The following is a 72,089-nucleotide window of genomic DNA, read 5'->3' as shown; positions in this document are numbered from 1 at the left end:
TAGGGCTGTCAGGAATAAAATAAAAAAAAACTTAAAATGAGGTATTTTTTCAAATTTGGTAACTGCCAAATTATTTAACCATCTAGAAAATAAGCTGTAATTTGAAAACCACAGGCCAGCAAAAATGTATTTTTATGCTTTTTCTGTCAGTTAAAAAATTTACCTTTCAATTTATTTATCTCAGTGTTCCACATACTTGTTGAAAAGTTTTTTTTTTTTATTCTCACCTCTCTTCCCCGTCATAAATATGTATAGATGTATGTATATATGTATGTATGTATGTCTCTATTTATCTCAAACTTTTTCAAAGTTTCCATAATAACCTGAGAGTAATGTTTCTGGTTTAAAAACATAGGGCATTTTGCTGGTACCTTCATTTTTAAACTGTTCGCAGTGTGTTTATACTGCTTAAAAAATGTTTAAGTTTACTTCCACACATAAGTGCATAACATATTGCAGTTAAAATGGATATACAAAAAATTCCTTATCTATTGTATTTTAGGAGGCCATTTTCATTGTGTGAAGATTATGTTCTTGGCAAGATATTACAACCAAAGTGCATGAAAATAAATTTATCAACCAAAATAATACTGTTGCTTAAATAATATTTCTAAATGTTCCACATATACTTTGCTATATAGGCTTTTCTTAAAATGAATTTATTTATTTTCTTACATTGTTGTAAATTTTTGCTCAGTATTTGCTTTCTCCTCTCAGGTGTAGTCCCATAGTTTGTTTTGTTTTGTTTTGTTTTTTAAAGATTTATTTATACAAGAACCGGGGTATAGGCCAGATGCATGGAAAGGTGAGAGGATTCACCAGAGTCAGAGTGGGAAACAGAACAGGCAGACTGACGAAATACACTGCTGAGGGGAGCAGTGGGCACAACAGGAGAGGTCTAACACGCCATGTAAGACCCTCACTGGCCAGCCGGGATGGAAATGGCGCTGCAGAGGCTACAGACAGCAGCAAAGCGCAGTGCTCAAACACCTGCATCACCAGGGGAGGCCCCCATAGTTTTCTTGGTGAAGTCTAATTAAGTATTCAGATATTAATCCTAAAGTGTTTTATTTCTCCATATGTCATTCAGTCCCACAGGAATTTATCATTTTATATCAGTGCCTAGAGAGGTCACTGTTTATTGGATCCTTCTGACATATATGTCATAACTTTGAAGTACCAGTTACTTTGGAACTGAAACCATAAAGTGCTTCTCCACAGATAATTTTCTACTTTTCTCAGTGGTGCCTTCAGCCTGAATAATTAATTCTATGGCAGCATGCAAAAATGTTCAGCATGACTTATTATCAGGAAAATGCTAACCAAAACCAGAATGAGTTACCACATCAAATCTTATTAAAAAACAAACAACTAGAACCAAAAGTGCTAGTGAGAATGTGGTGAAAAAGCAACCCTCATACACTGTATGTGGGAATGTAAACTGATCCAGACACTTTAGAAAGCTGTGCAGAGTTTCCTCAAAACACTAAAAATGGATCTACCTATGATCCAGTGATTCCAACCCTAGGAATCTACCCAAAGGACACAAAGCAGTAACTCAAAAGGAAACCTGCACTCCTATCTTTATTGCAGCACTATTTACAATAGCTAAGATATGAAACAATCTAAACACTCCTACATGGACAAATGGATCAAAAAGTTGTGCCATATACACACAGTGGAATACTCTAGCAATGATAAAGGATAAACTTATGCCATTTGTACCTTGGGAGGAGCTAGAAGTTAAGTAAAATAAGTTAAGTAAAATAAGTCAGAATTAAAAAGATAAGTATCAGATGGTTTTACTTATGTGTGTCATATAGAGAAACCAAACAAGGGGCAGGGAAAAGACAAAATTTGCAAGCTGATCTGAGGCTTACAGCAGGGGAAGGGGAGGAAGAGGGGTCAAAACAGGGGAAGGAAGAACACAAGGGATTATGGTGATGGATCATGGGTGACAGGGCGATAGGAGAACTATGGGGACTACACCTGAAGGGAGAAATCAATTATTGCAAAAAATGAACAATGATATAGGAAAATAAACTAATTTTAAAAAATTATGGCAGCAGAAACACAGTTTACCTTGAAAACATTCCTGAGAGTGTTCCTTTTAACCAATGCAGCTGAGGTGCTTAGTCAAACTGGTGACAATGCCTCTAGTGTTCTAGCAGCAACGATTGGGTTACTTGCTGGCAGAACAGCATGCAGCCAAGGCAAGTGAGTTTCCTCAGCTCCCTTGGAGCTGTTAATGGGGTTCCCAGGGAGGTGGGCTTAGGATCATTGATGTGAATGTAAGGTATATAAGTTGAAATCCTTGCAGAATCCTTGAGAAATCAGGAGTTATTATTTTCTGTTCTAGATTTATTTGTGACTAAATATGCTTCTCTCATGTGTTAAAGTAAAGGCACATATTTTTCTCCCCTAAAGATATTTACTAAAGAAATACAGTTTATTATCTGAGTTCTATAGTAGAATTATGAAATTATATTTTTATATATTTGGAAATAAATGATTGTTATGTTAACAGAATAGTGAAAAGGAATAATGCATTATAATAATATTCCATATTTTAATATTTAAATATGTGTCCTTATTAGAACTGTTAATTTCTTATACTTAAGTGATCCATGCCACATAGTCAAGGAGTTAGTCATGATACACATCATTCCCTCTCCATTTAACAACTTCATAATTTTCATATCTCTCACAAAATTATCACCATCTTGTCATACCATTTCACCCATTTATTCAACAGATATTTCAAAATATCTTGTATTCCATGAATAAACAGACTTGCCTGTTAAATCTGTCCTATAATCTATAGTGTGTTCTACAATCCACTTGCATAGATAGATGATCCAAATCCTATACTTTCCCCTTAATAACTACAGGCTATCCTATTTGCACAAATATTGTGTGATTATGTAATCACCAAATTTGAGAAATATTGAACTCTATCCTCCACACTACTCCTTAATATCTCCTAAATATTAGGAAGGAGATTGCAAGTCCTGTCCTGAAACAGTGCTACTATGCAAGTAGATTTACAAAAGATATCACAGGATTGGAAGGATTCATTAGGGTATGCATATTCATCTCCTTGCCTTATGAAATCAGTGCACACAGACATCATTTCTAATTGCCAAGACCTTCATTTCTTTGAAAGCTTTTCCTGCTGCTGAAGCCACTTTCTCAATCATGCAGCAGATTGAAATGCTGGGAATTAATGGTCAAATTCAACCTTCAACTGATTTTTGATAGGAAATGGCATTTAAGTATCTCAGCATTTAGTATCTTGTCCCTCAGCAACATGAATCCATGGACGGTTTTCCCCAGTGATGTAGCTTTCAAAAGCCCTCAACATAACTGGCTTGAAAATGCATCTGTATTAGTTTTTTCTTGTCTCATTTTTTCTGCAAGAAATGAGAAATTGTTTTATCCTCTTACCTTCTAAATAAACTATTTTTAGTAGGCTCTTTTTCTCAGGGCTTGCATCAGAGAAAGCCAAAGCTAGATAATAATATTGTGTTTAGAATTGGAAATATAGAACTTGAAGGTATACAGGGCAGAAATGGTTGGAAAAGTCAGGAAATAATTTAAAATCTTAGGAATGGAAGTAGCTTTGTTTATGCCAAAACATTATCACTTATTTAAGAAGAGAAATTGTATCTATGCTGCAATTTCTCATTGTGAATTGTGTAAGGATACATATTTAAATGTTTTTAAGTCAAGGAAGTTACAGTGTCAATCATTTGGTCATAAATCTTATGTGGTGCCCTTCATTGTACTTTTATCAAGGAAGTGTGATAATATTTTATTCAGCCTATAGAAATAAAAGACAGAATATGAAAAATCTCTTTCTGAATTTTCAAAGTAAAATGGTGAGCTTTTATTTTCTGCTTCTATCATAAGAGGTGCTGAAATGCAATCATTCTAAAAATCCAAGACAAAGACTGAGGTAATAGCTATTCTCTGACTGGAGGTTTCTACATCATAGTATGTGGAACTTTGTTTAATTAATGGGGGAAAAAGGTAAGGCAGAATTTCAAGAACTGTTTTACAATGGAAAATTTGCTTAATTATTGGTTAAACTAGGTGTTGTGTATTTCAAAGTTTCAAAAGTTTTAAGCTTTAAAATATTATAAAAGTGAGGTCACAGCTTTTCTATTCCTTATTCTTTCCCTAACAAAGGGAAGATGCTAAAGCCATTTAATTCAAATACATTTCCCAAGGAAACACAACATTTTCAATCTCAAAAATATTAAAACTAAAACGACATATCCTTAAACCTAAATCCTAAATATAACCATCCAGGTATTTTAAATACATGATTGTTAGTTTCCTCTGATAAACTGCATCAGTTTCCTTCCAATCTTCATATTCTGCTGGTATCTTTTATCTGTCGGCCCTTTTTTCTCCACCAAACTTAGAGATCTAAGTTTGTTATTCACTACACTAAGAACACTAAGAAGATTCTTTTTCTCTTAGTATTCCTTGAATCATTCTCAGTCTCTCTCTTTCTCTCTCCCTTTCCTTCCATTAGTTCTAAGTCTCTCTCTGACTTCTTTCCTGAGTAATCCTTGTGGAGTCCTGGTAAGTTTAAAATCTTCACCATTTAGCATGGGATTTCAATCAATTATTAATTTTCAGAAACACTGATTTTTTAACAGCTGACATTTTCCTCAAGTTTTGAAGTGTTTCCCACTAATGTTCAAAAACAGAACGTTGACTCTCTTTTTTTCTTTAGTTACATCTTTGTGCAATTCTTCAGCCTCTTTATTCAGTAAAAAAATTCTGAATCTTGATATTTAAATGTAATAACTAAAATCTTAAGCACTTAATTTCTTTCTCACTTATGGAAAAATCAAAAGTATATGTTGTTGATTGAGTAGCCAGCTTTCCTACAAACTGTAACTCAGGGATCTAGACCCTCGCTAACTTGTGATGCTTCCCTAATGAACATGTGTCCCTTATGTTAACTAAGTAAGAGAAGGAGAGTTGGGAGTGTAAGAGATGTTTAACCATTGCCATTAGTTGGGAGTGTAAGAGATGTTTAACCATTGCCATCACAGAAGTGCATTGCACCTTTCTGATATAGTCTGTTGACCAGACATATCCCCTTTCTTTCTTTTTTTTTTTTTAAAGATTTATTTATTTATTTATACAAGCACTGGGTACAGTCAGAAGCACGGGAGGGTGAGAGAATTCACCAGAGACAGAGCGAGAGCAGAAGGACCGAAGTACACTGCTGAGGGGAGCAGCGGGCAGCAGGAGAGGTCTGCGCACCATGCGGGACCCTACTCCGGTGGCCGGAGAGCAGCCGGGGATCGAACCGGCGCTGCAGAGGCTGTGGGCAGATTCGCAACCCAGCACTCAACCGCCGCGCCACTGGGGCAGCCCAGACATATCCCCTTTCTGTGTTGCCTCTTCCTAGAATCAATTCGACAGTATAACATAAAACAAAACTATGACATTAGCTAGATGTCACTGCATAAACCTCTTACATTTTTTGTTTGGTTGATTAGGTTTTACTTTTTGTTTATTTACTTTGGTTGACTACTTACTTAACCAGTCTAATTGTGCAACTAAAATTTACTACAACTTAAATATGAAATTAATCTGTACTTAGCAAGGCTATTTAAAATCTCCAAGGAAAAAAAAAATCCTTGGTTTAAGGTGCAACTTAAAGGGAAAAGGTAAGCAAAGATATTGGGAATAAGGGTGGCATATAGTTGAGTAGAATTTTAAGTTTATTTTGTGTGATGGTAGGGGAATTTTAATATTCCTGACACATAAAATATATGAGAATTTTTAACCTTTTTTCTTCAGTACAGGGATCAGTAAATACATAGCAACATTTCAGTCCAATATGTCTATTTAGAGAATAAGATTTGGGGATCCCAAATTGCCCAGCACTACTAAAGACACATTGGGTGTCCTTGAACTTCACAGGAATCAGCTCTTGACTCAGTGGAAATCCATCCCGTCTGCTGCTCTCTTCTGAGTTGCCACAATTAAAATCAAGTCTCCGATATTAGGTAGGGAAACACTTTCAGTCTTGGACAGTATTGTAACTGCTCAGACAATATTTATGTCATACAAAAAGATGGTTTGACCTACATTATTTGTTTCTAAGGTGATGTAGGTACACCAGGATGGAAGTAGGGTCTAAATTTATATGAAGGGAAATGAAGAGTTTGACAAAAGGTTGCGGGTATCTTGTGTTGCATTTGTATAATGGAGTCCCTCAGGAGACCAATCACAGCATTACACCAAGCATGAGAATCGTCAGTGGTTATTAAGGTTTTAAATTGACAGCAGAGTTTCCTTCACATCCATAGAAGAAATGACCAATTTTTCAGTAAGAACTGCCATCTCTTTGAGGAAGAAATAATCAATGATATCTCAGAGTTTCACAGACCACCTGTTCTCTAATATGGAATTGTCAGATTGAATGCCTACTTACATATAGACAATAGCCCAAGTTCATAGTGGACACAGTTCCATAAAGAATATTGATTCCCAGCTTTCTTCTTCTTCTTTTTTTTTTTTTTATAGAGGCATGTTTTATTTATTTATTTGTTTGTTTGTTTGTTTTGTTTATACATGCATTGGGTACAGTCAGAAGCCCAGGAGGGTGAGAAAATTCACCAGAGCCAGAGCGGGGAGCAGAGCAGGCAGAAGGACTGAAGTACACTGCTGAGGGGAGCAGCGGGCGGCAGGAGAGGTCTGCGCGCCATGCGGGACCCTCCTCTGGTGGCCGGGGAGCAGCCGGGGATCGAACCGGTGCCGCAGAGGCCGCGGGCAGCTTTGCCACCCAGCACTCAACAGTTGTGCCAGCGGGGAGGCCCAGATTCCCAGCTACTTTCTAATACATATCTCAATAGAACCTAATCTCAAATGTAGGATTTAACTCTGCCCACTAAAAACATGTAAAATTCACTATTCACTATAGACATAATTTACATCAACATGATGAAGGGGTATTGACACCAATTAAAATAAGAAAGTAGAACAGCATATTCTCAGAAATAAATCATGTGAGAAATATTCACTTACTAAACACTTTTCTAACTGTTCTAAATCTATTTTACAAGTATAGGATGAAGAGTTCAACACTCAGACAACTGTCTTTCTGTGTTAATTGTTAAAAGATGAAATATGACTGGGAATCAGAAAGTTCATCATCACTCCTCCTCCTATTTTTCTCTTGCAGTGCACATTGCACTGCATATCTACTCTGTGCACCCCCTTCTCCAACACAAACTAGATCTCCAAAGTCTGCAGTGTGGACAAGTAACTGAATCAACAATAGCAAATGGGTTTTCATAGCAGCTGCCCCTTCCTCTCATGAGCTGTAGTGCCTCATTATCTCTGCACACAGTTCAATTAGTTTTTATTACCTTTCTCCATCTCACCATTGCCCCTGACACATATGGTGGCTGTGCATTTATCTTTCTGGGGTTGCTGACTTTACTATGGGCAATTTAGTTGTGGAAATGTGAAGGAGTGATCTGATATCTTCACTTTGCCACCATCTTGCCTGCCCCCTTTATAAACTTTCTTCTCTCCCATTTCTCTCTCCTTTATTAGTCACATTTTTAAGGTAAGAAACCGGTGCTTGACATGTTAAGTAACTTACCCAATGTATTAGATCTGGGATAGAAAGCCAGATGTTTTTACTCCTAAAGCACATTTTCAATAATTTTGTTCAACCATTTCTCTGCATTTTTTCACATTTATTATGATTACTTTTTATCAGTTCTCATGCCACCATAAAAAATGTCGTTACTCTTATTTCATCTTTGTATTTCTATTATCTTGCATAATGCTCAGCACAGAGTGTTTACTATCTGAAGAATAAATGAACAGATGTTACCTTACAAAGCAGTTTACAAATGGATTTTATGGATTTTATTTTAGTTTTCATTATATTATTGCTTGTATTTCAATTACTTCACTGCAAGTTCGTTCACAGTAAGAACTCTAATATATCTTAGTTATCATGGTACTATAAAATATTAAAACAATTTTAACTGAAAATGATCACATATGTATAAAGAATGACATTAAGGCAAAATGTATTAAGAGAATACTTTCATATAGAAATCAAATATTTTAAGAAATTACTGAACACCTTTGTTGCTTATGCAGACATCAGATTCTTACAATCATTATGTTTTCTTTTTGAAAATATCTTGATTGAGTTCTACATATGTTACACAAAGTACATATTTAAATTTTACTTTGTTTTCTGGCATATATATGTATGTATATATATGCATGCATACATTCATACATGCACACATACACACAACACATCTGTGAAACAATCACAGTTCCAAAGTGTACCTATCACCTCAAAAGTTTACGTGGGAATTTTCTCTTAGCTTCCGATGTGCTGTCCCTACCATTCTCAGGTAATCATTCTGATTTTCTTTCTGTCACTATAAATGATTTTATACTTTCTAGAATTTCATGAAAATGCAATCACTATATACTTTTTGGTAGAGAGGTAATTTAATTTCATTTATGTAGCAGAATTATTTGGTGACTAAATTCTGTTTCATGAATCAATAGCTCATTCATTTTATTGCTATGTATTGATAGTATTCTATTATTTATATATATATAAATAATATATATGTACAACATAATCCTTATATATGTGTGTATATTTTAGAAAAACATTATTGCAGTATAAGTGAGAATCGAGGTTGCTTAGATAAATCTGGAGAAAAGGAAAGTGGAAAAATTTAGAATACTTAGTTTTACTCATTTTGGATTGGGTGTGAGTTGCAGGAATGTGTTGGTGAAGGAAAAGTTTAAATCAAGAATGACTCATAGTCTTTGGCTTCAGTCTAACTTGAGACCACTGAGAGGAAGGATAGGCAAGGAACAGGTTTTAGAAGAGGTAAAAGAGTTCTAATTTGAATACATTATGCATAAGATTCTATTTAAATTTCAGAGTGTTTTTTTTAAAATAGGATGAGGGATATAAGGAATTCAAGATCAGAAGAAAGATCAAGAGTGTCCCATAACTCATCATAAAATTGAAACAGCCCTCAGATATCACAGACCATCACAGATGCAAAGGAAGAGAGGAGGTGAGTCTAGCTTCTGGAACAGGTGGTGGGTCGTCAGAAACATCTGGAGGCTGTGGTCTGAACTGAGAGACATTGTAATGTTGCTGGCTCAGCCAATAGTTCTGGGTAAGGGAGACCAGAAATGGTGTAGATGTACACATGCTTAAATGAGGGGAAACCCGAATGTAGGAGCTGCAGAGTTCCACATAGATGTAACCTCTGACAGGATAAAGGAAAGACAAGGTGCTTGAGACTGCACTCCTCATCTTCCACCACTGAACTGGTACTGACCTCCTGAAGCACATCAACATTGTACAGATGGCTGAGATTTAAAATCTGCAACCCTAGAGAGATTTATTGGCAGTGTCACAAACACATGCTAATCATAGCCTCCCCCAAAGTACATTCATAGCAGCAGCTGACACCCTCCAGATACCCCCCTCATCCTGCTCACTTGGTAACTGCAAAGATGGGTTCTCATTACCTCCAAAGTCTGCAAAGGCCAAAAATATCAAATGAAATCAAATAAAACCACAGCGCCACCTTCAGGAAACAAAAGTAGTTTAACTCTCTAAATTGCTAATCCAGATATATTTTACAAAGAAAAAAGACATTTAAAGCAGAGAGTTGTACAAACAAAAAATATAGCACAAGGAAATTGAGACCTCAAGGGGATAATGTATCACAAGAATAGAACAACTCACCAAGATCCAATCACAAAGGCAAAGACTGTATCTCACTATCAGAGTAAAATCCGTAACAAAGAACTCCAGGAAGAAAACTCAGAAAGACTAGTCAAATTGAAACAAAAGAACACTAAAGTGGGGAACAGAACAGGTGGATCTACTGAAATACACTGCTGAGGGGAGCAGCGGGTGAGACAGGAGGGGTCTGCTGCTCCCTGGCCAGGAAACTAACACAGGTTTCTGTGGTGATAGTGCTGAGACTTAACCCCTACGCAACCAGGGTGGCCCAAATCTTACTTTTTGAAAAATAATCCAGTGACTGTACTTCTGTTTTTATTATCAATATACAAAGGTTTTAGACTAAAAATGCACCACATTATGTTTCATATTTAATTATTACTGGGAGATTTAAGACAGCCATTTTTTAATAGAAAGCTTCATTGCCAAATCTACTTTCATATTTTATATATAATATTCAACAATATTTTAAAAATAATTTATCTAGTTCCCAATGTTCTATATCTGTGTTTACGTGTCCCATACCTATGTTCATATTTGTATCAATAGCTCTAACCATTTATGATTACATAAAACTATAGATATAAGGTTCCAACAAGTTTTAACATAAATAATATTCTTGATAAAATAATAATAAATGAGATTATAATAAAATGAAATGATATGAATATCATATAGATCATAATCAGTATATAACAAGTCTAAAGCACATGGTAATGTTTTACAATTTTTTCTATAAATACATTGTAAAATGTATTTATAAAATGAATTCACCAAATTTTTGTGCAGGAAGACTTCATTTGGAAAAAGATACAATTTGATTATTTTAAGGTTGATTTAAAACAAGATATTTGATATATTATATGAAATTCCCAGCACCCATATCACCATAGTCCCTTGTGCTCTTCTCACCCCTGTTTCAATCCTACTCCCTTCTCCCCACCCCCATGTCTCTCATTTATAATTGCCTGTTGATTTTGATTTTTACTTTATTATAGTTATTTTTTTTCCTGATCCCTCATCTGGATCCTCTACATTCCTCCTATAAGTGAGACCATCTGACATTTTTCAGTTCTTTTTGGCTTATTTCACTGAGCACGATCCCTTCCAGCTCCATCCATGTTGCTGCAAATTGCCTGAGTTCATCTCTTTTGACCGCTGAGTAATATTCCACTGTGTATATATACCACATCGTCTTGATCCAGTCATCTATTTTTGGGCATTTGGGTTGTTTCCATAGTTTGCCTATTGTAAATGGTGTTGCAATAAACATAAGGGAGCAGGTGTCCTTTTGAATTAATGTTTTTGTGTCCTTTGGGTAGATCCCTAGAAGTGTAATTGCTGGATTATATGGAAGTTCCATTTTTTAGCAGATTGAGGACCCTCCATACAGCTTTCCATAGTGGCTGGACCAGTTTGCACTCCCACCAGCAGTGTTGGAGAGTTCCTTTTTCTCTACATCCTCAACAACATTTGTTGTTGCTAGGTTTTTTAATATGCGCCATTCTCACTGGTATAAGATGATATCTCATTGTGGTTTTGATTTGCATTTCCCTGATTACAAATGATGTTGAATATTTTTTCATATGCCTCTTGGCAATTTGCATTTCCTCTTTGGAGATGTTTCTTTTTAAGCTATTCTGCCCATTTTTTGACTAGGTTAAAATAATTATGGATTTAAAGAATACAGTGCTCATTGAAGAGCTGGATTCACAGAAAATCACAGATTACTTTTAATAATAGAAAGGTACATTTTTAAGATCGTCAGATTATTTTTTTTAGCTTGGTATTATGTTCTTTTATTATTTTAAAGATTTATTTATGCATACAAGAACTGGGGTACAGGCCAGAGGTACGGGGTATGAGAGGATTTGCCAGAAACAGAGTGGGGAATAGAACAGGCGGACTGACTGAAATACACTGCTGAGGAGCAGCGGGCGAGACAGGAGAGGTCTACTGCACTATGTGGGTAGTTCCCTGGCCAGTGATCAGCTAGTGCTGCAGTGACTGCAGACAGTTTTATAGTACTGAGACTTAACCTATTGTGCCACCAGGGGGGGCCTGTATTATGTTTGCTATGACAAACCTTTTGAAGATGAAGTTTTATGTCACTACATTCAATATAAACTATCTTTTGGCTAAAATATTATATCATTTCAGACTTGATTTTTTTTTAAAGATTTATTTATTTATTTTTACAAGCATTGGTATTTTATTTTTACAAGCATTGTGCGGGAGGGTGAGAGAATTCACCAGAGCCAGAGCAGGGAGCAGAGCAGGCTGAAGGCTAAGGGCAGCAGGAGAGACCTGCGCACCATGTGGGACACTCCTCCGGTGGCTGGGGAGCAGCCGGGGATTGAACCGGCGCTGCAGAGGCTGCGGACAGCTTCGCAACCCAGCGCTCAACCGCTGTGCTACTGGGAAGGCCCTCAGACTTGATTTTGAAAATTAAACAAAGAATTCATGGAACTCATTTTTGCATAAATATATTAAGTTAAAATTTATGTTTTCTAGATTTGTGAACATTAATTTGTGAATATTAATTTATTTCTATTCTAGCTGATGAATTCCTGCATTTTTAAAAATATAGAACAACTTTTGTTTTATATAATCTTCTCCTTAAGGGGGCAACATCTTTCAGAAATCAGACCTGACAAGTACTCCATTTTTTATTTCTTAGTAAATAGATAAAAATCACATTTACAAATAATTAAAGGAATTTAATCTACGAAATTTTCAACTTCAGGAACAAAATTTTTAACACATTTACAAAAATAGTATTTTACAAATGATACAATTTTTTTGACTGCTGACTTTTTAGTTTCCATTGCAAGCTATTGGTAGAAATATCTTATGGTTGTGGGTATATTTTCCTTTGGTTTTCAAATCATAGTAGCTGAGTCATTTAATATCCACAAAATTCTACCTATGGAGAAAGCCATCTCTATTAATTAGTATTTGGTGGTTAAAATATGATATATACACCAGTATGTCTACACACACACACACACACACACACACACAGAATGAGAGAGAGAATGATTGAGAGTGTTGGATACAAATTCAAAGAAAACTTGGTTTTATTCATTTTCATTGACTTCCAACACTGAGGTGAAGATAATATCTACCAGATGAGGAACTCAGGAGGGCAATATTTATAAAGCCCCAACAATAATTTTCAATCCATAGAAAGAACTAAGCACATAATTTGGTCCCTCCCTCCCTCCCAAGCTCCATTTTTTCATTTCTTCCCTATTTTAAATATCTCCAACTAGATTTATTTGCATCATTTGAAAGGGGGCGGGGGTCATTTCTTTCTAGTCTTCTCCAAAGTTAATTTCTATTTTTTTTTTAAATTTAGATAAGCATCAGTATTTACTTTTACATGTGTTTTGTTTCTCTTCATGCTAAACAAATTCCTACTATTCATGCTTAAGAACCAATTAAAATCTTGCTAACCCCGTCCACATTTTCACAGAGGCAGAATTTTCTCCTTCTTTGAACTTCCTCAGCTTTCTGTTCATATCAGTGTAGAACAGCAATTACTTTCTACAAATCTGTCTCTTCTAATCGACCAAATACTTCTAAAGCAAGGAGCATATGTTATTTCTTCTGATTATTCCCAGATCTCTGTCAATGTTTATTGACTAGGCATGAATACTAAATTGTTTGTAACCATAACTGGAAGGGGCATGGCAATTTTCAAACTTAATTATAGCTGATTATTATTATAAAGATAAGCAGATTTACCAAAATGCAAAAATTAATTATAGTGTTTTCTAGAATATTATTAGTAGCAAAATAAAAACCATGAAAATTCTTCTGACAAAGGCCAAGGTCGCAAAATTTATTATGTGATTTATTGCACAATATGTCGTCATACCAGCAAATATGAATACAAGTGCCTGTCTCATTTCATTATTTCAAACCAGCTATCACTTTGAATTTCAAATCTGTGTTCATCAAGAAACGCAATAATGATAAACACTTAGAATTTGAACATGAGAGCTAATCAGCAGATCATTTTCAAAGAATCAAGATTATAATTTGCTATATTTCAACATGTTCAATAAAAATATGACAATGCCCAATAATGAAATGAATTACTATTATGCATAATGCTCAGTTTTTATATCCTTTGTCAGAAGTCATATTTCTAAAATCATCATAATCTAATAATATTTAAAAGATCATTTAAATATACTAGTAATTTTTTCAGTTTATAAATGTTTTGCAAAGCTGCCAAATTAGATATTTAAGTGTTAATTCAGAAGTATATATTACATGTAGATGAATATTAGAATTTTGACAAACTTTGTTCTTACCTATATATTATTCATGCAATTAAAAAAATGGTATATATTATTATATAATATGTCTTTCAAATCACTCCCTCAAAGGAATTCTAGCAACTTTTTTGTGTAATTACTTTACAAAAATTTAAATTAATATTGATGATTGATGTTTAAAAACTCCATAATTGTGGATAGAGTAACAGATAATATCAGCCTACAAAAGGTGTACAATTGAAAGAAAATGAAAAATAAAATAAACTATAATCTAAAGATAACATTTTTTCTATAAATCTAAGACTTTCAAAATAGTTTATGAAAGCATAAATCACAAAAAAAAACCAACCCTGAAATCCTTGAAATAAAAATATACTCTCTGAGACACCTAGAACCACTGTACAATGCTGTCATATTCAGGTATTTTCTCATATTAAAAGTTTCCCATGTTTACAAAACACACTCCACTGAATTCACACATACCAAACAAAATTTTAAATTATCAGGTGATTCAAATCAGGTCCAATAACTGTAGCCCGGGGCTAGTGATGAGAAGGCATCTGCAGTTGGGAGCCCGTAGTTAAATAAAGACATATGACAATATTTTCTAAGAAACAGATATAATTTTATCAGAAAACTTACAAATTCTTTATAGGGGAGACTTTGTAGCCTTGGAAACATTTTGACTCAGAACTTTTTTTTTTTTTTGGTTCATATTGTAGGAAGCTAGTCATGTGCACAATAGCTTTATTGTACAATTTAGGAAACTATATGCTTCTCAGAGTCTTTAGGATGAATTACATTCATTACTTATTAGTATCATAACAGGTTATGAATGCAGTGTTATAGCTAATGAATTACAGGTTTGAGTGACACTTTAGTATAAATAAATGAGTTTCTGTGAGATATATTTTCCTTTTATATCCTTCCTCTGAACATCTATGTCAAATTATAGAGGATACATGTATTTTTTCTCCTCTTTGGTCTATATTTTATTCTATACTTTGCTACTGATTACTCGTTTTGCCTTAAGCATTTAATATATTGAACACAAAAACATTTATACATGAATATTTATTTCTTTGTTTTTACAACTATTAAATAGCAGTGTAGGAATAAGGAACAACAAACTTTTAAATACTATTTTTTTTTAAGATTTGTTTATTTATACAAGCACTGGGTACAGTCAGAGGCGTGGGAGGGTGAGAGAATTCACCAGAGCCAAAGCGGAGAGCAGAACAGACAGAGTGACGAAGTACACTGCTGAGGGGAGCTGCGGGTGGCAGGAGAGGTCTACGCCCCATGTGGGACCCTCGCCCAGCGGCTGGGGATCGAACCGGCGCTGCAGAGGCTGCAGGCAGCTTCGCAACCCAGTGCTCAACTGCTGTGCCACCGGGGAGACCCTTAAATACTATTTTGTTGCAGCTGATATGATCATGGATTGTTACTTAATGTGGCAATACCTGGCCAGTAAAGTGTAGAGAAATCTAGAATGGACAGGTAGACAGAGAAACCTGGGATGTAGTGGTTATATGAAACCACTTTAAAGCATCAACTCCTTTTGTCTGTCTTCTAGTTTTCAAGATCTGGAATGTTTAGTAAGATGAAAGAATGATCACTAGTGTACAAACTGGAAACCATTCCATAAAGACAGCTTCCAGCAAGAACCAGTCATTTTTTTTTCAGGCATCTATATAAGTCATAGCAAACACAAGGTAGAACATCCTTTATATCACTCATTAGTCATGAGGAGGAAGTAGACAGTTATAGTTAGTTGAAAATATCTTGCAATTTGTCAAGGACAATCCCAGGAGGATTCTCTTGATTTCTCAATGTATTATTAATAGCACCACTTTCTTTCTCAAAAGTATAGCACCACTTTCTTTCTCAAAAATATACTGGCTTGGGATATAAAAGTATATAATTACCTTATTTATAGCCTAGACAATCCTTATATTGTCTGTTCTGCATGAGCTTTAAAAGACTGCTTAACTTCCACTTTAAGAAAACTGTTTACCTCACTGTTATGATAGTCACACACATATTTGACCTCTAACATTTCATCTCAAGTAGACATGTCATATATACTTTATTACTCTACTTACTAGTATTTTTAAACCTATGCCATATACATAGAATGCCATTATTTTCAGATAAACCCTTCCTTTTATAAATTGCTCCTGAAAACTTTATCTTTTTTAAATGTATTATTTTCTGTCCTTCTCAGAGCTACTTTCTTACACGAAGCTGTCAAACATATCTCCTAAATGTCCATTTTTTTGTGAAAATTTTAAAGCTATTATGAAAACATTGCAAATTATACAATCTTTCATATTTTTTTTCTTTGTGGCTAATCAATTGCTATTATATACACAGCGCTCTTTGCACTAGTCAGATGGAAATTCACATTTAAGTGTTAAGCAGTGAACAATATACATATATGTTAACTATTTGCAATAACCACGGTATCAAAACAGAAAATCTAGACAACATCAAAGACAACATAACTTTTGTCAGGTCTAAGGAAAACTGCAGTATATGAGAAAATCTAGACAAGCTGAATTTTAGAGACTAAAACAAGCACTCTAACAGAAAGCCCTGACAACTTTCATTTCAGTGTATGATTATCTTGTCTGGATAGGGGACACTGGAGGAACAGGCCACTACAGATAAAATTATTTTGAAAGCTTGAGGAAAAATCATCTAAGCATTTGGTGACAGGATGTGCTTCTAGAATAAATTGGAATCCAGGAAAGTTATATAAAAAATTGTTTGGTCCCAAAATTCCTCCATCCTTGTCCTGAACCTCAAGTTTTATTATAAAAGCATCAGTGAAAGAAGGCCTGAAAAGCAGAGAGAAATAATATATTAACTCATTCTCAAATACTACAGTAAAGAAGCAGTAGCTATAAAATTTAGCACTTTGACTGATTCTATCTGAAATAAAACCAATTAAATTTGTGGAACACAGGGACTCAAATCAACTCTAGGAAGAATCTATAGGATTAGCACCTTCCACTATAAACCAGAAAAGAAAATAACTTGTATTGGTTAAGAAATAATTAAAGAAAAAATAAAGAAGGAAGGAAAAAAAGGGAGGGAGGAAGGCTAACCATTAGAAACAATTCTTTAAGGGCTTCCCCTGGTGGCACAGGTGGTTGAGTGTCTGCGCTGTGAAGCTGTCCGCAGCCTCTGCAGTGCTGGTTCCATCCCCTGCCGGCCAGCGAGAGTCCCACATGGCTCTGCAGACCTCTCCTGTCGTGCCCGCTGCTCCCCTCAGCAGTGTATTTCGTCAGTCTGTCTGTTCTGTTCCTGCTCTATCCCTGGTGATTCCTCTCACCCTCCTGTGCATCTGGCCTGTACCCTGGTTCTTGTATAAATGAATAAATAAATCTTTAAAAAAGAGAAACAATTCTTTAAAAATCTGCATGGAAAAAATAAAAGGTCATAGGACATGCAAAGAAGCAAAAATGTAATCAAAAGCTGATCTACTTTAGCAAATAGAATATTTGTACTTGAACCAATTATTGTGTCAGAAAAAAATGGAAAACAAATCCCCTCAAAGTTAAGTTTGCTGAAATATTTGATTATAGTAGGAAAAGATATTTTGTATTTCAAAAGAGAAAAGGAAACTGAAAAGAATGCAAATAAAAGAACTGACAAATATAATTAAAGAAAATAAATCCATACAATAAAAACCTGTAGGAAATCTTACCTCTTAAGTTAAAAAAAAAAAAAAAAAGATTTCTGGCAAGATAGTGACATAGTTAAGATACCAGGCTCACCTCCTCCAAGGCCACAAAACAAAACTGAGGAAAACAAAGCCAAAAATATCCTGAGGGAAAAACTAGAAAAACTACCACTTTACACAATAGGAGCTTCAGTCTGCCTGAAAAGGGTGGGGAAGACAGGTGAACTCCCGGAGAGGCAGTGCAGGCTGCAGGAGGGAGGAGCAGCTGCTGTGCTGACTCCCCTATGCCTACTAACTCAGGTACATACTTGGGACTCTTGGGACTCTGAAGACCCAGCACTGTATTGGGTAAGGGATAAACTAGTAGGCAAGCAGGATGGAGGGTGCATTGATAGACAGCAACAGAAACTGGGGTACAGAGCGAGAATGACTGGTTTGAATCTGAGACTTGTCATACAAAGCAGGTGTCAGTAGACTTTTCAGCAATATTACAAACACAAAGGGACTGGAAAGAGACATTTTAAATACTTCAATTGAAAGATTTCCAGTCCAGAATCCTTTATCCAATGGGATTAACAAGACAGAAGGAAGAGTAAGGAGTTTCACAGAAAAGCAAAAACTAAAAGAATTTATTAACTACACATCTCACATAAAAGAAAATCTAAAGTTTATTATAAAGCAATAGAACAATGCACACTGAAGTCACAGATAGCAGATACCTACAGTACTTAACCTGGGGGAGGAGGGGAAGGGACATAAAAATGTGGCCACCAGAACCAGTCAGAGATCAGATAGTCCAACAGATCACAAATAGCCTATCCTATACTAACTTCAGTAGAAACCCCAACCAAAAAAATAATAGAAATAGCACATAAGACAATGGAAATAGAACTTAAAACATAACAGAAAACCTCTAAAAATTTAAAAAGTAGCAATAAGTCCTTACATCTCAATAATCACCTTACACAAAAATGACCGCAACTCAATTTCTTTTACATCAGAAATGTCAATATAAATATTAACTTCTATACAAATGAATCTATTATAATTTCAAAATAAGTGCTTAAGCTGCAAAATTATTAAGTGCCTAGTCACATATTTTCTCTAGCAAATGCTATCAATTTTACTTTTGTGACCTTTTCTCAACCTGATTTTCACAGATAAGTGATCCACAAGTTGATGATACCTCTCTTCACTAATGGTACCAATGCTATCTGGTCCATACTGTGAAAATTTTCTTATCTTGCTCACCCTTGTCCAGATGGGTATATTTACATAGTCACATCTATGCATGCTTCTCTAAACACATAAAAGTATATATCCTTATGAGTCTTTGACTTTGTGAACACAATAATTACCTCCTCTCCAATTTTCTTGACTTGAAATTTTACTTATAGTCTCCTAACATTTCATAACATAGTTCTCAAATGTACCATATGAGAGATCAGTGTACTAGAATAAAGACACCAAATTATTAAAACAGGAAAAGCTAAGGATTAATATAAATTAATGCATTTTAAACATTTTGTTAGGTATTGGGGAAAATGATAGAGTATGAACAAAAATGAATCTGACACTTATTTTCACTTACAATCTGTGACCAAAACAATAATATTTAAAGGAACAAGAGAATGAAGGACTTAAAAAAAGTATTCCTTTTGGGCTAAACTTTTCTAAACAGAAGTATTAGAGTTTTGTTCCAGAAACAATTCAGTGTTTGGTGAAGGTCTGATTTAACATATGATATTTAATTATGGAGATACCGTATAAAATATTCAATTAACACTACAAGTAGTCATTTTTTTTGAGTGGGTAGATAGTCAAATATGTGAGTAAATGATTATCAAAATCATTAAAGTTCAATTATAGCAAAATACTAAGACATTATATTAGGAGTCTAGAAGTATCATTGACTCTCTTTCCATTAATTGAAAGGGATCCAGAATAATAATTTTAATTGTCTATGAGGCTTACTTTTTAATTTTTAAAAAGATAATAATTGCAACGCAATTAAGAATCAGTGCTAAATGATCACTGTATTTAAAATGTAATAAACTTATTTCCGTAATTTTTTAACTCTGCTAATGCTATTTGTGTCAACTCATATATTGTTCTATATTTAATATAATATGTGATACTTATATATCACAAATTGTGTCTTTGTTATAGTTATAAATACATAGAAATGTAAAGAAATAATTTAGTTCATATAAAGTTTATTATAAATATCAAAATTTTCATTACAAAAAAGTTTGAGCAGTAAGCATACATGAAGAAAACATTGAATGCCAGGAGTGATTCACCATTTTTTTGCTTTCAGGATTTAATTTGAAGTTTACTATTAATACCTCTATAAAATATCTAAGTTGACTTGAAATTGACACCTTAGTGAAGATCACCTGTCTAGATTGTCTTAAGACATTACAAAGCCCTTTCACTTCCAAATTATTAATTAAGAGATTCTAAAATCCTTTTTCAAAATTTTGCTCCCATTTTCAGGATATTTTTCAATTTATTTTGATTTTAAAGTGTCTGGTATCAATAAAAACAACAAAAAATATGGGATTCTAGCTCCTAATTCCCTGTCAATTAGTAACTGTATTCAGATATTTTTAGAAAAGAAGGGAGAAGACTCATGTTTAATAATCAGATCTATTCACTCATGTGTTCAAAGCATACGCTGATACCTGTTTCACATGCTGAGCAGTGAACATCTGTATTTATTGAGCTTCTGTTGAGATCCACAAATATACGTCATAAGAAGATAAATGCATATTGAACAAATAAGGATCTGTGAATTAAACATATAAATGATGAAGGGATAGATGTGGGCAGGAAAGCCTCTTTGAGACCTATCATAAAACAGATATCTAAAGGAAATGAGGCAATGGACCATACACAGGTCTAGATTATCAACAAAGAAAGACAAAGAAACAAACATGACAAAAAAACAGGCTTGGTCCGTTTGAAGATCAGCAAGAAGCTGAGTATCACAGAGCAAGCAGGAATCATTGGAAATGTAATTATTTTTAATCAAAACATCATTAAATAAATGTTAAAATATGCATATTAAAATGAAAAACTTTTAATGCTCTCCTTTCTCCTTTCACAATTTCATAGTCATGTGTCTAAGTACATATTGGATCATGCATTTAATGTTTTTCATTTTGTTTTTTAATTATTTCAGAAACATCTCTCTACCACTGAATATCATTTACCACAATTTTAATTTGCACTTATTTGATTAATTTTGACCTTAAATATCTCTTCATATGTTTATTGCTCAGCTCAGGTTTTTGTGTGTGAATAAACTGTTCATATTCCCTGCACAATCTCTGCTGTGATATTTTACCTACTTTTCTCTGATTTGGTAGCATGGTTTATACATTAACCTTTTAGTTGTCAAAATATAATTTAATATTTTCTCACATAATGTTTTCCTTTTCCTTTTGGTTGTGCACTTTGTGGTTTTTATATATACTCACACACAGAGATGGATGAAGAGAAGTATATCATTCATGTGCATTGTTAGAAAGCACAACCTCACTTTAATGTTTATATCTGATCACAAGGTCTCTTAGGGATTTGACCTCCGTGAAACGCATCTCCCTCACCTAAGAATGCAGTGTTCAGCCCACATCTAATGACTGGTAGATGTGAGGGGTATAAAGGCTAGGTCATTTGCCTTCAGGGTGAAACACTCGACCTCACAATATCAGAGAACTCCCCCATGGGGTCATCTACAAAAACAGCTTACTGCCCCACTGGTGTTAATGATGAGGGCATCACCAATAAATCTCTTGAACATAGATCTCTGCTAGAGTCCCTTTCCTTAAGAACCCCGACCTAACTAGCTTTCTCAGCAGTGTTTTTGTGGGGAGAAGAGAATATATATCATTATGTACCTTTCTTCTGTCTGAGATATTGTATTTAAAAATGCACATTAATTCATAAGCATTCACTTATACATATTTTAAACTACAACATTTCTTTTTAATTTTAGGGGATGCCATATTTGCCATCTAATACATTGGAAATATCCCATTTCTTTTCTAGACTTTTAATCCTCTCTAGTTGGTTTTGTTGCAAGTTCCTCATTATTATTTATTTATAGAAGAGTATATTGATTCACAATGCAAGTTCATATTTGAGTGATATGTTTATAACAATTATTCTTACAAATGATCAATGAAAGAGTTTTGTCTAATGATCCACGTACAAAAAATGGGGAGTGAGTATTTTTATACATATTTCTATGAAATTATACACTAGTTTGAAATGAAGTGATTTTTTTTGAGAAAAAATATTTTTTGACTTCTCAGGAGAGGGAATACATTGTAATCTTTTTCAGGCATCTTACTCTCTCAGTAGAATGTGTGGTTTTCATAATATAGTTTGCACATATCTTGTGGATTTTATCTCTCAATAGGTTATTGTTTCCATTTAAAATAAACCTGTAGGGAATCTATTTCTTTGTGTGTAGTTGTAATGAACAGGCAATTTGTTTACTTTTTTTGTTGGTTCAGAAATAATTATTTTAGCTGTTATTCTTAGTTATTTGAGGCAGATAATCTTAGCTTTCTTGAAGATGTTAGATTTGTTTACTACTCAGAGACATACTGAACTAAAGAGCCACTAGAGGAATTTATGGGGAAAAGTGAATTAAGCAGTGTTAATTTTTCTTTTCTGTCAAACCTGAAATATTTATGCATTATTTTATTTTTTTCATTGCATTGGGTACCATTTTCACTTTATTGTTACATAGCATAATTCAGGGAAATGTTTTCTCAAAGGTAAAGCTTCTCTTATTATACCTATAAGTATAATCAGGAATGCATGCTACATTTAATATATATTTTTCTTTTTTTACTTTTGATGTATTAATTAGATAATTGACCAACCTTCCCAATATGGTAATTCTTTATTCTTCCTTACCAGGTAATAGGTTCAATTTGCTAACATTTTTTTCTGGTATTTTTGTTTCTACAATTCATAAATTTTATTTCTATAATTCCATAGTATATACATTCAAATTTTTCTCAATATTCTTCTTTTCTTTTTTTAAGATTTATTTATTTATTTATACAAGCACTGGGTACAATCAGACGCGCAGGAGGGTGAGAGAATTCACCAGAGCCAGAGCGGGGAGCAGAGCAGGCAGAAGGACAGAGGTACACTGCTGAGGGGAGTAGCGGGTGGCAGGAGGGGTCTGCACGCCATGTGGGACCCTCCTCCAGTGGCTGGGGAGCAGCCGGGGATGGAACCAGCGCTGCAGAGGCTGCAGGCAGCTTCGCAACCCAGTGCTCAACCGCTTTGCCACCGGGGAGGCCCTCAGTATTCTTTTTTTCTAAGGTATATTTCAAATTCATAAAATGGCTTAGCATGATAATTGAAAAATGATGAGAAATAGTATAAAAAGCTCATCATGGATGCAACTCATACCTATAAGAACTTATGACCATGAGTGAGATGGGGCCTCACACACTTTTGTTAGACAGACTAATAAAAGCAATAGTGATATTCAAAGTGTAGTTACGACTATTAATTCATAACACTATGTCATCAACTACTCTAAGAATAAGTCCTTCTTTTAGAACCATATTGGTCCAAATGCTAAGTTCTTACAAAATGTTGGTAAAACTAACTGCTTCATGATTTATGATGACATGACTCAATGACTAATTTTCTTCTTTTATAGCTTAGATTTTGGATCAACAACATGTAAACAACCAAAATCAGAAATGAACATGAATAAATAATATCAATATTTTTAATTTTCTTCATTTGTTGAACATTTTAGCTTTATTTTTTTGAATAAATTTGACAAACCATTAACTTTTATCCATTCAAATGAATTAACATTAGAAAACGTCTCATACCTTTTATTGTGAATTATTATTCAAACAAAATCCTTGTTAAAATATATTTACAATGAATAAATTTCTAAAATATTCCTCCTACAGATAATTTCTCAAAGCATATTGAAAAATCCCCCATAGGAAAAAAATATGCATCACTTTTTAACACCTCTTAATATTGATTTTAAAAGCATTAAAATGAAAAACTGTCATTTTTATTTTAACCTACAGTTAGGCATATTTTCTAATATGTGTTTGCTTAAAAACCATGACAAACATTTTAGCCTATGTCTGGTAATTTTAATTCCTAAAATTCCATAATTGGTTAAATGAAACTTAACTTATTTCACATATGATAGACAAACTTCAATACATGTTTATTTGCACCTAAGATACATATTTTTGCAAAAAAAAAACAAAACTACTGAGCTATACATCATGTTTAATGTTTTGTGACATGTCAGTTAACACAAGTTTGCATGACAGCTTGGTCTGAAAGAAGTAAATAGATTTATATGCATAATATAATGGGCAGCATGCATAGTTTATTATTTTCATAAGAATTATACTAGTTTTGGGTTCAATGAAAATGTTCAAGATTAAATTGTATGTATATTTTAACTATCATATTTGCCTTCCTTTGACATATGGAAATACAAAAGTCAATGATTATTAGTCAGGAATATATTTCTTACAGAAAGTCTAAGTGAAAAAATTGTAGAATTGCCTGTTTAATTTTATATAATAGAAAGATGCACAATCTGTTAGGAAAAGAACAGTATATACTTGCTTTTTCCTTCCTGTCATTGAAGATTGAGGTAAAATTTGCTCCTGGTCACTGGAAATGTCACGTAAATTTCTGACTTCCTGTTCTTTATATAAAGGCCTTTTATATGATTTTTTACTTAAGTGGATAAAGAATGCATGATTTATAAAGACATAATTTCAAAGGGTAGAAATAACTTTTCCTTTCACATGAAAAGTTCTGTTATCCCCTGAAGATTTAATGCAAGAATTGAAGGTATTTCCCCCCTTCCAGACTATATGCACCACCACTGTGGAACAGGGCCAATTGTGAGGGAATGAATGATCAAATGCACTCATTTACAATAGGGCAGCTGAAAAGAATGGTAACATTTGTTCTGATTACTTTCGTTTAGTTCTTTTTCTGAGCCAATGCATGCATTTAAACCAACATAATATACTAAAATAAACTAATAAATCACATCTGTCATCGGTAAAAAAGAAAATTTCTGAATATATGAAACTGGAAATTACATAATGAAACACTTAATTATTTTAGAAAATTGCAAATAATGTTTGGATTTCTAAAGCCCTTGCAATTTTCTCAACCAGTTTATATTACACACATTGGATATTCTTTTAACTCTATTACGAAAAGAGAGATTGTAGAGATATAACTCCCTCTGTCTCCAGTGATGGGACAAAAGGAAACTACCTTAATAAAGAAAAAGTAAAAGGAGTAATAAGTTCATAGATCCTATAATCACTGGTCTAGGAAATATTTATTGCAGAACTACTCTATATAACATATGCTCTGCTCAATCTGTGACTATAAAGAAACTAAACACTAATTTTCTACTTTATATGGACAGGCACAGTCCTAGCACATTTTACCATGATTGCTTTACTGATTCACAACACTTCAGCATTGGTTAAATTATTGTAGATAGACAGGGAAATTCCAGAGTGGTTTTTATAGATAAGTAGCGAAATGGTTAGAGAGGGCTAACATAATTTGTCCAATGCTAAGTTCTAAGTGCCAGAACCCACAATTATATTATGCATGTATAATATGTGAATAGTGAAGAGATTATGTGGATAATTACTCCAATAAAAGACTACAAAAAGGTTTTTAAATATATTTTAGTTCTCATTATTTTTTATCACTGTATGGTTATAAAATTGGAGTTTTCCTGAAAGCAATAATATTATGCATATTCACTTTTATTCATTTCTCTCATGTAATTTTTTTTGTAAGATAGAGCATAGAATTTATAAGTTTGGTTCACATGTTCACTGAAGCTTTTGTGGTGTGTGTCTATGGGTGCACATGTGTGCACATATGAGTGATGTATAGCGCACAATGTTGGCTCAATAAATGCTATATGCATACACATATGTATATATTAGTATAAATACACAGACATATATTCAGTTATTTCAACTGACAGATTGCTCATAAAATCTTATAATTATAAAATAATATCTTGACTCTAAGGTTAGAGATAGAGAAGAACTCTTAGTGTGCTTGGTCACTGATAAAATCTGAAGAATGACCACACATTTCCTGAGTAAGTAATAATGATTGGGATTTTTTTTTTTTTTTTGTGGGACCCTTGCCCGTGGCAGGGGATTGAACTGGCGCTGCAGGGGCTGAGGGCAGCCTCGCAACCCAGCGCTCAACAGCTGCGCCACCAGGGGAGGCCCCTGGTTGGGATTTTTTAATTTACAGTCTTCCATAATCAACTGCTAATATTTCAGCAAAAGAGTTTTTCATGTTACAAAATGTAATGAGAGAGAGAGAGACCCCAAGCTCTGGCATGCTGACGTAAGCTTATCACTTGTTCCCTGTGTCTTCGTGTTAAATCATGGCTACAACTTACTTTGGCAATACTGGGGATAGGCAGCAGCATAGAGAGACTAATAGCAACTTTTCAAGTCAAATGAGCTTAGATATTAATCCCAATTTTCTCTTAGCTAGAGTTACTTATCCTGTCTGAGTTTATTTTCTCAGTTTTTATGAGACTATTGAGTTTTTTGAGGCTTAAATAATAAAATGTAACTAAAATGGTAAGCAGACTGCTTGGCACATAATGAGGACTCAATAAACGGTAGCAACTCTTAATTTTATTGAGACTACAAAAATAGCCTAACTAATGATTTTGGAAATCACTAATAACTGAAAAGCAAAACTCACAGCTAATAATCCAGTGACTCTAAGGATCAAATGAGACAGATGAATATAAGATACTTCATTCAGGCTATAATATACTTATCATTCCTTTTCCTCTACCTGTCCTTTGACTTACTACTAAGGGAGGACATAGAATAACATTTTATTATATCCAAATTTTGGAGAGAAAATGGGCATTTTATTTTTCTTGAAATATTTTTGGAGCTATTGGTATAGATGATGCTATGAGATAATAGAAAAACTATTTCTATTCTGAGTTAACATAGCGCTTGAACATAATAAGAAAATATTAAATGATTTTCATAGGGTATTTTAATGATATAAAAGGAGGCATAAAGGTATTTATCTTTTTAAATCAACACTGGGTTGGCAAAAAGCCAATTCTCCCTGTTGTTTATGCATATTTGAATAATTATTCTATAGCAATTAAATATAAATGCATTGACATAGCCATTGACATATTATTTAAACCAGCTCTTTTGCTTTGGTTTTTGAAATTCTGTCGTTTAGTAGTTTTGAGCTTAATTATGTATCTTCCAATCCTCCTGATTTCCAAACTTGGCAAATAAAATAAGCCTCATTACCCCCTTACACACACACACACACACACACACTATTATATTTTAACCATGTTCACATTTTAGGAAAGAGGTTCTATTCATTTCATTTAATGTAAATGTAGAGCTAAAGATTCTTATAAACATTAATGGCAACACTTTAATTATATTTTCTTTATTTTAAAGCCCACTGAAAGAATGAAACAATAAAATCTTAGCCCAAAAATGTTATAAATATTCAGTCCCTCTCCTTCCTCCTGTTCCTTTGAATATGAATATATGAATGTAGGTTTTTTTGACTTAATACAAACTCTTCATCCTTCAAGGTATATGATAAAAACTGCTTAAGTTTAATAATATTCTTTTTTCAGAAAGTAAAAAATATATCAATTACAAGTGAAAAAATGGTATTAAACAAGGCCTTAAAAAGTTTAAACTTTTCCTGGAGCATGGTAATTTTGGATTCTATTAGTGGACAATCAGCCAGATATAATATCAAAGAATCACAGAAAGGTTAGCAAAATCAGCAAAAGTAAACCTCTATAGCAGTGATGGAAATTCAGTGAAAAACAAGAACCTCAGAATTTTCTTGCCAGTTTCTGGCTCTTAATTTTTGATGCCAAAGGTTGATCTCATGGGAGACACCATATAATATCTTGGTCATAAAAGTAAACATTTAATCATTATGTATTTTTTGAAATACAAATTTAATGCTGATTTCTATAATGTATAATTATCTAGCATAACTTTATCAGCCATGACTTTTTGCTAGAGTTTTAAAAATCACCCTATAATTTCAACCTTTAGAACTTCAGACATTTAGAAGTAATAAAATATACCTCCTTAAAACAACAAAAAAAAGAACTTCTTTACAAACAAGCATTTTATTTTATTTTTTTATATTTTATTTTGTATATTTTTTACATCATTTTTCATTTGTGCACAATGTATGCCTTTGGATGGAGCTGGAAGGTTTCATGCTCAGCAAAATAAGCCAGAAAGAACAAGAAAAATACCGGATGATCTCATTCATAGCAAGAACATAGAAAATTAAATAAGGGACCAGGAGAAAGACTAATTATAATAAAGTAAAAATCAAAATGAACAAGCAACTATAAGCCAGAGACACACTACAGGGGTAGGAGGGTAAGAGGGATTACAATCAAAATAAGGGGGATGGGAAGTGTATGGGGACTATAGCCAAACAAGCATTTTTAAACAGAGTCATTTTTCATAGAATCATTTTTTGCCAAATATTTTTCAATTTAAATATTCTTCTCTTACCTTTCTAACTACTCTTCTCAATTTGTATGTAGTTGATCAGTTGGGAAAAAGTAACTTGGGTATCACAGAAACTACCTTATAAGTACATACCTTTGGACTTACTACACAAAATAACTGAGATTCTTAATTCACACTCTATTTTACTTTCAAGAGTAGAACAGACTCTGAATGTTGAAATATCAATAGAAGAGAAGATAGGGCAGTGAGGAGTTCCCTAATCAAAACTGGATGAAAATTATGATATGCATCCCTCTGTATGTTTAAATTGTCAAATATTGTAATGTGGAATCCAAAATAATACTCATAAAAGGCTTCAAGGTAAAGGGAAAAACTGAGAGTATTAATTTTTATTGGGTAGATTTAGAGACATTCATCAAAGTCTTACAAAGGAAGAAGGGATCTAGGGTAAAGTTCATTAATGATTGATCAAAAAACAGAAACAGAAAAAATGTATTTGATCTTTCTTGATAAATGAACACTCCCTCACTATGACCTTAGACAAAAAGACAGAGCTGCTTGGTTTTGGGGACTAAAGTATACCAGGGACAGTGTGCACAAAAATAGTAAAGGGAATAAAGGGATCTGAGTGGATGTAGGTGGAGTTCCAACAGTGCTATGATGATTTTCGTTATAGTCTGGGTATGTTTCTGTGTGTGGGGTGTGTGTGTGTGTGTGTGTGTGTGTATGTGTGTATGTGTGTGTAAAGAGGCCATAAATACTTCTGAATCTTGACATTCACAGGGTTTCGGAAAGTTTTCTCTATCATCTCAACGTAACTGGATATGGCATTATAAATTAAAAAAATTACTTTAAGGGGCCTCCCAGGTGGTGCAGCGGTTGAGCGCTGGGTTGCGAAGCTGCCTGTGGCCTCTGCGGTGCCGGTTCCATCCCCGACTGCTCCCTGGCCACCTGAGGAGGGTCCCACATGGCGCGCAGACCTCTCCTGCTGCCCGCTGCTCCCCTCAGCAGTGTACTTTGGTCCTTCTGCCTGCTCTGCTCCCCGCTCTGGCTCTGGTGAATTTTCTCACCCTCCCGGGCTTCTGACTGTACCCAGTGCATGTATAAACAAAGAAACAAACAAATAAATAAATAAAACATGCCTCTATAAAAAAATTATTAAAAAAATAAATAAATAAATTACTTTAAGGATGCACTTCAGAGTGGAATGAGTAGGTGATCAACAATTATTTATTGAATAAAATTTCAAATTAATAAGGATAATTAGTACTCATTTTCTCAATAAGTCATATTTAATTCCATTTGAGGCAAGTTCCCTCTTGGACAATATCTATAGAAATGCATCTTCTACTCTGATATAGTGCTTTGTGTATAGTAAGGGTTCAAAAATGTATGCGGAAGTTCTTTTCACCCAAGCCTCAGCCATGATCTTCAAATTTCTCTGTGTTTTCTTCCCTGATTGTGATTCAGAAATCTGTAACCAGGGCTAACTCTAAAGACAAAGGAAAGAATAAAATCTCAATCCTTGTGAATGAAATGGCCTCCTCTAGACCTATTTGCCTGGATATTTTCATTTATTCTACACTCAGATGAATGCAAAATGATCTCCTGATGCCACAGCTAGCAGGGAGAAGATTGAAAATAAACCTTTCATTGACTTCATATTCTATGTAAACTGGCTTGTTGTGTCTTGTCATAATAAACCTAACAGATGATTATTAATCAGTTTTGCATGCAAGCAAACTAAATGAAGGATAAAGGTTAGCAGGTAATTTCTCCACAGAAGTTTGATTCATAGAGAAAAATGTATCTTTGCACTTTTAGAAACTGCAGCTAACTTCTGGCAATCAATGGACGTGATGAAGAATAGTTCTGTTTTCTAAAATTATAACAATTTGAGGAATTGGAAATCAATTTACTAAGGCAATGAAAGTGATAAATGAGCAAATGAGTAATCTGTGTGATAAAAAATAGCATTATATTTTCTCAGCAAGTCAGTCATATAAATATGTTCAGTAAAATATTAACCCAAAAGAGAAAGTCATATGGAATGATAAATTAAATTCATATAGTAAGTAATTTTGTTTATATTAATATCATTTTGATTTGTATTTAATGTGATTATACAATTCTATTTTTAAAATATTATTTTATGTTGATCCTTTAGTTAAATTTTGATATTTCTTCCACCATGTCTACTGAAATGAATCATATCTAAAGACTATAAAGCAAGACCTGTATTTCCTAAAAACCTGATTGTCACTAATTTTATTAGACAGTACACTGGAATAAGAAATTTGATCACAATAAAATGTTCCTAAAATATTATAGGGACAGAATGAATCATGTGTTGCTAGAACATCTTGCATTTACCCAATGTACTGGGTATCACTAAATTTCTTGTCTGCTACAGACTTGCATCATGACTTGCAATATCTATATATCTGGTTTTGTGTCTCTACACCATCTTAGCTACCATAAATAATTGGTATATGTCTTTATGCACTTCTGGATATTTCTAGCAAGTTTCTTGACAAATATAGCCTTATGTTTTAGCACTTAACCCTACAAAATTCTTTCTAGGCCATTACATCTACTCCTGGGTGTTTTCCATAGATTGGAATGGCACCTAGAACACTAATACTCTTTCTGATTTCTTGACACTATGTAGGTATGAGAGTACTGAGTTTTCTAGGAGCAGATACATTGCTGCAATGACCTCTAAAGGTATTCTATAAGATCATAACAATTAAAACTACATGGTACCAGACAAAAACAAACAAAAAACAACAACGGCTACACAGAACAAAGAAACTGACTTTCAGACAAGAAATAAAATCACAAATTTATGGACAACAAATATATGACAAAGGAATGAAGTATATGCACTGGAATAAGGAAAATCTCTCCAATAAATGGTGTTGGGAACATTGAACTGCCCCATAAAAAAAAAAAAAAACTAGATCAGTATCTCATACCATATATGAAAATTAACTCAAAATGGATAAAAGACAGCTGTAAGGCCTGAAACCATAAAATGCACAATAGCATGGGCAAAATACTCCCTGAAACATTTTTGCAGATTCACCTCTAGCAGAAAGGGAAACAAAGGATAATATAAAAACTGGGATATATCAATCTAAATAGATTCTGAATAGCGAAAGAGACAGTAACCAAAATGAAGAGACACCCTAGAAAATGGGAAAAGATATTTGCACACCATATATCTGATAAAGGACTGATGCCAAAGGTCTATAAAGACCTCACACAACTCAACAAAAAGAAAACAAACAACCCAATCAAAAAATTGGGCAGAGCACTTATATAGGCACTTTTCCAAAGAAGACATGCATATTGCCAACAGACATATGAAAAATGTTCATCATCACATCAACAGGGAAATGCAAATCAAAACTATAAGATACCAGAGCACACCTGTGAGGCTGGCTCATATATATATATATATATATATATATATATATATATATATATATATGTATGTATGTATATATACATATATATACACATATATATAAAAGAAAAGAAAGAAAGAAAGAAGAAAGAAAGAAAGAAAGAAAGAAAGAAAGAAAGAAAGAAAGAAAGAAAGAAAGAAAGAAAGAAAGAAAGAAAGAAAGAAAGAAAGAAAGAAAGAAAGAAAGAAAGAAAGAAAGAGAAAGAGAAAGAAAGAAGTGCTGGTTAGGTTGTGTAGAAAAAGGAACAATCTTACATTGTTGGAGGGAAAGTAGACTGGTCCAGACCCTATGGAATGAACTGTGGAAGTTCTTTAAATGACTACAAATGTATATGTATACAACCCATCAATTTCAATCCTAGGTTTCTACCCAAAGGACACAAAAACACTAATTCAATATAAAACCTGTACCCCTGTGTTTATAGTAGCACTATTTACAATAGCCAAAATTTGGAAACAGCCTAAATATCCCAAAACAGATGAGTTGATCAAGAAGACCCATATAGATATATAGCTGTACAGCAGCATGGATGGAACTGGAAGGGATTATCCTCAGTGAAACCAGCCAGACAGATGATAAATACCAGATGTTTTCACTTATATTTAGAATATAGAGAAATCAAACAAAATATCAGACAAAGACAAACTATAATACTTTCACTTAAAAGTTGATTGTATATCTAAAGCATCCAGGATGGAAGGAGGAAGAGGCGGAGGGACAGGGAGAGGGGAGAAATGAAAAGCTGGGAAAGAGGTGAGAGGGAGGACAAGGAGAGCTTGTGGATAAGTTTCTATGTACTAGTTTTCCCCAGTTTTTCTCTGTAGGTGTAGCATAGACTCATACAGAAATAAATATATGTTTCACTGTTGAAGGCAGTGCTTAGAAAAAAAAATAACTGATAGAATAATCTGAGTCACTTTCATCACAGTAAGTCCAAATAAAGCACAATTTGATGGTATGGAGAAAAATAGCTAAATCTTTCCTATACAGAAATCTTAGAAATGATGAGGATGTCCTCTAACTTTGGGTCTTCTTACTATGACTCATGGAATTAAAGGGTCAAGAGGCAATACTACTAATCCTGTAGTGACTGGTGAGTCTTTCCTGCTCACTACTTTGCACTGCAATAAAAGTTCATTTTTATTTTACTGGTAAATAAAGCAAAACAAAGATTGTCAAAATTCACTGGTGATGTGGTGGGAGATTTATGGTGACTACACCTGAGGGGAGAAATCAAATACTGTACAAAAAAAAAATGAACAATGATGTAACAAAATAAAAGTTCAGTTAAAAAATATTAAATGCTACCTCAAGACACAGGTTTGCCACGTATAATAATTTAAGCAAACTCTATCTTACCAAGATATATAAGGTTTTTCCTGAACTATAGGAGATATCAGCATGATTTCATCAATATAGTCGGCTAATGTGATGTCCTATTAAAACTGTAAAATAGGCAAGTACCTTGAAGTTTATCTGTGTGTAAAAAATTAGAAGCTGATGTACCTTTGAGGGAAGATGGAAATATCTCTGATGGAAGACTATAAACTTATAAGTTATACTATATTCATTATGAATAGAGTAAAAATGAATAGGGTAAAAAAAAGTTACTAGCAGATGAACTGAGTAACTATAAGAAGAAACTGAGGAGGGCCTTCCCTGGTGGCGCAGTGGTTGAGCGCTTGACTGCGAAGCTGCCCACAGCCTCTACAGCGCTGGTTCGATCCCTGGCCACAGGCGAGGGTCTCACATGGTGTGCAGATCTCTCCTGCTGCGCCCGCTGCTCCCCTCAGCAGTGTACTTCAGTCCTTCTGCCTGTTCTGCTCCCCGCTCTGGCTCTGGTGAATTCTCTCACCCTCCAGTGCTTCTGACTGTACCCAGTGCTTGTATAAATAAATCTTAAAAAAAAAAAAAAAAGAACTGAGGAGTAGCTCTATGTATCAATTTGAGCTAATATAACAAGCACCTTCTAACATGATTTTACATGTGAAAAATTTATTTCTTACTCACAAATATCTGATGTAGTGAATGAAGTTTGGTGGATTTCTTATGTATCTTAGTCTAACATATTCAAGGGCCTGAAGATCTATCACATGACCTTTGAAGTACTTTACTTCTAGTCATGCAAAGTGGGAGAAGTTTGTGAGCAATTTTAATAATTACCTTACATTCAGAACTAATTGCTGAAGTAGGTGGATTTCTGAGAGCTGAGAGGATATAATTATATATTTCAATAAATTTGCCTAAATATATCCAGTATTTCAAGATTTTTCTGAATCCAGAATTCAATATCTTTGAATTCCACTGTCTTCAAATACCAGGCAAATGCTATCTTTTTGATGAAATTTGGCACCTTCAGTTTCTAGTAATTATACTAGAAACTGAATTGTGAAAACTACGTGGTGTCTGCAGTTATAAGGGTAAATTTGACCTTATACATTTTTTTGTTTGTTTCTTTGATCAATACCATCCACACTAGTTAAAAGTTCTTAATATGTTAAAATACATTAGTAAGTGTCTGCTGTACTTTATGAATTAAAATTAATCCTTTTCTACTTAAACATTACATTTTACTTCAAAACATGGCAAATTTAGAGTTTATTCACCTTGCAATTTGGTAGTGGAAGTGTTTATTTGTATTCGAAACCTTAAGGTATATATTTGCTTTCCTTGCATTATAAGCATTCCCTGCTTTTTCTTGCTAACAGTAAAAAAACAAACAAGCAAAAAACAAGCATATAGTTAACTCACAGCTAAAATATAAAAAAAGTGATATATACTTCAATTCTAATTTGAAAGACTCAATGGAGCCATTAGATTTTACAAAGCAAAGCATACCAGAAGAAACTGAATGGATTTTCACCATCCTCATTTATTGCTATGTCCTTATAAAGGCAACCAGAGAAAGAATAAGGTATCTTGCCAGAAAATCAGAATCTTTCCTCCCCTTCTCTTTCTGACCAAAGTTTGTAGTTTATCATTTGTGTCTCATGAATATCACTAAGCCACAAAACAGCAGGACTCATATGGAATAAAGCAGAAGAATTTATTTATGGCCGCAAGCAATATCTTTCTTATTGATACAGTAAAACTACATGAATTCAAGTGGATTGAGAAGAACAGGTGGGATGTATCCAGACTTCAGAATGTTTTCTTAACTTCTCAGAGGGGTAACCCACTTCTGTGATATGAGGTGGATAACTGAAGATGCTATGGGGAGGGAAGTTGCAGCTTGCTCAGATCCCTTGCACGAGTGTTTCCACAGACATAAAGACTCTTCTCAAAACCCAGCAAATATACCCCTGTGATATCGCCAGCATTTGGAAGCAGGTAGCACAGATGGAACTAAGAAGTCAAAAGTGGTCAACGGTGGCACAGGTGCAACTATTACAAAAAGACAGGAATAAGATAAAAAGATTTATTTCTCCTTGTACCTAAAATTCACTGAAGCAGCAGAATACCAACATTCAAAGGACAGAGTTAAATTTACACTCTCTACCTTCTAATGGTTTACTGAATTCAGATATATATATATATAGATAGATAGATATCACATATATATATTATATATATGTGATATCTATCACATTTTTTTAAAACATTGTATGTGATTCACATGTACAGTTTACACTTCTCAGAATGTGTCTCCACATCATTCTCACCACCAAGGCACTCATAATTCTCCACCATGCACAACTATTATGCACTTGGAGATGTTAAGATGCCATTGAATGACTACCACTCTCCCACCCTAGCCCAATGAATGTGGCAGAAGATGCTCAAAAAAGCAAAGTTGAAGAAAAATTACTTGAAAATGAGATCGTAGCTGAGTTCAGACTATTCAATCAAGTTTTGAATACTAATCAAATCCTGTATCTGCATCATCTAATTTTATTCCAATTATTTGGATTTCTTTAACTTTAACATAAGAATTTTAGAAGGGATTTGAATTCAATTTATGTTCTAATTCATGAAGTAAAATATCATCCACTGCCTTTTCTGGTCAGTAATTTCAATCCTGTGTCGACAAGAAGTATAATATCCTTTTAGCACAATGATTTCAAGCATCTATGACTGGAGTGAAAATTTAAGGATCTGATTATTATGTTCTTTTCCTTAAAGTAAATGAGTATAAAACTTTCCCCCAACCCATAACTATATAATTGTTCATGTTTAAATGTTTTTATGTCTTTGGCTATTCAACAACCTTTTTCTTTGCTGTTGACATAGTTCTTTTTTTTAAGATTTATTTATTTATTTATACAAGCACTGGGTACAGCCAGAAGTGTGGGAAGGTGAGAGAATTCACCAGAGCCAGAGCAGGGAGCAGAGCAGGCAGAAGGACCGAAGTACACTGCTAAGGGGAGGAGTGGGCAGCAGGAGAGGTCTGCAAACCATGACATAGTTCTTCTATTTGACTGTGACAACTTAATTAGCTACCATAGAATGTTACTTTTACATCCCAGAAAATCAATGAGAGTCACTGCATTTTGCCCCATGTCAGCTCAATAACAAATTAAAAGTTTTCCCATCAACACTTGGATTTAGCCCATTCTATGTCTTTTACTGAATAGTGATTGTAGACAGCACCGATTGACTTGGCTAACATGAACAATAAAAGAAATTCAATCCATCTATGGGGACAATCACACAATGAAAGAATTTTCTGAAGAACTCTAAGAAAGAATAAGCACTAGTGAAGTCCTGGGATGTAGTAATTAATGGACTATTTCTTCATTGTGTCCTTCTAACTTAAATCAAATTTTCTATAAGAGAGAAATAAATTGAAGAAGGCAAGAAACATTAATTGAAACTCAAGTTAAAACTATAAGTGATGGAAAAGAGTAGTTCCCCAAAGGAAAATTAGTGTCATTACAAGAAGAGGAATCCTGGGCAGGCAAGATCAACTAATATTACTATTTTGCACACAGTTAAAAACTGTAACTATTGTGCAACTATAAATAGTTAATATTAGAGTATTTAAAAATTGAAATAACTTCATTATAGAATTAAATCATCAATAAAACTAATATAAAGATCAAAAGTGGCAGTGCAGAAAATTAATTCACTTGAAGACTTCAGAAATTATCCAAAATTAAGAGAAATTGGGAAAATCCAAGTCAATCTGTATTATTATTAAAAAAATATACATTTAGAGAATCCACTAGCAAATACATTCTTTGAAGTCCAAAGAATAAACTTCAACTTCAATCTTTTGACTTCTTTTATTCTTTTCCACCCATTAGTGGAAAAAGTACACCATATCTAATATATTTAATGAGTCCATCTCTAGTGTGGATCCAAATTTTATCTCTTCTAGGATCACGTTCCATTTATTCAGTCATTTTCACTATGATGTGTATTAGTGTTTTGTATATATGTCACTGATATTTAGATGAAATCAGTTTAAGTTCTACCAAATATTAAAATATTTTAAAAGTCAAAGTCATTCTTAAGAACATTCAGATGGATTAACAAATTAGAAAAATAAAAATAGACTTCACAGGTAACTAGAACTACGTACCTCCAGTGTGTCCTTGATTTTGTCTGCAATTCTTTTAGGAGATTTGTAGAATTTCAATCAGTGAGAAAATGATAAAATATTCAAACACAGCCAGTAACCATTTGGAATATTAACCTCACATCAAAATTAATTTTCAGAGAAAATAATTATAAAATTACTATATATAAATGAATAAGTAACTAAATGAAATTGTACAAATAAAAATGAGTTCTATTGTATAACTCTAAGGCTATTTTAAGTTATGTCAAAGAAAACTGTAAGAAGAATTTTAGTTGAAATTACTTAATATATTTTAAATACAGAAAACATAAGAGTATTAATCTCAAAACTACTTGCCCAAGGATTGCATTGTATGACTATTGTTGAGAGATAACTTTCCACTTTTATCTCTATTTGATCCAAATCCTCTAAACAAGGCATATACACTTAAGAGTGTTTGTATGGGGGGCCTCCCCCGTGGCGCAGCGGTTGAGCACTGGGTTGCGAAGCTGCCCGCAGCCTCTGCAGTGCCGGTTTGATCCCCGGCTGCTCCCCGACCACCGGAGGAGGGTCCCACATGGCGCGCAGACCTCTCCTGCCACCCGCTGCTCCCCTCAGCAGTGTACTTCGGTCCTTCTGCCTGCTCTGCTCCCCGCTCTAGCTCTGGTGAATTCTCTCACCCTCCCGTGCTTCTGACTGTACCCAGTGCATGTATAAACAAAACAAAAACAAACAAACAAACAAATAAATAAAATAAAACATGCCTCTATTAAAAAAAAATTAAAAAAAAAGTTTAAAAAAAAAGCGTTTGTATGGGGAAAACTGTTGTGATATTAATGTAATAACATTAAAGGCATATGCCCACTCCTCACCAGATTATTAAGCGTACCAAAAAAATTCATTCCCCTCATTAAAACACATTTTTTTAAGGCAATGATTTCTAGAAATGCCTTATTCCTCTCCCTGGAAGAATTTGCTTCATTTTCAGAACAAAAGGTAATATGTTTCTCCCTCTCTTTATGCCATACAGTATCTCTTTTCCTCCCATTTCCCCCACCTTTCCTACCTCTTCTATTCTTTCTGTGACTCCCTAGAGGTAAAGATGGTTGAAGAGGTTACCAGAAGCTCTATGTAAGTTCTGGGTTTCCTAATATCAAGTTTCTTTTCTTTTGATAGACTTCAAGTAGGGGAGAGGGAGGGAGGGAGGGAGGGAAAGAGAGAGAGAGAGCAAGAGAGCGAGAGAGGGAGAGGGAGAGAGAGAAAGAGAGAGAGAGAGAGAGAGAGAGAGAGAGAGAGAGAGAGAAATAGAGAGACAGAGAGAGCGTGAGAATTGGAAAGAATTTTGGAGATGGTGAAGTAATGAATCACGAGTTCATGTTAAATCTCTGAAATTATTTGCAAAGAGCCAGATAACGAAGAAATCAAAGATTGTAAATCAGTTGGTAGTTTTGAGGTAGAAAGATAGAATGATTGATGCTTACAAGCCTAACTTTGCTTTTTGTACAATATGCAAAGGTCATTTGGTTAAAAGAATAACAACTGACACAACACTCTAGATGCTGTATGGTATGAAGAGTTGAACTTTCTCTGAACATATAAAAATAATCCCCTGATACTGTTTGCCAATTATAAATTTTAATAATCACAGTATTCTGGTTTATGTAACTTTCCATGGAGTTTCTCAGAAGTTAGAGTAGAACATTAAAGGAATTAGCTATTTGATATTTTGAGGTAGAAAGGAGATACACTGATTTCCTGAATTCTGGAAATGAATTGGAGTAATTGGAGCAGACAACATGGTGAATACTTGGTAGTATTTCTTATCCCCAGAAAACAGGAATTTATTCACGCTATGAAAACAGTGATGTAGTGACATTGAAAGACAAGTCTGTCCCCTGCGTGGTATATGGTCATACACACCACTACTGAGCTTAGGCTTCTTCTATAATTTTCTTTAGTTATCCCTTCAAAAGCAGACATTATATTATTATGGCTCCTTCTACACCGTGTAAGAGATCTTGTCATATTGCAGTTATTCACGTGTACTTGTCTTTCTCTTTTCTTCCTTCTGACAAGTAAGATCTGAAACATCTGATTGGGAAATTCTTTTTAAATCTCTAGTGCCTAAAATATTGCTATAAACATGATAATTAAAATTGGCTTAATCAGTGAAAAGCTGTACTATTGAATAAAATGGAAAGGGGATGTTATTGAACTAATAGTCACCAGTAAAAATGAGATATACAGATAGAAGTAGATATAGATATATAGATACAGACACAGATATAGCTATATAACCTTGTAGTGATTAGAATGGGTATGTTTGAAATGGTACAAAAGCAGATGGGGCAGCCAGATATAGCTTGATATTTTGAGATATAAAGAAGATACACAGAAAATTCAGTTCAAATTATTTAATGTTATTGGTATAAATGAATGTGTTATTCAGAAAGGATTAACTTACTTAGTACTAAAGCTTCAGCATTGTATCTTTTCTTGGTATACGATTTAATTGAAAAATGGTGTGTGTATAGAAAAGTTAATAGATCATAATTATACAGATCTTGAATACAACTCAGGTCTTCCCTCTTAAAAATTGTTTAAAACTGAAGGGAAAAAAAATGAAGGGAAAACATGACTCCTATCTTAGCAATGTCAGAAAATAGATAATTCATGAAATAAAAAAGATTGTGACCCCATCAGAAAGACCAGTTCACAAGTCAAACAAATAAATTAAACTCGAATTAGAGAATGTCCCTGTTCAGTATATTAAGACATATGAGCTTTTCACCTTTAACAGGGCATAATGACAACAGTAGTTGTCATTAAAGTATATAAAAATGTCACCTAAATTTTAACCCATTATTAACACCTATTTAGGGCAGTACATGTGAGAAAAACTGTCTTCTCCATGAGTGAAATTGAGGGCAGCAGGGATAAGAACCAAAAAGTCCCCACTCCATGGTAGTTCATAAACATGAAACAAAGCCCACTCTTGGATATTTCTCTCATATAAAGCAAAAACCTTAAGAAGCTAGACTAGGGACAATTAAGTTAGAATCCCAAGTAGAGTTCTGTTGATTCTGGAGGAGAAGTAGAGACAAAGCTATGTACCATTGACAAGAAAGGTAAAATACTTCCAGACCCAATGCTTGGACTTGACTCAATTAAAAGATTCATTGCCATTTGGATAGGTGCAGGAAATGGTTCATGGCCCAATCCCATAAAGATACAAACTAACATTTTGTCTACTAAGAAGGGAGGAAAAGGTATGTCAGGAAATCTCTCGGCCAAGAGAACCAAGTATCTCCTTAGTCCCTGCATAAATCCAGTATTGAATAGAATCTACTGCAGAGGTAGCCTGAATCTAGACTGAGATCTTTGTCAGGTGCAAACTTACATAGATTGCCAAAAACTGTAAGTCAAACAAGAACACTGAGGAAAATTAAACAGTACCCCATGCCTAGAATACACAAAGTTGCAGCAGCAGTCATTCATTAAAAATAATTGAAGTCAGGGTAAACTTTGAAGATAATGCTATCCACCAAAACAAACAAGCAAGCAAACAAACAAACAAACAATGTCCTACTTAATTATTGGCTAGATTAACTCAATGGCCCATACTAATAAACTGAAAAAAGAAATTGTGTGCCTATTAAAATAATGTTTTTCTTAATATTGACTCATATAAAATATCCAACATTCAGTCAAAAAAGACAACTTCAGAAACAGGAAACAGAAAAATAAAGTAGCCCATAGAATCATACTTACAGATAGCCAGGAAGTTAGAATTTTCATGGGGAGAATTTAAAATAACTTTAATTAATAAGTTTAGAGATCTAGTAAAAAATTTGGAACATTATGCAATGTGAATACACTTACATAGTCATCGCCCCAATAAAAATATGCAACATTTCTAGCTATTTGTAAACATTTATCCTTTCTCTTTTTGGTTAATATCTTTTAAAAACTTATCACTATTGAATAAAACACCATGAATTGATTTTTGCATAATTTTATGACTTATAAATATACATATTATACAATATTAATTATCTGGTTATTCTTGTTTAAAAACCATTGGTGCCATCATTCTGGTTTTGCATTTTACTGGTGCATTGTTCTTTTTCATAATTATTTAGAGGGAAGATACAGATGAGTAATGGGAGCTTTTAAAGTTTAGATTATAAAAGTGAATGTTATCAGTGACCTTGGGTTATGAGCTAGAAATTCAAATAATTAGGAAAAAAAAAAGAAGTTAAGTCTGAGGTACCTGTAATACACCCAGGTGCAGGTGCAAAATCCATTATGTGAAGTCATTGGAAACAAATGAATGTGTTTCAAAATACAGATTTTAAAAATATTTTGGCCACAAAATAACATTCACTTCATGTTTTTATATATATATATTTTAAACGTTTTGCATTAGTGGATAAGGGATTTAGAAACTAAAACATTTGCACTTGACATACCAGACTCAAGACCTCAGTACAATTTGAGTCTGGAAGTATAACTTTGCAATTTCTGGCATACATACAATAAATGAAATAAGTAAAGTAAGTGTGTTTATAGTAAATCTATGGAATAAAAACTCAAAGATAGATTAAGGTGGAGCCCTGGACTGCACACATCTTCATAAGGAAAGTAAAGAAGGAGAAAGGAGAGATGACAAACCTTAATTATAGGGAAAATGGACTCTGAATTCTGATTACATAGGGAAAAAAACCTAGAGAATGCCAGAATGGTTGTACCACTCAGTATTTCTCAAGAAACAGAACAAACAGGGTGTGTGTATGGTGGTGGGGGGGAAGCGGGCAGTGAGAAAGACAGAGACAGAGACAGAAACACAAAGGAAAGAGAGATAGATTTATTTTACAGAATGGCTCATGCAATTATGAAGGCTGGCAAGTCCAAACTCTACAATTCAAGTCAAGTGTTGTCATGAGGAGAATTTCCTCTTATTCAGAAACTGTAAAAAAAAAAAATTTTCAGGCCTTCAACTGACTGGATAAGACCCATGCAGATTATGGAGAACAATCTGTTTTACTCAAAGTCCACTAATACAACATTAATCTCATCCAAAAAGAATTTCACAGAAACATCCCAAACGTGTGACCAGATCTGCGTGCCATATTTGAGTAAAGTTAATACATAATTAGTCATAACAACAGTTAAAATGCCAAATGTTTGGAAAATCTAAATTAGATAAACAATAAATCTCTTCCAGATTTAGTAGTTCCATTATTTACTGGCTATGTACATTGGCTCAATTAAACATAAAGACACACACATTTCATTTAATTTCTTTAGATCTGCTATAATACTTTCTCCACTGCTTTTGCCTATTCTTTGAGAGCTCTATATTATTTTTACTACTGTTGGAGTCTATCGCTATCATTCATTAATTTGGTTAACTGTGATGTGAATTACTCAGGGAAAGCATTTAGTTTTACATGGCATAACCAACAAGTTGTAAAACGGTTCTGTCTCAATGCTACTTCTCATACTTATTCACAAGTATTCTCCTTTTCATTTTGAGTTGTCATTATTTCCATCTAATACCTTATTATTTCTAATCCAGAGTCTAGAAATAGCATAATAGGCAACTGCAATGGTCAATATCATTTTGCATTTTTCTTCCTTTCAATTTCATTTTCATTTTCAGAGTCTTTAGGTATTTTTTTTATGTATTTTGTCCAAGGTTTTAAGTTGTAATCAATGGTATATAAACATATGTTGCATTTAAAGTCTTTCATTTAAAAGTCCCTAATGATACTAATGTTATGAAAACTGATGATCTGATAGATATATTCTGTAACACAGTCAATTGCTGCAATCAAGAACTTTTTATAATAAGGTAATAACATAAGTATTATAAACGTATCTGCATTAAGGTTTACATATCTACATTAAGGTTTGTTGTTGTTTTTTTTGCCTCCAATCCTACATGTTCCAACACTGTACTAATATAAATTGGTGTTCTGATTATGTATAGCAGCATGAAGATTCATTAAAATATAAAAACTGAAAATTCCATACAATCCAATTATATTTCCCCTAAAAATACAAAACCATATTCAATAAGATATATGAACCATTATTTATAATAACTAGTAATTTAAAACAACTTAAGTACACAACAATTTATTTCATCAAAAGGATGTGCCAACACACAATGAAATGTTACTGAACTATAAAAAAAGATGAAATTCTGCCATTTGAATAAACACAAATGGACCTAGAGGGTATTATAGTAGTGAAATATTTAAGTCAGACAGAGAAAGTCACTGTATGATTTCACTCATATGGAACATAAAGAAACCAAACAAAAGAATGTTATAAATGAAACAAAAATCAAGCTTTCAGACTATAAGACCAAATTAGTGTATAACTGACAGGAAGAGAAAAGAGGTCTGAGTAAACTGGGCCACAGGTACCAATTGTATGGTGAAGGAAAAACTTAAACTTTTATTGTTAATTTAAAGTAATGTACATAGATGTTGATTTATAATCATGCACAGCTGTATTTATATAATGTTATAATACAATGTTACTTCAATAACTTTTTAAAAGAAAAAGTCAAAAATTTTTCCCTCAGGAACATCTATTAGCGACTCTTACCGTCTCTGTCAATTAGTCATAAACACTCTCTTCCTCCCTGCATCTTACTACAAGATTTTTGCTTCAAAATTGTTTTGTCCTTGGGTCTCTCATATTTGTCTCTCATTTGCACATTATGCATATTCTGAGTATTCTTTTGCTAAAAAAAAATGCTCTATTCACTTATTCACTAACATTAAATTCAACCTCAGTGTGTTTTAGTTTTGGGTTTGCTTCATTCAGTTGTTTGATTTAATGACATCGATGCTTACCATAGTTTCACTGTAATCATATGACTGATAGAGCATAACTAAATTATATGATTGCAAGTATAGATATAAATACTCGCTGTAATATATACAGATATGTTTGGTTATCATAACCTCCAGTTCTACTTATGTTAATGTAAATCTTAAAGAGTTCAGCTCCTTTTCCCAGTTCTAATTCTAAGAGGTCTTTCTTAACAGGCTGAAAAATATTGCCTCAGAAGATTTTATCTTTAGAAGAATAAAGCCTCTAAAATGAGAGCATTTTCTCTCCCTGAAAAATTCCTAATAGAAACAAGGCAACCTATAGAATTGAATATGCACATCAGAGATAGATGCGCATAGTATTCGGCATAGATATACTAAATAGAGGGTGGATAATGATAGATGATGATGATGATGAATGTGGTGGTAGATAGGATGGATATCAATAGATAGATATGAGTGGGAATATATATTTTTGAGGGTGATCTTTCAACTGGTATATTTACCCTCAATACGTACAGATTTTATTAGACTATTGTTCCAAGATAGTCTTTTTTCTTTTTTCATTATTTTTACATCATTTTTACATCATTGTTCATTTTTTTTTAATAGAGGCATGTTTTATTTATTTATTTATTTGTTTGTTTGTTTGTTTATACATGCACTGGGTACAGTCAGAAGCCCGGGAGGGTGAGAAAATTCACCAGAGCCAGAGCGGGGAGCAGAGCAGGCAGAAGGACCGAAGTACACTGCTGAGGGGAGCAGCGGGCAGCAGGAGAGGTCTGCGCGCCATGTGGGACCCTCCTCCGGTGGCCAGGGAGCAGCCAGGGATCGAACCAGCGCCCCAGAGGCCACGGGCAGCTTCGCAACCCAGCGCTCAACCGCTGCGCCACCGGGAGGCCCCTCATTGTTCATTTTTAAACAATATTTGCTTCCCCCTACTCCCTCAGATGTAGTCCCCATAGAGTTTCCTCCTCCCCTGCAGTATGTCTCTGATTTATAATTGTTTTTGCTTGATTGTGTTTTGTACTGTTATTTTTTTTACACTGATGTCTTATTTGATTCCCCTATATTCCTGCTATAAGTGAAACCATCCACCTGATATTTTTCTTTTTCCTTCTGGCTTATTTCACTGAGCATAATTCCTTCTAGTGCCATCCATTTGCTGTGAATGGCATGAATTTATCTTTTTTGATTGCTGAATAATATTCCATTGTGTATATATGCCACATCTCCTTTGACCTAGTCATCTATTTTTGGGCATTTGGGTTGTTTCCAGGTTTTGCATATTGTAAATATGCAAAATATTTTGCAAAATATGTAAATGCAAAATATTTACAAAATATGTAAATATTGTATATATTTATTTATTTATTTATTTATTTATTTATTTATTTATTTATGCAAGCACTGGGTACAGTCAGAAGTGTGGGAGGATGAGAGAATTCACCAGAGCAAGAGCAGGGAACAAAACAGGCAGACCTACACTGCTGAGGGGAGCAGCGGGCACAGTAGGAGAGGTCTGCTGGGCCATGTGGGACCCTCACCAGTGGCTGGGGATCGAACCAGAGCTGCAGAGGCTGCGGGAAGCTTCACAGCCCAGCATTCAACCACTGCGCCACCAGGGGAGGCCTAGGGTACTGGTGTTCTTTTGAATCAATGTTTTTGTGTCCTTTGGGTATATCCCTAGGAGTGGAATTACTGGGTCATATGGTAGCTCCATTTTTAGTAGGCTGAGGAAACTCCAGACAGCTTTCCATAGTGGTTGGACCAGTTTGTACTCCCACCAGCAATGTAGGAGACTTCCTTTTTCACCACATCCTCGCCAACACTTGTTGTTGCTGTTTTTTTTTTTTTGATATGTGCCATTCTCACTGGTGTAAGGTGGTATCTCAATGTGGATTTGATTTACATTTCCCTGATTATAAGGGACATTGAACATTTTTTCATATGCCTGTTGGTCATTTGCATTTCCTCTTATTCCAAGATAATCTTAAAGGAGTAAGTCCCAAATTCTTGACTCCACCTGTATTGTTTTCAAAATATAATTGCCTGAGAACAAAGCTATGATAAAGATCTCTTCTCAGCTCTCACAACCATCCTTCCCTATGTGATAAAGACATAACTCTTATTTAACCTTATTCTAGTATATGGAATTACCTCTGGAGATTAAAACCTCCAAAGCAGCCACTCAACTGATCATTTGAAATATTTTTACAGGTGTTGGTAAAATGAAATATAGATTTTTTTATTCAATTAGTTTCCAAAATTTTGCTTTCCACAAAATTGAGAGTCCATAATAATAGCCTCTATTATAATTAATAAATCATTGATTTTACAACTAAAATGCCATTTCATATATTCAGTAAAATAATTACCTTACTGAATGTCTGTGACAGATTTAGGGAGTTTTATCTTTCCTTTTTGGTAACCTCTGATTTAACATTAGTTGACCAAAACCCAGTAGTTCATTTTGATAACCATATTATCAATACTAGTTGACGATGAATAATTCTTGATTAAGGCTTAGCCTAATATTACACCATATGTGCTGAAATATTTGGAGTTTATATCATTAGAAATTTTATTTGTAATCTCTATAATATCAGTATACCACAATTATAGATCAATAACCTAGTTCAGCCTAATTCTTGAGATTTGTCGCAAACATGAGAAATAAGGAAGTTCTGCCGTTTGTAACAGCATTAAGAGAACCTGAAGGCATTTATGCTAAGTAAAACAAGTTAGATTGAGAAAGATAGATATCGCATAGAATCACTTATATATGGTATCTCTAAAGCCTAATACAGTACAAAATAGAATAGTGGTGACCAGGGTCTAGCAGGCTAGGCAGAAAAGGAGATGTTAGTCAAAGGGTACAAACTTCTCATTGTAAGGTAAATAAAATTGGTGATTTAATATTCAACATTGTGATTATAGTTAATAATAATATATTTTATACTTGAAAGTTGCTAAGGGAGTAGAAATTTAAATGGTCTCACCACAAAAAAAAGTTATAGAAACAGCTTAAGTGTGCAAGGACAGAGGAGTGGATCAGAAAATTTTGGTATATGTATACACACATGCCCACATACGCATAGCATATTTCATTGTGTATATACAATGGACTACTACTCAGCTATAAAAAGGATCAACTCCTGCCATTTATAACAACATGGATGGAACTGGAGAAGATAATGCTAAGTGAAATAAGTCAGAAGGAGAAAGGCAAATACCAGGTGACTTAATTTATGTGTGGAATATAGAAACTAACAAACATAACAAAGGATCAGTCAAAACCAAATCAATAAAAACTGCAAAGCTGAGGCAACCAGAGGAGAAAGATGATAGGGTAGGAGTGGGAGAGAAAAGAAGTCCAATGAAACATGGTAGAAGATTATGGTGGTGGGAAGGTTGTGAAATTATACACTTATAGAGGTTTAAACCTATAGCCCTTAAAGCTGAGATAATGATGAAAACTTACTTTACCTCAAGAAACACAATTTGTAAGAAACAAATAAACATTGTAATTTTTCATTTACCAAAAAATGTGATGATTATCATGTGACATGATAGCAAGTGATAATAGTAATAATACTTCAATTTATGCATATATGTATATGTACTCAGTATCCAGTCAACATGTTGTATACCTTAAAGTTACATAAAGTTTTATGTCAATTATGCTATATCTCAATAAACGAGGGGGGAAAAGTTGTCTTGACCTGTGCAACAAAAGTAAAAAACAATCTACACTTGGAGGTTGCTGCAAACATGATTGTCATTTCTAGTGTTGTGCTAACCAGGAAAACTTTATATACTCACTTACTGATTTTAAAATAAGTTAATATTGTAACTTATACAAAATGCCCAAAGATGTAATTTTTACCTCTTAAAAAATGTGGAAGTGATATAAACAGTGAAAATTAGGCTTGAGTGATATGTGCTATTTTTCTTTGATGAATTTTTCATTCATATACAACATTTGATACTATTTGCAAAATACTATTTTAAAAATCAAATGTTTAAATATCCAAAAAGAAGCAGATATTTTCAAACAAAGAAATATGGAAATTTTTCCAGGAGGCTCCTAGTTTCCTAATGAAAATGTTGATATGAACTAGAATTTTTTTCCAAAAAGGTATAGCCATTATTTTTCTTGTTTTAAAATTTTACTTCAAGTCCACAAATAATCTTCAAAGTAAGTTTTGAATTTTAGACTTTGGTTTGATTTTGTTGACTTGGAAAACCTTTGTGATATTTACCAATTACTTCATTATTTTACTTAATTTTAAATGAATGAACATTAAATTTTAACAGAATATTTTTCCACATTTGTTGATATGATCATATGTTTCCCTCTTCCTTATTTTTTTGAAAAAAGAAATTAAGAAAATACACTTCAAAATGATGAATGCTCCTTGCATTCTAGGTCTGTGCTTTACTTTGGCCTTTGAACGTATTTTTTTATATATATATTCTGTCATAAATGATCTGAAAAATTATATTCTTTAAGGCAAAATTCTAGGCACATACATTTTATTATATAGCCAATAAATTTAATTAAACACAACTTATTTTACTTAAGTACTCTTATTACAGCTTTGAGCAAATCAAAAACCATAGTAAAGGTTACATAACTATTTTCCTCTGCAAATTAAAATACTAGGGCACTTCCAGTAACATCCAGCAGCAGAGAAGTCAAGAGTGAGAAATTGGTTTTCACTGTTCAAATATTCAAGAATTACATTAAATGCTTCACCAATCCATTGATCTGAGGTGACAAAGCCATTGATGCAGGTCACAGAATGAAAGTTTAATTCCATCATAAAGCTGACCAAATAGATGTAAGATGTATGCTTTCAATTACATTTATAATTAGCTAAAACATTAAAAATACATTCTATGAATCTCTACTTATTTTTATTATATTATAATTCTTTAGCTGTTTCAAAATATATTAATGTAGTTCCATGTTGTCCTCAGGGAATATGATCTAAGACCCTAAGTGATGTCTCATACTGGATGGTATGAATCTTAGACACAGTATGATTTTTCATTACATACATTGCTGTGTCTGATAGCAGCCACAGCAAAGCCTCAACTACAAACGTAATATTTAAATGAAATAATTATGACAATATCCTGGAATGAAAATGTATGAGTGTGCTAGATCCCAAAATATCTTAATTATTATACCTAGTATTTCCAAACTTCAGTTGATCATGAGTAACTGAAACTGAAAAGTTAAAATGTAGACAAGGGTATACTATTATAAAATTTTTGTTGGAATTATTTAAAGTATATGATTGGTATTTACGATATAACAAAATATTTATATCTAAACATATAGTTTATCTTTCCGTTCTAACATTTAGTTTAGACTTTCAAATATAGATTTCTTCAAAAATATTTTATTCACTCCTCACTCATCTTAAACTCTTATATAAAGATTTTACTAAAAGGAAATCATATTTCCTAATTTTTTTTGGACCAAGCTCTACTGAAAAGTTCCTTACATTTTCTTCCTAGTAATTTATGGTTGGCTCATTTTAGTATCCATTAGAAAATCACATTATATTTTAAAATAATAGTTTTGTATTCCATATACTCTGAGTAAACTTAGAGTTCCATACACTTCTTTCCTATACAAGTTAATAAAATAAATAAATTGGACTTACAAATGGCTGTATTTATTATTGTGCAAATGAATATAATATTCCCGCAGAACTTCCAGCCCAGGTGCAATGAACATTCCAATGCAGGTATAATAAACAAGTTTGCTTACTTATAGTTCCTTCCCTTTCAAGATACATGGCCAGGGCCTCAGCACTCTTATCTACAAGGTTGGGCAGCCAACCAGCTGATCTATCTCTCCAAGGCCATCCCCGAACGCCTGCATCTTTACCCCTCTTGCTTTGCTCCCCTTGTCTGGGGACTTTGCCGCAAATGGTTGTTCCTTGTTGAAAAATGATGCTATCAATGTAACATATGGAGACAGTAGTGTATAAAAGGAACCCTTGGTCTTTAAACCAGGGCTCAGACCTTACGGGGCTACCCAGGTCTAGGACCTCATGCATGAGTAATAAAACTTCTCCTGACCTCATCATTCCTAAAGTACTATTTGTTCTTCCTCTGCCTGGGTAAAAGGCTAGAATTTATTTCTGCAGCAGTATCTAATGTGTCAAAGCCACTAGTTTATACTGTTAAGTTAAGAATAACTGCCTCAAGGTTAACTATTTTATACATTTTTCTGACCAAAATATATACCTTTACATGAGTAAAAAAAATGTTTTTATTAATGTTCTTTCCAGTGCTTGCATTGAACAATCACTTTACATGAAAAACAGTGAACAAAACACAGAGATTTTTTTCTTGGGAAATAGTAAGAGTATTTGGGAATATAGGAAAATATATTTTATAATTGTGAAATATTATGTGAATTCTGTTTTTATATTTTATTTTTTTAACAATAGTTTTTTTTTTTTTTAAGATTTATTTATTTATTTATACAAGCACTGGGTACAGTCAGAAGTGCAGGAGGGTGAGAGAATTCACCAGAGCCAGAGTGGGAACAGAACAGGCAGACTGACGAAATACACTGCTGAGGGGAGCAGCAGGCGAGACAGGGGAGGTCTGTCGCGCCATGTGGGACCTTCAAGGGTGGCCAGGGATCGAACCGGCACTGCAGAGGCTGCGGGCAGCTTCACTGCCCAGCACTCAACTGCTGCACCACCAGGGGAGGCCCTATTTTGTTATTTTTATGGATAAAAAAATCAAACCACTTAGATTAAGAGGGAAACAAAGAAGATACGTATATTCCAAAAACTGGTTATTCTCATTTACTAAGATGTAAATCAGACTTAGATTTGATTTCCCTCCTATGACTTACCAATTACATGACTATACACCAACTTATATTATTAGCTTTAACTTCTTTACGCATAAAATTAAAATAATTTTTTTATATCACAGATTTTTCATACAAATTTTTAAGTTGTGTTTTTAAAACTATTGGTGGAAAGGCATACATTTAACTTTTATTATGGTCTAGCTGATTATTGTACCAACTGTAATATTCATGTGTCAGACCAGTATCTGTAATTTTGCATAATGTAATGCAAACCAAGTCATAAATTACCTTGCATCCAAAGGAAAGGAATTATAGAGGAGAGAAAAATGAATTATGTGTAAAACCTCAACTTTAATATAATAATAGAAAGAGGTAGAAACTCAATCCTTGATATTGACTACAGACTAAAAGGAGTGGAATATGCATATATTATAAAATATACAGAAACTATACTATTTTTAAAATAACATGATTGGCAAGTGAACTTAAACAACACGAAGAAGGTATGTTATTTTTCAAACTTACAGCACACATTTATAGTGATTATAATTGGGATGCTAAAAACATTTGAGAAATTAAATGGATATTTTCTTTGTATTTTCCAGAGATTAAGGACAGATGCTGGCACCATACTTAAAATTCCCAGGAGCAGAGAAAGAATTAAAGGTCCAGGAAAGACAGGTGGTCAAGCAATTAAAATATTCGAATCTCAAAAATCTCTGGAGTCCAATAAAACCCATGTAAGTTTTAATGTAAAAAACACATTGCTTTGGAGTACTATCAATATTTCCTTTAAAATTGAGAAATAACATAAAAGATAATATATAGTGAGATAAAAAAATAATTTTTACTTTTGTAAAAAGTAAATGAGAAATACGGTGGATATATAAAATTTCAGGATTACATTTGTAAGACTAAAGACATGTTAGTTAATAATATAATAAATGAACTTAAAAAGTATTGTGACATTGTCTCTGCTATTTTCTACTCTACACAGCAAATTCTTCAAAGTGGCAGAATATATTGGTGTCTTTCAACTGCCATGCTTTCAGAGAAAAATTTGCACATTAAAGCAGATAAACCTGATTTATTGTATATCACTTCCATTAATGTTGTTTAACTTACAAAGAGTAAATCAAGACTCATGTGACTAAATAATGAACTTGAGCCAAACAAAGAGAACAAAAGAGCAATGTTATTCAGTATACACACACACACAAAAAGAAAACACATTTACAATTTCCAAAGCTTAACTCGAAAGCTTTACTAGAAGATTAAACATTATATACTCTAGGACTAGAGAAACAAACAGAATTATTTTCTATTTAGTCTAAACATAATTGATAATAGAATAAAAAATTACTATTTCAAATATAGACAATAATATACTGTATTATCTTTGAGTTAAATATAGAAATAAAAATAGAAATAGAAATTAATATAAAATATAAGAAATGTGGATTTGTTAAATCGTATTTAGTAAATTGAATACCTATGAAACATCTATATTTTACATTATTAAGATTAATTTATTGTATTGAAGAGTTGTCATTAAGCTGGCTTGTGTGTAATATTTATATGATACTATTCAAATGCACTTTCTTCTAAATTAAAATACAACTTTGCTTGTAGTTGTAATAAAATTGTTTTCCAACCATTTACTTTGACTCTGTGTTTTCTTTGAAATACAGATGGATCTCCTGGAGAGAGGAGAAAGTTGGTTTTTGTTTTTTGACCCAAGCTGACACTCTGTGCCTTTCAGTTGGTGAGTTTAATCTATTTACACTTAGGATTGTTACTGATAAATAAGGGACTACTACTTCCATTATGTCTTTAGTTTTCTGATTCTATTTCTTTGTTCAATAAATCATGCATTTTATTCTCTAATTTAAATAATAGGACCCCTTTCAAGATTTCCTGAAGGAGAGGTCTACTGTTTACAAACTCTTTCTGCTCTGTGTGTCTGTGACAACCTTTATTTCTCCATTACATCTGAAGGAGAAACCAACAGAGTATATTTTCTTGGTTGGCAGTTTTTAATCTTCAGATATTTTGAAAATGTTATTCCATTTTCACTTTGCTTCTGTGGTTGTTTTAGAGATGCTGATGTAAGAGACTCCTGTTAGGAGTACTTTATACACTATTTTTGTCCCTAGACACCTTAACTATTCTTTATTTTACTTGATTCTTACAAATTTCACAACAAAGTGCCTTGATGTATGTCTTAATAAATTGAGATAACAGTTATTTTTAGCTTCATGGACTTGTATATTTAGTTCCTTCCCAAGGTTTATGAAGATTTCCTCTAGTACTTCTTTGAATAAGATCTCATTCCCGAGCCTCCCGTGGTGGCGCAGGCAGTTGAATACAGCGCTGTGAAGCTGTCCACAGCCTCTGCAGCGTGGGTTCGATCCCGGCTCGTCGTGGAGATACCCACATGGCACGCCAGACCTCTCCTGTCTTGCTCACTGCTCCCTTCAGCAGTGTATTTCAGTCAGTCTGCCTGTTCTCATCCCTGCTCTGTCTCTGGTGAATCCTCTCACCCTCCCGCACATCTGGCCTGTACCCCAGTTCTTGTATGCATGAAAAAATAATTAAAAAAAAAAAAAAAGCTCTCATTCCCTCTCTATCTCTTCCCTTCCGGAATATCCTACCCTACTTAATATTCTTTCTTTTCCACCTGGATCCTTTGTGTATTATCATCTCTGAGGTCACGATTTGATATTCCATTTCGTCTATTCTGATTCCTTAGCTTTCTCTAGAACTTTTTTCCTCTCGTTTATTGATATGTTTATATTCTGCATTTCTGCTATTTTCATATTTAAAGCTTCAGTTTCAATTTTCTGTTTATTAATTTTATTTCCAGGTGATTCATTTGTTTTTCTCAGTTTTCTTGTAACTCTTTAATCAACATTTTCTGCATTTTCTCCCATTTCTTTGATGTCTGTATCTGATATATCGGAAGTCTATATCTGATAGGAAGATAAAATCTTCCACGTCTTTGTGATTGGATTTGCATTCCTTTCTACTTGTGATGACATATTCCCTGAGGTGTCATGGTGCCATCTGTTGTAATTTTCCATTGCCCAGTTTTCTTCTTTTGGTTCCACCCACCTCCCACTTTTTTTTCAAGTGACTGTAGCAGTAATTTAGAGGTTCTCAGCACTCCTATTGTTCTTGCAGATAGCTCTGTGAAGTTTTTGTTGTTGTTGTTGTTTTGTTTTATCTTTTCCCAGCTTTATATTTTCAGAAGTGTAGCATTCCTGGGTTTCCAAAAATACTGAAGTTCATCTTGCAGTGGTTAGGTCATGGGTTAAGATAGCATCTTGAAGGATTCAGGAGCTGGTGTGAATGGGGGTAAGGAGCTGTATCTTGCCTGGAACACTTTGATATCCCTTCTCTAAGGGGGTCCTCACCCCGGTCTGTAGACTATATTCTGTCAATGCATCCCACAAAATGTGTACCAGTCCTGAGAGACTACATAGGGAAAATCGTTCCAGCACGCTGGCCTTATTCCTAACCCTCTGGAAACACCCCAGCTCGTCTGCATGTTTCTCTCCTAGTTAAAGGTGTATGTCTCCACACTGCTAAGCTCTCCTCTTCGGAATCATTGGTCAGGCAGCATGGATACAGTTTCTAAGGCAATGTTTCACCTGGGACTACAATCTCCAGATGTTTCTCCAACTAGATCTCCTTAATGACCCTCTGGTGTGGTCTGTGCTGATTTCCAATGTCCATGAGATGTTCCAGAATTACCCCAGCCACAGGACTCCCTAGGTGCAACACATGTCTGCTGTGCTGAGTTAATTTACAGATTATTCTCCTGGAAGCAAAGCAAGGAACCTCATCTGACACTATCTTTGACAGAAGTCAGTAATCACTCTCCTGTACATTTGAAATGTTTACATTAGACATTAGAATATGACTCAATCTTGTTTAAGCGACTGGATAGTTCCATTTTACATAACATGCATCTTTCACAAAATCTCTTTTTGATGGGCAGCTAAATTAATGCTAATTTTACTTTATAAAATTTTTCAATTAATACCAAAATGCCTGTCTTCTTATGCAATAGTTCAAGTGTTTCTCTGAGATACATGTTGAATTTTTTTAAATATATGCATTTAAATTATTATGAATAATGCTAAATTGTCATCTTTGAATAGGTATAATAATCTACATCATTTTTATTACTTTCTCAACAGAAGTGAACTTAATTTTCTTAAATTTGCATATAAGATGTGACGAATTACGACTTTTAGAGGATCACAGTGAAGTATGGAAACAGCATAACTGGCAATAGACCATTTGAATATGACTATATATTCATCGGGAATAGTTTTCTCTTTTTTCCCCCTTTTTTGTCAGCTAGACTTTACTTTTAGAACAATTTTAAATTTACAGATAATTGGTCCTGTTTCTTCCCTATCTCCCTCCAGCACCAAAGAGATATTTAATAGGGAATACACTGAATATATAGATTACGCTGGGTAAAATGGCCATACTGATAATATTGCTCTTCTGATCCATGAACACATAATTTCATTTCATCTTTTTGTTTCTCTTTTAGCTTCTTTAAACAGAGTCTTGTTTTCAGAGTCCAAATTGCTCTCATTTTTGCTTAAGTTTATTCCTGGGTATCTATTTCTTTTGATGTGTTCATAAATATTACTGTTTTCTTCATTGCTCTTTTTACTACTTTTTGTTTGAAGAGAGAAGCAAATAGTTGAATTTATATTGATTTTGTTTTATTCAACTCTACTGTTTCATATATTATTTTTTTAAAGATTTATTTATTTATTCATGCAAACACTGAGAACAGTCAGAAGTGTGGGAGGGTGAGAGAATTCACCAGAGCCAGAGCGGGGAGCAGAGCAGGCAGATTGACGAAGTACACTGCTGAAGGGAGCAGCGGGCGGCAGGAGAGGTCTGCGTGCCATGTGGGACCCTCCTCTGGTGGCTGAAGCAGCCGGGGAGCAGCCAGGGATCAAACCAGCGCCGCGGAGGCTGCGGGCAGCTTCGCAACCCAGCGCTCAACTGCTGCGCCACCAGGGAGGCCCTCATATATTATTTCTAATAGATTTTTTTCTTGGAGTATTTAGGTTTATCTATATATATTATCACACCATATATAGTGAAATAAAACTATCTTTTCCAATCTGGATAAAATTTATTTATTTTTCGTGTTCTCCTTCATTGGGATTTCTAATATAATGTTAAATAAAAGCAGTGAGTGAACATCCTTGTCTTTTTCCTTATGTTAAAGGAAATACCTGAAAAGAAAATTAATTTTACTGAAGGAGAACTAAGATCTCTTTGTCATCATTGCAAGAGTAACATCTATAGCAGTGTCTGGCACACAGAAAAAAGCTCAAAAGTAAAGAGAAAATTTTAACCATTATTTAATAACTTTATAGATAGCATCTTCCCACTATATCCCAGAAGACAGTATGCAATTAAATTCACATTCATACTTTCACTAAGCCTTTTAAGTCAACTTGAACATTTTGTCAGCTCAGTGACTGCACAATTCTTAGTGCTTAATTTGAGGGAATACCTAATTTATGATCCATCTTAGCTAGTTCACCATTTGAATTGAGTTAGAACTGAGCTATGACTAGTACACTTTTGTTTATTAATCAGTGCTAGTGATAGTAATATATTCACTTAATTCATATAACTTTCTGTAGAATTTGTTTCGAAGATGAACAGTGTCATAAGACGAGATGTTTTCTGTGTTTTTGCATTGCTTATAAATGTCTGTAAGTGAATACTTGGAGAAATAATGAAAATTTCCAGGATTCAACTGCATAAACTGAAGTGTCTTTCTTCACAAACCATAGAGGAGTAAGCCATAAAATTTTCTTGGCATATTTCCTTATAGTCATATTTGATTTTCAGTAGCTGATTTTATTTCAAAAAATTATTGTTAACTCTTGAAGCATTTTAAGTATCATGTCCCTCAACATAAAATTAAAATGGTAATTTTGTGATTGTATTTCTACATTCATATGACTGTTCTTCCAGATACATCATTATTCTAGATTAGAAGAAAGACACTATGCAATTAATTAAATATGACATTTGATTAAATGTAATTAAATCTAACTTGTCCAATTATAAAAAGAGAAGATTGAAAACAGATATAAGAATGTATAAGTAAGAAGAAAAGAAAAATATTTTATTGAATTTTTAGTCTTCTTGAATTCCTCTGGTAATTAGAAATGTAGTAAAAACTACCAAATTTACACTTAAACATGTCTGAAGGCTTAACTTGTCATCTAGAAACATTTTAAGTTTAATCTCCTTATATTAAATTAGTTCTATAATGAATAAAACATTGTTCCATGGCATTAAATATGATTTAACCTAAAATATTATGTTAATGAAGGGGGAAAAATTTGCCACCCCCAAATTTGTCTCCTTACATATGGATTGTTTTAATCTAATTATATCTAAGAAACTGGAGATGTGGGAAATATTTTGAAAACTGAACATTTTTGTTTTGTAGGAGATATTTACATTTATAAGGGAATTCTCCATTTATAAGAATATCTTCTTCACTGTACCAGGAAAATGACCAAATCTAAAATGTATTAGAACAGAGAAGACAGAAACTTAAGTCTGCATAACAATCATATCCTTGTTAACTGTGCCTAGTAACCTTCCTTCCCCCTAACATCTTTGTCTATAGTGAAACATGTTATTTAATAAAATGACTTGGGTAATTTCAGTTACTAATTTCCTGGGTTTCATCAATGATATAAGAGATGTATAAGTTATAATTCTCATTGTTTTTCTCCTGCTGCTCTGTCATTTAATATAGTGTGTGTAGGGGGTTCTCATCTAAGAAAATCTACAAGGGAAGAGGAAAAATTACTCATTCCCTACAATAAAATAGTTCTCTTATTGGTTGGCATCATTAAAAATAAAAAATCATCTCTGTACTTTGAGCTTGTATGTGGCTTTATGAAGTAATTCATGATCATGAAATAACTCATCTAATTAATAAAAGGATACTTCCCAGTAGTTGTACAGAATGGAAACTTTTTATAGTCAGAAAGAATGTGTTTCAGAAAGAATGTGGGACAAGGTTATTTGCAAAAGAAAAGAAAGATTATTTCAGAAAAAGCCACCTTCCTTTAGGGCAAGGCAAGAGTTATCATCATGCAATTACCTTATTATAATTACTGGGAAATTACAGATTGTCTTAAAACTCAGATGACACTATTTTGGGATTGTTACATTATCAACACTGAACAATAATAGATACAAGAATAGTAAATTTTCATTATTTAGCAAGACAGTTTTACAAAAAAAAAAAAAAACCCTAGCGATCAAATAAGACAACAACAGAAAAAAAATCAGTTTAGTACTCTACTCACAACTTTAAGGATTAATATATACTTCTATTATTGCAATTCTCTGCAGGATAGACATTACATTTGTGCAATCCATTTGATTTAAACTCCAGTTGCCAAGTACCTCATTCCAAACTACTAAATCCTTTTACTCTCATTGCATATGCTTTTAAATTCTTTTACTCACTTCTGATAGGTTTTTGAAATGGCTCTGAGAAGGATTACATTTGTTATAATATTAATGTTATTCTTGAGTAGCACAGTTACATTAAGTGCTTCATAAAATATTTGATTGCTTTTAATTAAGAAATAAAAACTTATTGCTCCTTTGTTGCAAAGGATGGCAAAAGTTACTGCCAGGCAGTGTGGAGACAGATATTGATAAATTTTACTATTGTTTTTGCTATGCATTTAAATAAAATTGGTGCCATTAAGTCATTTATTTTGCTCTGCATGGATTTAATTTATTACTTACAAAGTTTGTGGGATTTCTTCGAATAGTTTTTATAGCATAACTAAGCATGCAATGCCATAAGAGTTAAAAAGATACATATTTGTTGTTCAGAATTCTCATTTCGTAATACATTGGGAAAGATCAATTCTTCATCTTTTGACAAACACTGGGATTATTTCAGGCATGGGAAACTCCCTAAACTTGGAGAAATTTTGTTAGCACCCAAAGAGGAGATATGATGAATCTCTTTAGGTGTGTGCTAATTAGACACTGTACTCTGGAGCCTACTAATATAAATTCATATACATACCAGTTTTATGATTTGACCATTCTGCTTCTATAAAGCAGAAAATCAAAACAACAGAGTATTATTTTCAACATTTTTATTGAAAATAACTAGAACAGTCCTACTGTTCCTATAACAGCCTTTCCAATTGATCACTGCTGAAAATCAGAAATAATTATTTTACACCAGATGAATAGTTAATCAGCATTTTTTTCCCTGATAAAACTGCCAGAAGAAATCAGTGGGATAAATACATTCATATAAGAATGCTAATGGTTTAGGGCCTTCCTGGTAGCTCAGGAGTTAAATTCTCCGTGCTATTGCACTATCCCAGTCACTGCAGCATGAGTTCGATCCTCCTCCAGGGAGCTAACCTACATGGCACAGCAGACCTCTCCTGTTTCACCAGGAGCTCCCCACTCTGTCTCTGGTGAATCCTATCACCCCTTGTACCTCTGGCCTACACCCCAGTTCTTGTATGCATAAATGGACAAAAATAAATCTTAAAAAAAAAAAGAATTCTAATGGTTTAATGTGGGTACTTAGAAATCCACTCCTCCATAAATTAAAAATAAAAACTTGCTTTGTCATGTTTGTTCATGCTTAAAGACCTAAAACTATATTCTACCATCATTCTTTTAAAACAATAAATGTCTTTCAAAAGATGAATGGATGAAGATGTGGTATATGCATACAATAGAATATTATCTAGCCAGGAGAAAGAAAGAAATCCTGTCATTTATTAAAACAAGGATAAATCTTCAGGGCTTTATAAGTGTGACATATCAGGAGACAAATAAATATTGCCTGGTGATGCTTATATGTATAATTGAAGGAGCTGTACTCAAAATAACAGGTAATAGAACGGTGGTTACCATGACTGGGGATGGAAGAATTGGGGAAATATTCTTAAGGCTATAAATCTGTAACAGTACATAAGTCCTAGAAATCTAATCCATAGCATAAAGATTATAGTAAAAATTGCAAAGTTTCTAAAAGACTAGATAGTGTGTTCTCAAAACAAAACAAAAGTAATACTTGTGTCACATCATGGCAGTGTTATTTAATGCTACATTCGTAATCACATTGAAATATATAAAGGAATCACATCACCATGTTGTACAACTATACTTACATGATATATGCCAATTATCCCTCATTAAAAAAGGAACAACAACCAAAACCTCTTACAATTCTGTATATTACCACCATCTTTTTTTTAATAGTTGTGTATTCTGGATTGCCTTTGTCTTCTCAGTAGGTATAGAATTACTTCGAATGTTGAACATCTTGTCCTTTACTCCCTGAAATTTCCCCAAACTTTATTTCCAAACTATTAAAATCAGTTGAGCATCTAAAATTTATGATGATCATGATGAATGCTAATAAAATGCATGATGATATTTAATTTCAAATTTACTATCAGTGTGCTATTATCAGCCCAGCATTTGTTTTAACAAAGTAGTTTGGAGCACACTGGCTTTTGGCTAGATTGCTTTGGTTGGAATTCTGACTCAATCAAAAATCACTTATACTTAAGCTTCAGTTCTTTCATCTCAAAAATGAGGGTAATTACTTTTAATTCAAAAGATTTTTGAAGATTAAATGCAATAATGCATGAAAAGCATTCTGTATCACATGAAATTAATATGTATTAAAATTATGAGTAATTATATAATACACAGTTAGCAATAACTAAAACACTGAGTGAAATTTTCTCCATCTTAATAGTGACTGTCTATTATACCATTTGTCCTTCATCTTTAAAGATTTATTAGCCAGAATAATTCAAAATAGTACATTTTTACCAATATAAATCAAACATTGAACACTGGTCATACAATCAACTTTGAGATTTCAAAATAATAAATATAAATATGTTTTGTCACGGGCAGTACTTTTCTAATTATTACTTTTTTGGCTTTTAAAGATTGATGCTGTTTTTATCCACTCCTATTGCTAGAGTTATAATTACTATAGTTGAATTATATTTCTATAATTTAAATTAACAGATAAAATGAGTCAATGAAAAATAGGGAAGCAAAATTGGCAGTGATGGGATGCTTATTATGTGTGAGAAATTTGTTAAGTAATTATTCTATATTAATTCAATGAACTTTATAACATGATCCAGAACCTATAGCTGTGATCCCCTTCCTACAGATAAGGAAAACGGCTTCGACTGAATGGACTATTTTATCAGCAGACACATGCTCACATCATACTGCCTCAGGATGACAGGTATTTGCCATTTCAATGTTGTGACAGAGTTGAGACCACAAAAAGGAAACCACTTACTGGAATCACCTTAAAGTCATTATTTGTGGACTCCAGTTTTAGAACAAAATTAATTCTTAATCCTTTATAACAATGCAATGCAAAATTAATTCTTAATTCTTTATTACAATGCAATATTACTTTGATGAATAGACATATACATGGTATATTATAAAAATGATGTATGAAATAACAATAACCAAAGTAAATAATATTTTGTATTGAATTAAAGTGCATTCAGATATATTTTATGCACATTATGTGCATAAAACAAATAACTAAAAAATGATTTACAATTGTATCCTATACTAGGATCATTGCTCTGGATATGTGTTTTTGGAGAAAGTCACATATAATTGGCAACTGATGCACTATTCCTCCAAAAATATTCCTTTATAAAATTTTTTGTCATACTGCTTTTACTGAATGGTTTTTGCTTTGCTTTAAAAGATCATTGCAAATTAGTGTTAAACAAAGATTTCAACTATGATAGAAATGAGTTGATAATATTGCCCTTCATATTGTGTTGTACTAGAAAGATGAAATATAAAAATATTCGATATACTGTTTAATGTATTTAAATGTTTTAAAAGGTCTATAGGAATCTGATATTTCTTCTTGGAATAATGTCAATATTGTCACTGGCAATGACTTTTCAAATTTATGAGACAGGAAGCTCAGCCTCAGATTAGCAGTTATTGTTTTGATGATATTTGCAAGCTTATTTCCTTTCATTTGTTCCTAATTCCATCAAGTAGTAATTGAGAAAATGTTGCACATTGGGGTTAGTGTCAGTCACTTTACAAGACAAAGGATGATTATGCATTACAGTGGGAAAGATAAACAAGAAATAAACTAGTGTTTGCATTATGAAAGGACATTGTAGGAATTGGTATAAACGCTATCTATATTTCAAAATAGTATGTGGGATCAATGAATTTTAAGAACTGAGACTGGCCAGATAAGTTGCTAGATGAAGTAATGCCATGTTAATGAGTTGTGTTTTACACTAAGGAAAAGATAGCCAGGGGTTACTATTCAATGAGGCCATGAACGTACATACATATAGTTGTATCTAGCTAGTGAATAGAGAAGTTGTGAAAACGTTGTATGTATTGGTGTGGCCATCTGTACAGATGTAAGTGTAATTTATTGAAACATGGGAATACTGAAGAAATACATTGGTATGATGACCGTAGGTATCTGTGGGTCATCTAGTAAAGATGCCCAGAAGGCAGCCACATGTTTATGTCTGCCACTCAGAAATATTTGGAGGAAGATGGATATTTGCTGAACTATCTCCCTGAGAAGACAAAGAATCTTGAGAAAAACAATATTCTGCGTAAATATCTTCTACAATTAATATATGTGTATTTGGGGGCCTTTCTTTCCAAAAATGTTGTAGTGCCCTGTACATATTTTGGTAAGACAATTCATAGCTCTATGGAATTTATACAAAATAAACAAACAAGCAAATAGTAATAAACTTAATCAGAAAACAGTTTCATGACCTGCTTGGAAAGTAGCATCAATGCTTGACTACATTCCTAGAGATATTTGTATGGAACCAAGCCCTCCCTTTTGTAACAAAATTTCCCCTAAAAAGTAGTGCTAGGTATCATTAAATTCTAACCACCCTTTGTTTTCTTTTACACTTATCCTTTTCTTGTGATGAAAATTTGACTTTCAACTAATTCATTTTTTTCCAACTGCACTTCCAGAAACTTGGTGATTGTGTTACACTTCTAACAAAAATCTTTGTGCTCCTTTGAATTTGAATCAAGAACAAATATATACTGACTGTTGTCAGATGATGATCCCAAGGAGACACTCTTTGCTGAGAAAGTCAAACAACTTGACTCATGTCACCTAAACTGCCAAGTACTTCAATTCCACCCTTCATGTCCCACACTTCCCCTCCCCCATTTCCCTTACCCCCTTTATAATCACAGCATCCCCACCATTTATGATGTCAGTTTTTAATGGTGCCAATTCCTATTACTCCCTTGGTAGCCATCACAAATAAACTCTGGGAAAAGACATTCTCATTCTCATGGCTTAGAATTTGACTTTCTGAACTTCAAGGGAAAGACCTGGTTTGGTCAATTACACAGGAATTTATCAAATTGAAATAATTACATAAACAGTCCTTGATTTTAACAACTAGAAAATTCATCCATTTGAAGTTGTATTCATGTAACTTGCATAATAACTTTGAGTAACAATCATAATAAATACCAGTACATGACTGTAAAAGAATCTTAAATGAAGGTCAAAAAGAAATGTCAATATTTTAATAAGGTCTATGCCATGGAAAATGATATGAAAATAAAAAAACAGAATGAGATCATTGTGAGGAAATGTCATGCTAAGATGAGTTTTTGTTTTACATTCTAGCTTTTGAAATTAGCTTACAGGAACCAATAATGAAAGACCAAATTCTAAGAAAATACTTATAATAATAGTTTATTATAAGCAGTGATAAATAATTTGTGTACAATTTTTTGTTTCTTTATTACTTATTAGATTTGAATTTCTACTTTTCCTTTTCTATAATTGAGAATTATTTTCACTTTTTCTTACATATTTGACCTTTGTTTTATAAAATAAGTTTATTCTCATTAATAAATAGATAAGGACATTGATAAAGTTAGTTTTAGCTCATTCTTCCTATTATATTCATCAGAGGTAATTATCATTAGAAGAACAAGGTAAATATTTTAGTATTGTCCACAAACTTATTACCATATAGGCTTGAAATTAATATATATTCTTATTTTCATGTTTTTACAAAATTTAAATAACACCACATAGAATTACTTGCACTAATAATTTCTTCAACATGTATTTTTTTAAAAGGAAGTATTATTAATGAATATACTTAAAATCAATTAATAATTTTCTTGCTTTTAATTGAGTAGTTGGATGATATTTCATAACACATATGTCACATAACTATTAAAACTATTCCTACTAGGAACTTATTTTCTAGGTTTTATCAAATTATTCAAACATTGATAAAATCAATATGAATAAATTTTCCTTTGCCTTGGTGTCTTATGTCTTAAGTTTTTTTGATTATAGAATAATAACTATTAAAATCTAATTAATGCTACCAAAAACATATAACTGAACTGTTGCAGGTATAAAAACTTCCTCCCACAATATAGGAAAATGGTTAGATTTATATGCTCTCACAAACATTAGATATTAACTCATTTTAAGGCATCTGAATATTTAAGGAAACATTTTTACATAGAAATAGAAAATGTTATATATTTTTATTCAAGTTTGGCTGATAATAAGTGATAATTATTGAGATATCTATTATAAAAATATGACAAGGAATACTTGTAAAATATAATTAATAAATTTACAGATTCAGTACACTAGCAGTAAAAGCATACTAGATAAATGGGATTCTGTTTTATTTTATCTATGCCCACTTCACATTTTCCCAAAAGTTTGTAAGATTTCTCCTATTAGCTTCCATTCTACTGGTTTTATTATTATCCATTATGCAAAGTAATACTTACATTTGTGATTATGATTAATAGAACAGGTTTAGTATGCATGGTTTTGCATAAAATTATTATATGCATTTAACTTGACCAAGGAGTCAGATGAAGATTTAAACAATGGGCATTTTGTGTTGTGCATCTCCACAGTGCATTCTCTGGAAAGGAAGAGGTTATATCCCTGTTTTGTCTTCCTTTGAGCTTAAATAGGAGCAACATTCTTTGGGTCAAAACAACTTAGAACCAGAAGCTCCCTATGAAGAATCATTACATTTTTAATGTCAATCACACATTGCTGCTACCTATATAAATTCAAACTTGCTTTTGTTGGAACAGGTCTCACAGAGTAAAATCTGTCAGATTTGCTGCCAAGATTTGAATTCTCATTTTTATTATCTAATAAATTCTTTGTCTAACTATTATTGAGATTTTTATTATTATTCAGTCCTTCTAAGCAGAAAAAAAATAATATATTTCTAATGTATTCCTTTTTGACTTTTATATGTCCTGTCATTTTTCAATGAGTCTTCACTGAAACCAGTTACATAAATTATTATTTTTTTCTGATTATGTGTATATCTATATATATAAAGTTTTATAAGTAAACATTGTAAATATTTTTTTTAATTAGAACTAAAATATTAGAAAAAATCAATTACATTTTTGTGCTAATTATTTTTTAAAATTTATTTATATGTGGATGTCCAGTTGTTCCAGCATGGTTTGTTGAAAAGATTAACTTTACATCACTATATTGCCTTTATTCCTTTATCAAAGACCACTTGACTATATTGTATGAATCTGCTCCCGAACTCCCTATTCTGATTCATTGAGGTAGTTATTTTTTCTTTCATTAGTGACACACTGTCTTGATTACTGTAGCTTTATAGTAAGTTTTGAATTTGGGAACTATATGTCCTCCAATTTTTTCTTCTCCATCAATACTGTGTCAGTTAAAAATCCTTTGATCTTGCCTCCCTATATAACCTTTAAAATCACTTTGTCAATATCCACTATAATATTTTTATTTATTATTATTTTTTAAATCATTTATTTATTTATTTATTTATACAAGCACTGGGTACAGTCAGAAGCGCGGGAAGGTGAGAGAATTCACCAGAGCAAGAGCAGGGAACAGAACAGGCAGACTGACGAAATACACTGCTGAGGGGAGCAGTGGGCGAAGCAGGAGAGGTCTGTTGTGCTATGTGGGGCCCTCTCTGGGGGCGAGGGATCGAACCAGAGCTGCAGAGGCTGCGGGCAGCTTTGCAGCTCAGCGCTCAACCGCTGCGCCACCAGGGGAGGCCCCTATAATATTTTTAATGAGATTTATATAACCGTGTCACCTAGTGTTGTTTAATGTTTTTGAAGACAATGTTTTATGTTCAAGGTTTATTGAAGACAATAAAGTTCAAGGTTTTTTAAGGAAATGAAAACAATAGTGAAGTTAGAAGCAATATCCATCTTGGTAAGAATTTTGTTATTTCAATGTTTTGTTTTGAATTATGTGGGCATTTTAGCCAAAGATATACTGAAAATTAGAGCCAACACATAGGCCATGATAATGTATATTCCACTGTGCTGAATCCCAATTTGCCAAAACTGAACACTGGAAATAAATGAAGTCTGAGAAATTAAAGTATGTGCATTTTTCTCACTGCATATTTTTTTAGAACAGAAAAGGAAAGGGTGTAATTTTGTGGAGGATTTCTGCTACTTCTCTATAATACTCTAGTCTCTTTTTTTTTAAATGATTTATTTATTTATGCATACAAGAGCTGGGGAATAGGTCAGAGGTGCGGGGTGGGTGAGAGGATTCACTAGACACAGGGTGGGGAGTAGAACAGGCGGATTGACTGAAATGCACTGCTGAGGGGAGCAGCTGATGAGACAGGAGAGGTCTGTCTGCTGCACCATGTGGGTTACCTCCCTGGCTGGGAATCAAATTCATGCTGCATTAGCTATGGATAGCTTTATAGTGCTGATGCTTAACCCCTTGCACCACTAGGGAGGTCCCAGTCTAGACTCTTTTTTTGAAATAGTACCAACACACTTCTCTATTTCAAAAAGACATATCTGCAAAGCTGAACCTCTCCAATTGCCCTTTAAATAGTAATTATTCTTAACATCTTCTTTGAATTGCTAAAAAAAAATGGCTTTCATTTCTCAAATTAATACTTTAGAAAAAAGGGAAATATGATGTAGAAGAGATAAAAACTCTTGTGAAATTCCTAACTTTTACAAATTTTTAAATTATAACTCACAAACAGATTTTTTTCCTTCAACAAAAGAATCAAATTATTTTATTGAAACTGTTCTTATGATTTACTTTTTAGGGAAGCAATAGATAATCACAGTTTTGGAAAATCGGCTTTTACTTTAAAAACAATAATAGTAATTTAGGAAACTTGTTTGTACATAATTCTGAAGATAATAACTACTAACTCATATACTTATAATTTCTTTACAGGAGGAAGGACAGAAACATATCTTTTTTATGTTGTCTTCTTAATTGAGTTTAATGCAGTGAATTGCACGTTATATTTACTCAACACATATTTTCAGAATTCAATTGAAAATTTTATTGCTTTAAATGACTCCTGTTGAGGGCCTCCCCAGTGGTGTAGCGAGTTGAGCACAGCACTGTGAAGCTGTCCCCAGCCTCCTCAGTGTGGGCTGGATTCCTGGCTGGCCAGGGAGATACCCACATGGCACTGCAGACCTCTCCTGCCTTGCCTGCTGCTACCATCAGCAGTGACTTCGGTCCATCAGCCTGTTCTGCTCCCCACTCTGTTTCTGGTGAATCCTCTCAACCTTCCATACCTTTGGCCTGTACCCCAGTTCTTGTATTCATAAATAAATAAATCTTTTAAAATAATTTAAAAATAATAAATAAATGGCTCCTGTTGATACAGCCTGATCAGTAGTAAGTTAAATTGAGCACTACCTCAAATGTAAATGTTGGAAATGGTGTTTCAAACTTAAACAAAATGTGACATATTTAGATACTCTTTTTAGAATTGTGTTAAGAGCATCAACACTTGGTTATAAGCAACTCATCTTATGAATTTTGTGAAGGAACATATTATAATCCAAATGCTGTTGAACCAGGAATACCTTGGTTTAGTGTTAATCTTGTTCACAGACTGATTGGGTGGTTGTTAGAATATTGTCAAGCCAAATAAAATAAATGCATTCCTTAAAAAAAAAAAACACACTCAAAACTTACAGAAAAAAACAAAACTTAGAATGTTAAGACAGCTTATACTTTTAACTTAGAGTATTCAGAGCTCGAACTGCAAAGTTATTTGAAGTGTATGTGATGATGTGGTTATTTGGCAATAGGTGGAAGGTGGCCAATGGCAATAACTTAGCAAGAAATGTGCCTCTGTGGATTTAAATTTATTTTATTCATATTTATTGAAATGATTTTTGGAATTTGATTTGGTGTATATAAATCAGGTTTAAAGTCACATTTATCAATCTAAAATAGATAAGGAAAGGAAGTGTCTGAATATGTCTACTACGAATTTCTGAACTATTTTTTCACCAGGAGAGATTCTGCCCTACATTATTTATCTGTTCTGGTGAATTAAATAATGAGATCTAGGAAATCACATTAAATCTTATCTATTTCAGCAATGATTTGTAAATAATGGGAGGTGTTCATACTGGACAAACTCATCAAAATTATTTGAAGGAATTTTTTTTTCCTTTACATTATACATAGAATCTTCCATTTCTTCCACTGCCTCAGGGAAAAAAATTAGCCTAGGCTAATCTTTGCAAACTGAGATGTTCTGTGACAAGTCTTCTGTACCTAAAACTGGGCATTTCTTTGTGAGCCTTTGCCCTTCCATTTTTGTCTTTTACTTATTTCTCTCAACAAGGACCCTCTGTTTATGTGTCTTACCTTTAGCCCTACATGGTCTATTCCTGATTCTTCATTATGACCTTTCTGGTCCATCCAGAGCTCACTACTGATGTAAGCCTCTCTGTGTTGTTTAGTTCACATTCTCACTAGACAGAATCTGATAGATTGTCTTCCTAGATGTCATAACTATTAGCATGCCTAAGGAGAATTTGCCTGATAAAGTAGATCTAACTGTGTGTCTGGAAAGAGTTTATATGGTACATAGGACTGTCTCTTCAAGTATCTCTGTGCAGGACATGGTCCACAAAAAATACATGTATTACAATTCAAGTATGTTGTGTTTGAACATTTACAAAGTGCTTAACATATATAAAGCACTGATAGTGATGGGTTAAACAAGGAATATGAGGGCCTCCCTCTTGGCTCAAGGAGTTAAAGCACAGCACTATGAGGCAATCCGCAGCCTCTACAGCCTGAGTTCGATACCCGACCTGCCAGGGAGCTACCCACATGATGCAGCAGACCTCTCCTGTCTCGCCCGCCGCTCCCCTCGGCAGTGTATATTGATCAATCTGCCTGTTCTGCTCCCTGTTCTGTCTCTGGTGAGTCCTTTCACCCCCCACACCTCTGGCCTGTACCCCAGCTCTTGTATGCATAAACAAATCTAAAAAAAAAAAAACAAGGAATATGATATAAATGGTATCTGCAGTGAGAAGTTTACACTAATTTTTTAAAAAGATTTATTTATTTATTCATACAAGAGCTGGGCTACAGGCCAGAGGTGTGGGGGGTGAGAGGACTCACCAAAGACAGAATGGGGAACAGAACAGGCAGATTGACCAAAATACACTGTCGAGGGGAGCAGCGGGCGAGACAGGAGAGGTCTGCTGCACAATGCGGGTAGCTCCCTGGCAGGCCGGGTATTGAACTCAGGCTGCAGAGGCTGCAGATAGCCTCACAGTGCTTTGCTTAATTCCTTGAGCCACCAGGGAGGCCCATTTTACACTAAAATTAAGAGGATTCAATGCATATATAAAATTTTTAAAAATTCAGAAACATGGATAGTTATAGAAAATATATGTAAACTCTATTTACATGCATAAATAGGTATATGCATATCTATATAGACATATATGTATGCACATAGAAGGATCTATATCTGTACACATATCTATCAAATTTGATGTCCATGTGATTTAGGTATTCAGAATTAAAGATGTCATTGTGAAAATTTGTAGTCAGGGAAGACCTATTAGAGGGGATATGATTTAAGCTGAAACTTCCATCAGAAATGTCTGACTGATTTGGACTGATTATGGAAAAAGGATTCTTACCATTCTTTAAATTACAACTTTTTTCTACAGGATTTCAATTTGTATATTTTATGACCCCCCAAAAAATCATGAATTGTTCACTTAACTATAATTTTCAACTTAAGTTTATCCCCCTTTTCTATCACCATCAACTCCTCAATAAGAATCAATTCTTTGTTTCTTGTTAGATCTCAGAGTAATAAGTACAGTATCATGAAATGGTTGTAAATAATAAGCATTCAAATGTTTTTTCACTTAATTTGTCACAAATAAAAGAAATGCACTCACAGTATAAAAAGTTTAAGAATGCAGTCTATAGTACATTTTTGGATGTTACCTACTTAGTGCATATCAAATACTAACATAAAATTTTATATAATGAATCTAACATCCCATAAGAAATAAGTCTTATATTTTATTCTATTTCCTTCTCTCCCAACAGTTGTATATGTCTTTGAATTGTATAAATGAAACATTTTCTTAAATGCGAGATAAATTTAATTTGGAACTATTCAATGACAAGTCACATATCTAAGGCAAAAAAAATACCAACATTCATATTGTTTAACTTGAGAACAACTTTTTATGAGTTATCAATTTTATAAACTAAGTTTGACTGATAAAGCCAACCACTTAGTTTCCTCTAACACACTTTTAAAATGAAATAAAGTATCTATAGCTATTTTGTTATTTCCACAGTTTTGCCAAGCTAATGATATTATTGTTTATTTAACTATGGAAATTACTTTTTCCTTAGAATAAATATTGAAATATGAAATGCTGATGTCACTATAGAGGAAAAAAAGGAACAATACATCTGGGAAGCAGTCCAACGTGCTTCAAAATGACTTTTGTGCCAAATTGAGGCTTTTTACCTGATGCTATTTTTTCTGGAGAAGAGAAAAAATTTACCTTTGAAGATAATTCAGTTATATTATAAAATGATTAAACTCCTGTATGTACAATTGAATATGCCTTGCGGTTTTATTAGCGCCAGAAACCTCATTCTACCACACCCTGGATGATTCAAGGTCACCAATGGGAAATTTCGAAATTCATATAAAAAACACCCTCTTCTCTCCTGTGACTGAAACCCCACCACTCTGAGGATAGTAACAATTAAGGCAAGATTTTAAAATCAGAAAACATTGATTTTTAATCAGTATGTAGGAACTAATAAGCAAACTTAAGAAATAAGTTATAGGTGCAGGCTAATTATTGTTAGATTAAATTCAATATGGCCCAGCAGACTGCAGATCACTTTGTTTGGTTTGATGCTTCTTTGCAAAAATGTTTCAAGGAGGCCAGCAAGATGGGGATAGAATGAAGATGTCTTGATAAAAAGGTGGACATCACCATACTTGAATTTAAACAATATTGTAAGGCCACAGTAATGAAAAACATATGTCATTGGCATAAAAATAGACACATGACCAATAAAATAGAACCAAAAGCCTGGAAAAAAGTTCACATATAGGGCCTCCCCTGTGGCGCAGCGGTTGAGCGCTGGGTTGCGAAGCTGCACGGCCTCTGTGGCGCCGGTTCGATCCCCGGCTGCTCCCCGGCCACCAGAGGAGGGTCCCACATGGCATACAGACCTCTCCTGCCGCCCACTGCTCCCCTCAGCAGTGTACTTCGGTCCTTCTGCCTGCTCCGCTCCCCGCTCTGGCTCTGGTGAATTCTCTCACCCTCCCGCGCTTCTGACTGTACCCAGTGCATGTATAAACAAACAAACAAACAAACAAATAAATAAAACATGCCTCTATTTAAAAAAAAAAAGTTCACATATATATCAATATTTAATTGAGCAATAAGTGGTCATAATCAAGCAATCTCAATCCAACAATGGGAATAGGAGAGTTTCCCAATGCCATGAAAACTAGATGGCCATGTGTAAGAGAATGGGTTTGGAGAAATCTCTCTCTCCATGCCAAAAATATTAAATAAATAAAAACAGGTTA

The sequence above is a fragment of the Talpa europaea genome (assembly GCF_964194135.1).
Source record: "Talpa europaea genome assembly, chromosome: 2".
Classification (NCBI taxonomy): Eukaryota; Metazoa; Chordata; class Mammalia; order Eulipotyphla; family Talpidae; genus Talpa; species Talpa europaea.
This window is presented reverse-complemented; position numbering follows the sequence as displayed.